The 60,948-nt window shown below is 44.4% G+C and overlaps 2 protein-coding genes and 1 non-coding gene across 4 annotated transcripts in view; 1 reads left to right on the forward strand and 2 right to left on the reverse strand.

The window, feature by feature from the left end:
* The window catches only part of ARRB2 (arrestin beta 2), a 9,716-nt gene extending 7,766 nt beyond the window's left edge, over positions 1 to 1,950 (reverse strand). For both annotated transcript variants that reach the window (XM_049775005.1, XM_049774997.1), the window contains exon 1: positions 1,828 to 1,950. In XM_049775005.1, coding sequence (XP_049630962.1) covers positions 1,828 to 1,850 — 23 coding nt within the window. In that variant the 5' untranslated portion in view covers positions 1,851 to 1,950. The remainder of the gene's footprint in view (positions 1 to 1,827) is intronic.
* Positions 1,951 to 19,332: 17,382 nt separating this feature from the next.
* Positions 19,333 to 54,680, forward strand: PELP1 (proline, glutamate and leucine rich protein 1). Its single transcript, XM_049774300.1, has 17 exons — positions 19,333 to 19,609; positions 28,623 to 28,687; positions 29,274 to 29,379; positions 30,950 to 31,099; positions 31,339 to 31,410; positions 48,761 to 48,820; positions 49,283 to 49,433; positions 49,800 to 49,929; positions 50,060 to 50,147; positions 50,895 to 50,983; positions 51,058 to 51,174; positions 51,303 to 51,450; positions 51,587 to 51,743; positions 52,385 to 52,440; positions 52,586 to 52,792; positions 52,910 to 54,400; positions 54,537 to 54,680. The coding sequence occupies exons 1-17, from the start codon at positions 19,361 to 19,363 to the stop codon at positions 54,627 to 54,629; spliced, it is 3,429 nt and encodes a 1,142-aa protein (XP_049630257.1). The 5' UTR covers positions 19,333 to 19,360; the 3' UTR covers positions 54,630 to 54,680.
* LOC126030873 (small nucleolar RNA SNORA22) lies at positions 44,433 to 44,562 on the reverse strand. The gene has a single exon (XR_007503199.1). It is a non-coding gene; the product is annotated as a small nucleolar RNA SNORA22 (small nucleolar RNA).
* Positions 54,681 to 60,948: the final 6,268 nt, after the last annotated feature.

A 60,948-nucleotide genomic window follows, 5' to 3' on the forward strand; every position in this document is an offset into this window, starting at 1 on the left:
AACTCTCCTATCCTTCCTCCAACCGTAACTATTTCAGTTGCTTCTTCTTCCTAGAAGGCCTAGTTATCTAAAGGCTGTGAGGCAAAGGTTGTGGCTGCCCCTGAGATATGGCCACCTAATAAAGAAGAGCCAACATTGATGGGAAACTAGAACAAGCTTTCCACTTCTTGTCCCAACTTTGGGATGGTGGAGACTGTTATGGCATTATACAATCCCTGTTCATTCTGGTCTTCTTTAACCCCAGTGTTCCCTATCGAGGCTCTGGCCTATAACACCCACATTCAGTTGGTAAATTGGCAAGTGGTTTTGGGCTAATTATTCTGGGAGTAGCTGTACAACAATTCTGCCCCTTGTGATTCTATTATTTGTTATTTTGGGGTCATACCCGGCGATGCTCAGGAGTTATAACTGGCTCACCACTCAGGAATCACTCCTGTTGGTGCTCATGGTACTATATGGATGCTGGGGATTGAATGCTGGCTGTATGCCTGGTGCTTTACCCACCATATTATCTTTTCAGGCCCTGCATTCCGGATCTTAAAACAGTCAACCTCCTGTCACCAGGCTAGGGAGAAGCAGCATGGATAGACTGAGGCTAATCAAAAAGGAGTGTGTGTCTGTTTGTGTGGGGGAGGAATCTAAAAGAGGTGAGCAGTGTAGGGGAAGGGCAGTAGAAACATTTGCCCCATTACACTTCCTGCTCTTCTCTACATTTCCTGTGGCCTAGAATTGGATGGGGTGGTGGTGGTGGTGGTGGTGGTGGGGAATTGTGTCAAGTCAGCAGTCCCACTCTGGTCCATCATCTCCCTCCCTGAACCACAGACCGGAAATTGGGGGCCTTCCTCAAGTCAGACACTTCCCCTTTCTCTGGGGGTGGCTAACTCCTAATCCAGGACTGCTATCTCCCCGCTCATCATCTGCCCCAACAGTTCCAGCGTTCTGAAATCTGGGTTCTCCTAGTCTGTAGACTGGGAGTGGTAGCACTTGTCAAATTGCTGTTCAGAACAAGTGACCTGTCAGTCCCTATTGATTGAAGACCTTAGAGCCTCTATCTTTTCCTCTTGAATCCTGCTTCCCAAGAACTCAGGCATTCACCCACTGTCCCCTTGGGGTGTTGGGTCACAACAGGAAGTGGATTTTGCTAGAGACCACAAAAGAGAACTCGGGTGTCAGTGGAAGGAAGGAGCCTCGATTGCACAGAAAACATCCGGAGAGTGGATGTTCGTGCACAGGGCAGATACCGTGTTCCCCTCAGCCCGCAGGGATCTGGGGTGACCCTACATTGGGTGTGGGCGAGTCAAGCCCTCGGCTCCTTCAAGATGAAGCTGCTGCTCGCAGCGACCCGCGGAAGGCAGGCAGAAGTTTGCAAGCTGAGCTACCCTGCCCGCAGGACCGGCGGGGCGAGCCTGGACAGCTGGCGGGGTGCTGCTGGGTCCGAGGCTTTCCTGTGGCTCCGCACTCCCCTGTAGGGTCCCCCAGCATCGCGCTCCCCACCCCCGGCCCCTCGGGAGCGGCCACCTGCTCCTTCCTCCGCCCCTGCATCCCAGCCTGCACGCACGAGCCCACGAGTCCGGGCCCCACAGCCCTGCGAGGAAGCAGACGCCGGGTTCCCGGTCACCAGCCCGGGGGTGCAGGGGACCCCGGCAGGCGCCCCCGCCTTGCTGCCCGGGACCCCGGAGGATCAGGGTGCACGGCCCCGAGGGCTGCTCCGGGGGGAACCCGGGCGCCCGGCTCCGCCTGCTCTCCCGGCTCCCGCTGGGGTTCGGAGAGAGAGGCGGCCGCGCGGAGCCGCACCCCGCGCCCACCGCGGAGCCCCACCTGCCTCACCTGGTCCCGGGCTTCTCCCCCATGGTGCGCGCGCCCGTCCGTGCGGCCCGCGGCCAGGTCCCCGCTCCTCCCCGCGCCACCGCGCAGGCGCGAGCCCCGTCGGCTCTGCTCCCTCCGCCCCCTCCGGGCCCGGGCAGCGGGGCCCTGCGTCAGCCTGGACCGGCGCCCGCCCCGCCCCTGCCTCGCCACGATTGGCTCCGGCGCTTAAGTCCCGCCCACTCGAGGCTCCGCCCCGAAGCCCCGCCCCCGCCCCGGCGCGCAGTCCGCCTCGCGCGCGCATCTTCTTCCATCCCCGCTCCCCCGTGCCTCTGGGTCTCTGCACTGGAAGCGCCCGACAGCAGGGGCTCGGACGCCTCGAATTGGCTTCCTGCGTTCAGGCTCCTTGCAGGGCTCTCAGACCTTCCCTCCCCGTGCTGCTTGCTTGTGCTGGAGGAAGGGGCCTGGGTAGGGGCCGGGGGTGGAGGTGGGTAGGGGTGAACCCCGTCTGTCTGTGTGGGCGACGCGGGAGGCGCACATGGCGAGCGGCCGCCTGCCTTTGCGTGATGCTGCGCTACTGAGCGCCAGCCACTCGCGCCTTCGACCCGGGCTCGCCGCCTGCTGTCTTCTCCGCTATTCGCGTTTCTATAGTGGCGTGCGAGCTCCTCCTGGTGTCTAGCATTCCTCTCTGCAGGGCTATTTTCCACCCTTCTCGGCTCCTGGTAGTCCACATCTATACCTACCCATGCGTACAGGCACGGAGGTAGTCATGTCGAGTGTTTATTCCTTGTATAGTTAACATGATTTTCCTAGTAGAAGTGGGGGGACGGGTAGCAGACAAAATGATCTCGGTAGAATAGAGTCAGGACTCAAGACAAAAAGTACCAGCGCATGGCTGGAGCTGGGCTGGGGAGGTACAGATGAGGTCACATTGTTATGTCTTTATTTTTATTTATTTATTTATTTTGGTTTTTGGGTCACGCCCGGCAGCGCTCAGGGGTTACTCCTGGCTCCATGCTCAGAAATTGCTCCTGTCGGGCTCGGGGGATTTATGGGATGCCGGGATTCGAACCGATGACCTTCCGCATGAAAGGCAGGCGCCTTACCTCCATGCTATCTCTCTGGCCCCCGCGGTCACGTTTTCAAGTGACAATACTGAAGTGTGGTCAGACGAAGGGCAAGGACATGCCAACGAAAGAGAATGGCAAGGCACATCCTGTTCTGTTGTGGGATTTGAAGGCAGAAGGACGACAGCAAGAGTGTGAAGAACATTGCAAAGTACGTGAAAAGAGACTTGGAGGATGTTGGAATCCAGAACAAACGATTAGAGCAGATGGGTAGCAAGATGCACGATTTTGTTTTTTTAAAGAAATAATTCTGGGCAATGGGAAGAGTAGTGGGAGTGGGCCAAAACTGCTAAAAATAGTCAAGGGGAGATGAAATCTAAGGTGGCAGGAAAAGAGGGACTTTACTGAAGAACCATTTTAATTCAATTTTAGGGAGATCTCCCCATTAGGACCCATTCATTGGTGCTCAGGAGGCTGTGTGGAGCCAAAGATGGAACCTAAGGTCTATGCATTACAAGCATTCTAAACTCTTTGAGTTAGTTCCTTGGTCCATTAGGTGAAAATTGAATGGGCTTGAAAATGGAAGGGATTATGAACTTTTCTGTTTTGTTTAGGGGCCCAAACACCATGGTCAGTGGTTACTCCGGGTCTGCTCAAGTGCCTACCATATGGTGCTGGCTGAACTTGGGCCTGCATCATGAGAACACAAACTGAGCAACTTGAGCTGTCGCTCTTCCAGATTCTGAATGACATCACTGGACTTATTTCTATTTATTGAAAAACTTTTTTCATGTCTTTTCCAAATGAACTGTCACACTTTACTTCATTTTTGCATGCAATACAAATTAATATACACGTCTGTTTCTGAGTTTTTTTTAAGAGGGTAAGTAGTTTGGGCCATGTTTAGCTGTGCTCAGGGTTTACTCCTAAATCTGTGCTCAGGAATAACTTCTGGTTGGAGCACAGGGGACCATATGAACAGCAGGGGATTCAGTCCAGGTAGACTATCTGTTAAGCAAGTGCCTTACTCTGGTCCTACAAGTCTGTTTTTGAGCTCATCTATTTTGTTTGTTTCTTGAGACCATACCTTGTATTTCTCAGGGTTTACTTCTGAGTGTTGCAGGGGTAGCTATGGTGGTTCCAGAATTGCAAGTCTAGTGTAGCATCCCATGCTTGGGCCCTAGCTCTGAATTGTTGGCCTGGTTGGTCCCTGAGCTCTCTGTGCAGCACTTGGCAGAGTCCACAAATAAATAAACCAGAAAAGATACTAGTACAGGGGCTAAAGCGATAGTACAGCAGGTAGGGTGTTTGCCTTGTACATGGCTGTCCTGGGTTCAATCCCTGGCATTCCATATGGTTCCCCAAAGCCTGCCAGGATTAATTCCTGAGTATTGAGCCTGGAGTAAGCCCTGAGCACCACCGAGTATGGCTCAAAAACAAAACAATCTTTTTTTTTTTTTTTTTGTGGTTTTTGGGTCACACCCGGCAGTGCTCAGGGGTTACTCCTGGCTCCATGCTCAGAAATTGCTCCTGGCAGGCACGGGGGACCATATGGGACGCTGGGATTCGAACCGATGACCTCTTGCATGAAAGGCAAACGCCTTACCTCCATGCTATCTCTCCAGCCCCACAAAACAATCTTAAGAAGATATTAAAAGGGGCTGGAGAGATAGCACAGAGGTAAGGCGTTTGCCTTTCATGCAGGCGGTCATCGGTTCGAATCCCAGCATCCCATATGGTCCCCCGTGTCTGTCAGGAGCAATTTCTGAGCATGGAGCCAGGAGTAACCACTGAGAACTGCCAGATGTGACCCAAACACACACACACACACACACACACACACACACACACACACACACAAAGAAGATATTTAAAAAAGTTGGAAATTTTGGGGCTGGAGTGATAGCACAGTGGTAGGCTGTTTGCCTTGCATGGACCTGGTTTGATTCCCAGCATCCCAGGTTCCCCAGAGCCTGCCAGGAGTGATTCCTTCCTTCCTTCCTTCCTTCCTTCCTTCCTTCCTTCCTTCCTTCCTTCCTTCCTTCCTTCCTTCCTTCCTTCCTTCCTTCCTTCCTTCCTTCCTTCCTTTCCTCTCTCTCTCTCTCTCTCTCTCTCTCTCTCTCTCTCTCTCTCTCTCTCTCTCTCTCTCTCTCTCTCTCTCTCTCTCACTCTCTCTCTCACGCTACCCCTGGTGACGCTCAGGGATTACTCCTGGCTATGTGATCAGAAATCGCTCCTGGCTTGGGGGACCATATAGGGTGCTGGGGGATTGAACCGTGGTCCATCCTAGGTTAGTGCGTGCAAGGCAGATGCCTTATCACTTGAGCCACTGTTCTGGCCTCCAGGAGTGATTTCTGAGAGAAGTAACCCCTCAGCGCTGCCAGGTGTGACCCAAAAACAAACAACAAAAAAAGTTGGAAAAAATGAAAAGACCTCTTTGGGAAAAACTATGGTCATAAAGATGCTCCACAGCGGTGTTTGCCTTGCAAGCAGCCGATCCAGGACCTAAGGTGGTTGGTTCGAATCCTGGTGTCCCATATGGTCCCCTGTGCCTGCCAGGAGCTATTTCTGAGCAGACAGCCAGGAGTAACCCCTGAGCACCGCCGGGTGTGGCCAAAAAAACCCAAAAAACAAAAAACAAACATACAAAAAAGATGCTCCAATTAATTAAAACTTAATTCCATTTAAAAATATCAATGATGGGACCGGAGAAGTGGCGCCCTCCACGGACGGACCGTGGTTTGATCCCCTGGAGTCCCATATAGTCCCCCACAAACCAGGAGCAATTTCTGAGCGCATAGCCAGGAGTAACCCCGAGTGTCAAATGGGTGTACCCCCCCATCTCTCCCCCCAAATATCAACGAGGTCTCTTTAGAAAGGAGATATTTTATTCTAAATACAATCTGAAGGAGAGAGTTCAAGAGGCTAATGCAGCTTTGCATGCTCAGGGCCTATATTCAATCTCTGGTGCTGCAAGATCACTAAACACTGCTGGGAGCCACCCCTAAGCACCATGACAGGAATAGCCCCTAAGCTCTGACTCCAAACAAAAATAAATAAATAAATAAATATAATCTGAAGAACCAGTTTTCAAGTAAAGCCAAAAACTTCCAAGTAAAGTAAAAAAAAAGTTCTAAAAAATGAGTAATGTAGACATTTGTCTTATTTTTTTTTTTGTTTTGTTTTGGGGGTCACACCTGGTTCATGATCACTCCATCCTATTACTAGATGATTTTTGTTATAATAATTATAAATATAGGATCTGAGTGATAGTAAAGTGGATAGGGTGCTTGCCGTTGTAAGCAGTCTGATCCCTGCCCCACTATATAGTCCCTCAAGCCCACCAACAGTGATTTGTGAGTGCACAGTCAGGAGTAAGCCCTGATTACCTCTGGCTAAGACACCCCCCCCCCAAATTCAAAATGTGTTATTGGTGTTATAATGCTAACTAGAATAGAGGTCATATACAAATCAGTATTGTAAAACTTTTTTTATAATTTATTATTATTTGGTCAGTTATAACCCCAGTAAATGGTAGTTGCCCATGAACATCCAAGCCCTTGACATCTGGGGGAAGCACATGCACAATCGAAAGGACTTTGGGGACCACCAGATTCCTACTCAGTCCTGAGGGTGAGCTTTTCTTTTTTTTTTTGTTTTGTTTTTGTTTTTGTTGTTGTTTTTTTTTGAGCCACACCCGTTTGATGATCAGGGATTACTCCTGGCTAAGCCTCAGAAATTGCCCCTGGCTTGGGGGGACCATATGGGACTCGGGGGAGGGGGGGGATTGAACCGTGGTCCTTCCTTGGCTAGCGCTTGCAAGGCAGACACCTTACCTCTAGCGCCACCTCACGGCCCCGAGGGTGAGCTTTTCAAAGAGAAACTGACACAGCCTGTCTGGGGGCTCCCCCACTCTGTGCAGGGTAGCCAGCAGGTCCCCAATCTCCTTGATGAGCTTCACCTCCTTATCCATGAAGCTTCTCAGGAAGGAACAGAAATGGGGGTCACTGTGAACTATGCCCAACTCATGCAGTTCCAGGAGGGACTGGTTGAGCTTCTTTTCCAAGGCCAGGGTGGCTTCCAGGCTCTGCAAGGTGCTGCCCCACTCCTCTTGGGGGGCTTCGGGACCACAAGCCCCTCATGATCGGTTTGTATCTCCACTTTCTGTGTCTTCTTGAGCTCCCTGGCCAGCTAGCAGAAGAAGGGACCCACGAACTCCAGGAACCCTTTTCTTGGCAGGAGGGACTTCCTGCTCCAGCCTCAGCTTTGTCCTATATGCCTGCCTTCCTACCTTTCTCTCTCCCTGTCTGTATTTATCTGTAGATAAATACCACCTGAGATGTGACATAAAGATCTCTAACACCCTGTATCTACAATAGCCATAGAGATAATCTGATAGGCAGTTCACCAGAATCCAAAGCAGATCTCAACTGGCTGTAACGTTGAGAATCGATTAAAGGCGATGACAAATGACCACTTTCACACAATAGGTTCTCCACAAATGTCAGCTCACTGCTGTGGTCTTTCCTGATGAAGTCGTAGAAGCTCCTGGCCTCCACAAAGTAGAGGCATTTCTACAGGAAGAAAGGGATTTGCCTTCAATCTCACTTCAGTGGTCCAACACACACACACACACACACACACACACACACACACACACACACACACACACACACACTCTTGCCTTCAATCTCACTTCAATGGTCCAACACACACACATACACCACCACCACCACCACCACCACCACCACCTACCACCATCACCACCAAATCCTGACCTCTAACCTTGTATAACATTTTTATAATCCTGTAGATCATAGAAATGCTCTTAAAATACTAATCCTATGGGGCCGGAGAGATAGCATGGAGGTAAGGCGTTTGCCTTTCATGCAGGAGGTCATCAGTTCGAATCCTGGCATCCCATATGGTCCCCCGTGCCTGCCAGGAGCAATTTCTGAGCCTGGAGCCAGGAATAACCCCTGAGCACTGCCAGATGTGACCCAAAAACCACAAAAAAAATTAGTAATCCTACTATTATTATAAATAATAAATAATAACATATAACAACATTCTATAGTAGTTATTGGGTCATATATTGTTCCAAGCACTTTATAATCAATATATTTTTATTAGTATTATTTGTGTGTATGTGGTGCTGGGCCTCACACATTCAAGGCACATGCTTAATCACTATACCCCTAATTTCAAAGCTCTCAATTCATTTAATAATACAGCCAATGAATTAAGATGATGTAATTATTCCCATTCTACAGGCAAAGAAATAGCACAGTGGGTAATTTTCAGAGTTATACAACTAGAAAGAGATAAACTGGGTTTTGAGCCCAATACTCTAGCTCCAGAGTATGTACCTTTAATCACAGCATTTTATTTCAAAAAGATTAAGCAATTACAAATAAAAGTAAAATGAAAAACCTGCCTGCTTCCCCATACCTTCCTGATTATAGGCAGTGGATTGAAAGATAATCTGTGGAGATTTAAGAAAGCCGAAAGCATAGGTAGGAGCTATGGTATAATACGTAGGGTCTTGCTTTGCTTTGCTTTGCTGACCCACATTCAACCCCCAGCATCCCATATAGTTCCCTGAGTCCTGCCAGGAATAATTCCTGAGTACAGAGCCAGGAGCAATATCTGAGCACTATAGGGTGTGATCCAGAAATTAAAAAAAAAAAAAAAAAAAAAAAAAAAAGCTAGAAGCAGACCTACACTTACCTGCTATATTGATATTGATTTGGAGTCCAAATCTTGTCAAATTTAGGATGGAACTACCAGAATTCTCTAAGCCAGCTTGAGCTGGGTAATATAGCCTATCAGATGCCAACAAGCACAAATACGTCTGTTGATATCAGGAATGCTTTGGGACACAGGTGCTGTAACACTAGCCTATTAATTCTTAGGGGCACATCTGATGCAGTAAGCTAAGACCATTAATTCCTAGCAGCACTGAAGCTGCTTCAGGCTATGTGCCATCACAGATCTTAAGCAGGTACTCAGATCCACAGAATCTCAAATGTCACAGGCATGGTCTATATGGTCACTATGAGAAATTAGTGTACACAATAGGCATAATAAAGAAACAAAGTGATTTACCCTCATTAATGCTAATCAATGGGGTTCGAGAAGCCCAGACTGTCCCCAAACATGCCAGAACTCTATAATCTATATGAGGAAGACTTCTAAGCAACAGCAACTGTTTTATTGCGTCTTAGTGAAATGAAGAAATCAGAAAAAGAAAAAAAAATCAATATACTTGCAGAAAGTTTGAAAAAAATACATTAGGGACTGGAGAGATTAGCCACTTACAGTGGGTAAGGTGTTTGCATATGTTACCTTGTGCACTGCCAGGAGTGCTGAGCACAAGAGCTAGGAATAATACCTGAACACTATGAGTGTGACTCAAAACCCACCCCTTGAACCTTGTCATATGCTATAAGTGAATGGAAGTAGAGGGTGTCATGTTCAGTAAAATAAACCAGATGATGAAATCAAATATCTTATAATCTTACTTATATTTGCCATATACAAAAACAAAGGAAATGGACAATGTCCAATGAAAACAAATCCTTGAACTCTGACAACAGAACTAAAATTACTAAAATGAGGAGAGATTGATGGGGCAGACATTAACATTACTATAAATAGATAAATTTATTTAAGAAGAAATGAAAACATTTGGTAAATATATGAAAAGTGATTAGACTTAAATATTGGGAAAAAGTAAAATGAAATATATTATTTTTTTGTTTTTGTTTTTTGGGTCACACCCAGCAGTGCTCAGGGGTTACTCCTGGCTCTACGCTCAGAAATCGCTCCTGGCAGGTTCGGGGGACTATATGGAATGCCGGGATTCGAACCACCATCCTTCTGCATGCAAGGCAAATGCACTACCTCCATGCTATCTCTCCACTGGAGAGATAATAATATATTATATTAATAATAAATATATATTATAAATATATATTATATATAAATATATTATTTAGATGTCAACAATTAATAGGATAAATATTACTACTATGGGATGAGTAAGTTATAGAACACTATTCTAGGGACCGGAGTGGAAGCATAGCGGTAGGGCTCTTGCCTTGCATGCGGCTGACCCAGAATGAACTCGGGTTCAATCCCCGCCATCCCACATGGTTCCCTGAGCCTGTCAGGAGGGATTCCTGAGCTCAGAGCCAGGAGTAACCCCTGAGTGCTGCCGGGTGTGACCCCACCTCCCCCAAAAAAGAACGCTATTCTACATCTTTGGCATGGGTGTAAATTCATGCAACTCTTCTAGAGGGCATTTTGTCAGCTCTCGTCAGAAATAAAAATAGGCATACTGATTCATTCAACACTCATTCATTTACTCACTGGATGAAAACTTATGAGACTCATTTTTGTTATTGGTTTTGGGAACTTATCCAATGTTGTACAGGGGTCATTCCAGTGCAGAGCTGGAAATTGCATCAAGACTGACAGGATGTAAGTCAGTACTATCTGTCCCTTAACCTCTGTATTATCTCTCTGGTCCCAGAGTTCTATTTATATGTTAGACTGTTCTCACTGATTAGAATAAAATAATAAAGAACAGAGATTCATTTAATAAATATTGCATTTTAGATGTAACATAGGGGAATGGTATAAATTGGTATATAAGTGACTAGGTAGGAAAAGGAATAGAAGAAAATTTTGGCTCTCATTGAAAAATATTTCCTTGGGGAGACATTACAAAAAGTAGTAACTGCAAAATTCTGTTATTCCTCTAAGCAAATGTCTATATGCATATGCAAGGAGCAGTGTTGCAAGTCACCCCTGAAGAGGTTGACTGATGGAGGGATAGAGGATGAGGTCTTTCCCCTTCAGCTCGGAGCACGCATCTGCCACCCTGTCTAGCCGACGGTTCTGAGGTGAAACGGCGGGTAAACAGCTCACAGACAGTCAGGCTTGTGAAAATATTAGCTTTATTCGGTGGACAAGACTGAAGTCCAAAGACTCAGCCTCAGTTCCAGCAAAAAGCCTCTCACCTTCCACAGACCCTTGTTTTATCCCCCAAAATCAGGTACCACCCAATGGTGGGATCAGATACCACCCAATGGTGGAAGCAGAATCAGGTACTACCCTAGGGTGGGGGCAGAATGCTAGGTCACACCCTAGGGTAGGGCACAATCACCAATCAGGTTAGGGTCAGTAACATAATAATCCCCTAAAATATTTACATACACAACAGAGCAGTAACTATCATTATTATCTTTTAACACATCGACATTCCCTTCTTTTTCATTTTTGATCACGTTTTTCTTGAAAGCTGCATACAAAATCCAGAAGCCTAATATGTTCCAGTGAACAAAGTTAATGAGTAATAAATGTTGAGTACCAAAGAGTTTAGACATTATATTATAAAAACTGTGGAGCTAGCTTAGTGTTCGAGGGTATATGCTTTGCATGTGCTGGACCTGAATTTATTTATACCTTGGCGCCACATGAATCCATGAGCACCACCGGGTATGATCCTGGATGCCCCTGAGCACTGCTGGCATGGCCATAGTATTCCCTAGCATTGCAGGGACTGAGCACAACTCTGAATCTTTGGGCCCTTGCATGAACCACCTGGCTCAATTGGTCAAGTATTGATGGGAGTAGCCCTTGGACCCCCTAAGCACTTCTTAGAAGACATCCCACTCTGCAGAAATTTGTCATTATCTAGCAGGTTACTAATAAGCTGCAAGTCTGCTGCTGCCCAGCTGCAAGGGGCTAAGGCTGCCAGGACTGATGGCTGCATGCTGCAGAGGCCTAAGGCTGCCAGGGTCTCGTGCTGCAAGGCTTGCAGCCCTGTGGGGCCCAACCTCTGAGAAACCAAGTATACTTTTTATTCCTCCTGGTGTTTGAGGTCTGCTGACTTTGCTTGGGGGTTTCTGAGAAAAAGAGAGAGATAGATGGAAATTGATGAGCCAGAGGTGGCCCTGGTAGGCCCAGGTTGAAGAAAGAAAGTGAAAGGAATAGCAAGCACTGCTTTGGTCACTATCCTGGCCCTCCCCTGCAACTGTCCAAGTTTTTCCTCTTATACCTGGCATGACAAGGGGGCATGCCCAAGGGGCGTGTCCAGGTTCAATTGTCATTACTGTGGGATTATCCATAGAGCATGTCCAAGTCAAACTGCCATACACTGTTCCCCCCTTCCCCAAGTAAATCATACCTAGGGTCAGGGAAGTAATTTAGGGGCAGAGCACTTGCTTTGCATGCTTGATGCCCTGGGTTCAATCCGAGAATTGCAAAAAAAAAAAAAAAAAAAAAAACAAAAAACAAAAAAAAACAAATCACATCAGGACAATTTGCAATTGTCACAGCATCTCATAGACTATGACTGAGTATAGTAGATTCTAGAGGTGTTTTGACTCTGAGAAATCACCTCCCCTCTAAATAAATCCCTTTCTAGAATTCCATGTATATTCTGCCCCTTATTAATTCAATCTGTTCTTGTACCCATATAACTTGGACATCTGTTTAGAAAAGCATTATTCTGCAGTGGTGGGGTCCTTTCTTTCTGACAGATCCATTTGCATATTTATATAATTTGCAGGCAATACAATACAGGGAGATGTGTCCAGGCCCATAGATAGCTGATGAGAAGTATGTGTTTGTTCAATCACGTACCAGAATCAGATCACATTATTTCACAGGTTATACAAGCTAATGGGTTAGACCTTTTTCCACCCCTATTCTAGATACATTTGTAATTGTACTCTTTTTTTTTTTTTTTTGTAATTGTACTCTTTTTTTTTTTTTTTTGGTTTTTGGGCCACACCCGGTAATGCTCAGGGTTACCGCCCGGCCCCTGTAATTGTACTCTTTTTTTTTTTTTTTTTTTTTTTTGGTTTTTGGGCCACACCCAGTGACGCTCAGGGGTTACTCCTGGCTATGCGCTCAGAAGTCGCTCCTGGCTTGGGGGACCATATGGGACGCTGGGGGATCGAACCACGGTCCGTCCAAGGCTAGCGCAGGTAAGGCAGGCACCTTACCTCCAGCGCCACCGCCCGGCCCCTGTAATTGTACTCTTAATGTGTACTCTAACTCTTAGAAAGCTGCCTGTCCTAATGAGAAAAAAATGATATTCCCTATAGGCTATATCTGTACTCTGACTCTTTTATTTGCTTTTGGGGCACACCCAGCAGCGTTCAGAATTACTCCTGCAGTAAATGGTACAAGGGATCCAACCTAGGGGCCGGAGAGATAGCATGGAGGTAAGGCATTTACCTTTCATGCAGAAGGTCATCGGTTCGAATCCCGGCATCCCATATGGTCCCCCGTGCATGCCAGGAGCAATTTCTGAGCCTGGAGCCAGGAAAAACCCTTGAGCACTGCTGGGTGTGACCCAAAAACCACAAAAAAAAAAAAAAAAAGGGATCCAACCTGCAGCATACTGATGAAAATCATGCATGTTAGTTCTTTGAACTATCTTCTTTATTCTAATTCCTACTTTTTAGATTAAAAAAAATATTACAACCATCATTGCTTGGGGCTATGCCCAGCAATGTGCTTGGGGTTGAAGAGGACCACGCAGCACAGGGTACTAAACCAGGGTTGGCTGCATGTAAGGTTGTAACCCTGTATTAGCTAGTTCCTCAGTCTGATTTTTTTTTTTCTTTTTTATGGTGGGGTGGTGGTGATAGTTTGGGTGACACCTGAGGTAGTGCCTAGAGGAATTTATTCAGTGCTGGGAATCAATCCTGTGTCAGGTACATGCAAGGTGGGAGCTTTACTCCCTGTACTTCTCTCTGACTTGGTACTGTAATTCTTGGTGCATTCTTTGCTTTATTAAATAATTTTTGTGTTTTCTTTCATTCATCCTTAAGTTATTTTCTGTGGTAAAGTCAAGAATCTGGTTGTCAAAGCATGGTCAGCAATTTTAACCCTGACTGGACTTTTCCTCCAACAGATAGATGAAGTTTTCAGTTAATAATCAAGAAAGTAAATTTTGGGGGCCAGAGCAATAATACAGCAGATAGGGTATTTGCTTCGCACACAGCTGGCCTGGTTTTGATACTTAGCATCCCATAAGGTCTCTTGAGCCTGCTAGGAGTAATTCCTGTTTACAGAGCATTCTGGGTATGTCCCCAAATAAATAACAAAGTAAATTTTGGATAGTGTTCTTAGATATCAAAACCAAGATATCAAAAACCAAAATGTGATGCACTTGTTTGGAAAGTGCAGTTTCCTCCTTGAAGATGCATTTAGTCTCAATGTCATGGAGTGTTTTACCTACGTGTTGTTCTATATACGTTTTAGTATCAGGTCTGATATCAAGGTCTTTAATCCATTTGAATTTTACCTTCATACATGATGTTAACTGGGGGTCTATGTTCGCTTTTTTGCAAGTGGCTAACTAGTTCTGCCAACACCACTTGTTGAAGAGGTTTTCCCTGCTCCACTTAGGATTTCTTGCTCCTTTGTCAAAAATTAGATGTTTGTATGTCTGGGGAACATTTCATTACTCACCTTGCTAATCTCTTTTTTGTGTCTTTGTGGTCCTTTTCCCACAGTACAACTGCCTTAATGATCTTTTCTAACAAATTAGTTGTTACCTTCTACTCTTTTCTGGGAACCCTTTAGAACAGGGGTCTCAAACTCGCTGCCTGCGGGCCGTTTGTGGCCCTCCATACAACATTTTGTGGCCCTGCCCTAGAGGAATCTTTTTTTGTTTTGTTTTGTTTTAGTTGTTTGGGTCACAACCCCAATGTTCAAGGCTTACTACTGACTTTGCACTCAAGAATCACCCTGACTTTGCCTCCTGCGGCCCCCAGGTAAATTGAGTTTGAGACCCCTGCTTTAGAACTTTCCAAATATGTTATGAATGAAATTTCTTCTTTTCACCTTGGACTACTAGAATAAAAACAATCAGACAGTTACCCTCTTCTCTATCACTCATCATTCTCTTTCCCTACCCTCTATCCTCTGGCAAGCCTAGTTCCATCTCAGAGTTTATATATGCTTCCATTTATGTCTAGAGAAAAATTTTCCTGTGTAACTGATATTCTCTAGATCAATATACTTCAGTCTTTATAAACCTGCCAACTGGCATTTGTCCTGCATACTAGTCTGTCCATGAACTGGTAATCATCATAACCAAGTGTTTTCAAACTTTCTACATCTGCAAATTAATGGTTGAAGTTAGAGAGGGCACCTTTTTCTTTTAATTTTTTTTTGTTTGTTTTGTTTTTGGGCCATATCCGGCAGTGCTTAGGGGTTACTCCTGGCTGTTTGCTCAGAAATAGCTCCTGGCAGGCACGGGGGACCATATGGGACAGCGGGATTCGAACCAACCACCTTTGGTCCTGGATCGGCTGCTTGCAAGGCAAACGCCGCTGTGCTATCTCTCCGAGCCCTCTTTTAATTATTTTTAAATGAATCACCATGGGAAACACAGTTACAAAGTTGTTTATGATTGAGTTTCTGTTATAGGGTGTTCCAACACCTATTCCTTCACTAGTGCACATTTCCCATGAGAAGACTCCTTTTTAAGTACATAGTTCTTTTTTGTTTGCTTGGTTTGGTTTATGTTTTGTTTTGTTTTGGGGGGGTGACATCTAGCAGCACTTAGGTGTTACTCCTGCCTCTGTGCTCAGAAATCACTCCTGGCAGGCTTGGGGGACCATATAGGATGGCGGGAATAAAACCAGTCTCCATTTGGGTTGGCTGTGTGCCAGGCAAACGCCCTACCACTATACTATCGTTCTGGCCCCAAGTACATAGTTCTTCAATAATCCAACCCCCATCACTTTTTTTTTTTTTTTTTGATTTTTGGGTCACACCAATGACGCTCAGGAATTACTCCTGGCTATGTGCTCAGAAATCGCTCCTGGCTTGGGGAACCATATGGGACGCCGGAGGATCGAACTTCGGTCCATCCTAGGTATGTGCAAGGCAAACACCCTTCCGCTTGTGCCACTGCTCCGGGCTTCTGCACCTCAAAAGAAATAATGCCCAGAATACAAGAGCCACCCACCATGTGGGAGAAACTATTCACCCAACACCCATCATATAAGGGCTAATATCCAAAATATATAGGGCACTGACAGAACTTTACAAGAAAAACACATCTAATCCCATCAAAAAATGAGAAGTGGACAGACACTGATAAAAAAGAAATACAAATGGCCAAAAGGCACATGAAAAAATGCTCCTCATCACTAATCATCAGAGAGATGCAAATCAAAACAACGATGAGATACCTTCTGACACCACAGAGATTGGCACACATCACAAAGAATGAGAACAAGCAGTGCTGGCAGAGATGTGGAGAGAAAGGAACTTTTATCCACTGCTGGTGGGAACGCCATCTAGTCCAACCTCTATGGAAAGTGATATGGAGATTCCTCCAAAAACTGTAAATTGAGCTCCCATTCGACCCAGCTTTACCACTCCTAGGGATATACCCTAGGAACACAAGAATACAATACAAAATCCCTTCCTTACACCTATATTTATTGCAGCACTATTCACAATAGCCAGGCTCTGGAAACAACCAAGATGTCCTTCAACAGATGAATGGCTAAAGAAACTGTGGTACATATACACAATGGAATATTATGCAGCCATCAGGAGAGAAGAAGTCATGAAATTTTCCTATACATAGATGTACATGGAATCTATTATGCTGAGTGAAATAAGTCAGAGGGAGAGAGATAGATGCAGAATAGTCTACTCATCTAGGGGTTTTAAGAAAAATAAAAATCATTTTTGTAACAATCCTCAGAGACAAAGAGAGGAGGGCTGGAACTTCCAGCTCACTTCATGAAGCTCACCACAAAGAGTGGTGAGTGCAGTTATAGAAATAACTACACTGAAAAAAATTAAAAAAAAAAAGAAATAACTACACTGAGAACTACCATAACCATGAGAATAAATGAGGGAACTGGAAAGCCTGTCTAGAGTACAGGCGGGGGTGGGGTGGGGTGGGTGGGGTAGAGGGAGATTTGGGACATGGTGGTGGGAATGTTGCACTGGTGAAGGGGGTTGTTCTTTACATGACTGAAACCTAATCACAATCATTTTTGTAATTAAGATGTTTAAATAAAGATATTATATATAAAAGAAAAGGCCATTGTAAAAGGCCAGAAGAGAAAATTAAGAGACTGATGATTTTGACCAGATGGCACAGAGGATGGAGAAATAGAGAAAAGTTAACTCTGTTCCGTTAATGTATTTTTCCCTCCCTTCCCTTCTTTTTGTGGTTACCATTATAGCAATGTCCTGGAGACATACACTTTGCAGTAATGCAAGGTTTAATGCATTTTGGAGGCAGACAGGACTTAAAAAATGGCTTAGGGGTTGGAGAGATAGCATGGAGAGTAAGGCATTTACCTTTCATGCAGAAGGTCATCAGTTCGAATCCCGGCATCCTATATGATCCCCCAAGCCTGCCAGGAGCGATTTCTGAGCATAGAGCCAGGAGTAACCCTTGAGCGCTGCTGGGTGTGACCCAAAAACCAAAAAAAAAAAAAAAAAAAAAAAAGGCTTAGGGTACTGGAGAGATATTACGAGCTGGTAGGGTGCTTGCCTACTGTGAGCACCAGCAGAAGTAATTCCAGATTGTAGAGCCAGGAGTAAATCCTGAGCACCCCTGGGTGTGATTCATCCTCCCATCCCACAATGAAGCCATAGAAGAAAAAAAAGACTAGTCTGAGATTTTATTACACCATCGTATTATCTTTGTATGTCTAAATACACAGAAACCATTCCTTCCCCACTCCCTTCCTTCTTGTTCGTTTTCTGTCCATACCCGCCTGCGTTCCGTGATCACAGCCTGTGACTCTGGAACTGTATAGGGTGCAATGATGGAACGAATGGTTGGCCTCATGCTGGTCAAGCACCCTCTCTCTCTGTCTCATTTCTGAAGCCTATGCTCTTCTGAAAGTGTTTGCAGTAAGGAAAAAGTGGAGCAATTGTTGTTCCCACCAATACGGCCGGAGATAGCAAAAATAATTGAACAATAAGGGGCTGGAGCAGTGGTGTGGAGCGGTAAGGCGTTTTGTCTTGCAGGTGTTAGCCTAGGAGGAACCCTGGTTTGATCCCCCAGTATCCCATATGGTCCCCCAAGCCATGAACAATTTCTGAGCGCATAGCCAGAAATAACCCCTGGGCGTCACCGGGTGTGGCCCAAACAAAACAAAACAAAACAAAACAAAAACAAAAAAAAAAAACCAAAATAACAAAAAACAAAAAACATTGAACCATAAGAGGTTCAGGTCATGACGTAGGTTCCAGAAAAACTTACAAAGTGTGCTCAGAGTAGATCCCAGGTGGCTGCTTGAAATGTTAAGCGAATGTTCATATTGGAGCCACATATACTGCTTGAATATTTGATTCGGATCCTTGTCAAAGAAAGGTTCACTGCATTGGACAGCCAGGGATTCCCAGCTAGCTGAGAAATTAAACCTCCCTTTTGCCATTACATGATCAAGGCTAGTTTCTGAGTTCCTCCCTTGGCGTGGCTGTGGGGGAGGGAAGCTTGATTCTGGACTAACATTATAAGTACTCAATAATAAACATTTTCCAATCATGGGGGTGTTGGGACCTGAATTCTGAACAAGGAGGGACGCTATTTTGTAAAAGCCACATGGCAGGCTTCTTCTTAGGTTCTGAGCAAAGGGAAACAACATTTTGTAAGGACTACATGGTGTGAGCCTATTTCCATAGACTCCGCCTCAATCTACCTGGCCATACCAGGTAGCCTATCAGGGAAAGGACAAGAGAGCAATAGGAAGGTACTCCTAGACAAGGGCCAATTATTTTAAAGATCATCAGAAAGCTAAAAACTCCCCACAGCCCTATCCCATATAATCCCATTCGCGACCTTGGGCGGGGTTCTTTCATCCCTCATGGGAGAGAACCCTGCCGGTCAATTAGGAGCTGTTGGCAGGCGGAATAAAGCTTAAACTTTACTCCAATTTGTGTGGTCTCGTCTTCCGATCTCTGGACCCCAACAGGGGGCACCCACTTCATTGTACCGGGAAGCTTCAACCAGTAGTCAGGTCCCGCTTTTGCAAAAACTATGCACATACTAATAATATCAAGGCCACGTTTTGAACTTAGTGGTATCCCTCTTGCTTGAATAGCTTGCTTTGGGCCAAGGCCCACGTCCAAGGCCACACAGGAGTTCGTAGCTGTCAATGGAGTCAAACGTGACTAATTTCAAAGAAAGCGGGGGCAATGCCTTCCCTCTCATCGAATGCGGGAGGAACGCCGTGGAACTGACGCTTTCGGAAAAGGCGCCTTTTGTCCCGACCACGTGCTCCCCCGCTAAGCGCTTCTGGACCGCTCCAGCTCCGCCCACTTACCCACACACCCCCGGAACTAGACGCCATGGAGCCGCCCATCGCGCATGCGCAGGGTCGCCGCCCCGCCCTCACGCCCCTTTCCAGGAGGCGTCGGGCGCAGAGCATTTGCGTCATCTGCGCGCCACGCCGGTCGGTGGTCGAGGCCGGGCGGAGATGGCGGCCGCCGTGCTCGGTGGGCCCTCTGCGGGCTCCGCGCCTGGGGCTCCCGGCGGGGCCGGGGGCTTCTCGGCGGTGGGTTCGGGTCCACGTCTGCGCCTGCTGCTGCTGGAGAGCGTGTCGGGGCTGCTGCAGCCCCGAGCGGGTTCTGCCGTGGCGCCGGCGCCTCCGCCGACCCGCTCGGCCTCCCACCTGCCGGGGCTCATGTGCCTCCTGCGGCTCCACGGCACGGTGGGCGGGGCGCAGGTGAGCGTGGGCCTGGAGGCCGGAGCCCGTTGGAAGGCGTTTGAGACGCCCGGGGGGCCTCTGGAGGGCTGTGGCGGGGGAAGGGGTGTCTGGGGCTGGGAACGTAGTTGAGGGGCGACGACCTGCAGCTCTGATCCGCCAGGCGATCAGGAGGGAGGAGGCTGGGCCTCGTGCTAGAATTTTGAGTTTGGTTTTTTGGAACCTTCTCACTAGATTAGATTCCAGATCTCATCACTCACAGGTGGTGACTTTTGGGACCTCCCTGTTTCCAGTGGCGGCTTCTATTTGGGGGGTTGTTTGGACTAAATTAGAGGGCTTTTGGTGGGGGGTATTAATTGAACTCCAGTATCCGAAGCAATAGCGATGAACCGAATGTTGAGAAGCCTTTTAAAGAATCGGATAGCTAGAGAAGATGCGTCTGACCTAATCTGGAGAATCCAAGCTTTTTTTTTTTTTTTTTCCCCTCAAGTACCAGAGTTTTAAGGTACCCCCCCCCCCTTTCCCAAGATGAATTGTGGGTGGGTGGTGAAAGAAAACGGGCGGTGCTGCGTGCAGCTGCAAACTCTTGAGTTAGTGAAGGACCTACCTGTTGTAGACAGAAAGGGAAAATACATCGTTTTCTGTTTGCTTCTTTTTGGGCCACACTCCCTGCGGTCCTCAGGGTTTTCTCTCGGCTCTGCGCTCTGGGATCACTTCTGACGGGCTCCGGGAACCAACCGTACGTAGGTGGTGGTGTCGGCGATTGAACCCAGGTCGGCCGCGTGTAAGGCAAGTGCCTTACGCGCTTGTACTGTTGCTCTGACTCTTGCAAGGAAGACATTTTCTCTGGCGCTCAGGCTTGAGGGGGAACCGAGCCCCTGTGATGAGGTTTAATTTAGAGCTTTGTTAGACGAGTTTAGAAGAGTTCTTTGCATTATACCTGGAGTAGAGCCTAACATTGCTTAAGCACATCAGGCTACACATCTAGGTGTTTCTTAAGCACTTTAATCTTCACTGTCCTGTATTTGCAACCTGTCATGTTCTAATTTTTCCTTTAGGAACCTCTCCATTCCTTTTCCTGTCTTTCTCATCGCCTCCATCCTAGTCCGAGCTCATTATTTCGCCTAGAGAAGGCACTGATTTCGAGAAGGCATACAGCACTGAATCTATCCACCCTCCTCCTACTCTGAATTTCTTCCATGTTCTATCCATCATCCTTTGGGATGTGCTTCTGCTATCTCATGCCAATTCCTGAAGCAAGAGCTGATTATTTTCTTTACTTTGTAAATCTCCTTTTTCATTTATGTAGTTCCTTTGTGTTTCTTACTTTTTATGTGAATGTGTAATTTCCAGCTCTTTGAAGCTTCCATTATCCCCTCAATGTCTAAAGTTTAGTGAAGTTTTGAGTAAAACTAAAGGTAATGTGGGAAGCCGAACTTCTCCATTAATATTGTTTGTGCTACAATTTCTGGTATAGCCTGCCTTGCAATTTTTCCTGCTTGTATTTTATATTGAGCCCTCACTACATGAAATTATCTTTTGTTTCATTTTCCCCATGTTTTTATTACAGCATATATCACAATATATTATATCTTAGGTACTATACTTTCTTGGTAGATAAATATTTTTTGGTTAAGAGAATTTTTAGTCTAATTAAAAGTGATGATAAATATAAATAAACCTGGAGCTTAAGAGAAGTTGCTTCTTGGTTGATTCATTCTAGAGTTATTTTGCCAGTTTAGTTTTCTCAGAAGTGATCTTTTTATTTTATTTTGTTTTGATTTTGGGCCACACTTGGTGCTCAGGGATTACCTTGGCTCCTCACTCAGGGTTCACTTGTAGCCTCCTCCAGGAGGCAAACTCCTTACCCGCTGTATTAACACTTCGATCCCATTTTGCACTTTTAAATTAATTTTCTGTTCTGGAATAGGAACTGGAGTGAACTTTGAAAAGATTATTTCTTGTTTTTTATTTTGTTTTTGTTTCCTGTTTATCTGCTTTTGGGCCACACCCTGCAGTTATCAGGGGTTACTCCTGACTCTGGCAGGCTTGTGGGACCGTATGGAAGGAATGCTGGGGATTGAACCTGGGTCTGTTCCAGGTCAGCAGTGTGCAAAGTAAACGCCTTCCCCATTGTACTGTCACTCTGGCCCCTAAAAATGATTTCTTTTATTATTATTATTTTGGTTTTTGGGTCACACCCAGCAGAGCTCAGGGGTTACTCCTGGCTCTACACTTAGAAATCACTCCTGGCAGGCTTGGGGAACCATATGGGATGCCAGGATTCGAACCACTGTACTTCTGCATGCAAGGCAAATACCTTACCTCCATGCTATCTCTCTGGCCAAGATTATTTCTTTTTTTTTTTTTTCAAGATTATTTCTTAATCATCAAAAAAAAAACACTTTAGTATCTGGGTTGTTTTATCTCCTGTCCTTACTGTTATATTCTTGGGATTCTTCAAGTGTGCTGCCTTTGTTTTTGCCCTAATTCTTTAAACTTTTCCAAATAAACAAATCTATGATTAGTTGCTTTATATTAAAACTTTTACACTTTATGTATGTATGCATTCCTTACCTTTGTCTTATTTTTTTTTATTTTTTATTTTTATTTTTTTTGGTTTTTGGGCCACACCCGGCGGTGCTGGTGCTCAGGGGTTACTCCTGGCGTTCTGCTCAGAAATAGCTCCTGGCAGGCACGGGGGACCATATGGGACACCGGGATTCGAACCAACCACCTTTGGTCCTGGTTCGGCTGCTTGCAAGGCAAACGCCACTGTGCTATCTCTCCGGGCCCTACCTTTGTCCTATTTTTTGTGCATAATTAAAAATTTAAAAAACTTGGAGAAAAATTCATAGTATATATAAAAGTAGAGAAAATGCCATTTCTTTTATAAAAAAATAAATTCTTTAATTGAATCACTGTGTGATACACACTTAGAAAGTTGTTCATGATTGAGTTTTGGTATCCCTTCATCAGTGCCCCCCTCACCCTGCCTCTATAGCCGCCAGAAAATACAACTTTGAACCACCCCTACTGTGTTGTGTCTAGTGCTTAAACTTTTTTTTCCTCTCCTGCTCCTCTGACAATGACTTTGTTATGCCCTTTTAATTTTTTACCTCCTTCCTCCGTCCTTATTTTCTCCCTCCCTTCCCTCCCTTCCCTCCCTCCCTTCCTCCCTCCCTCCCTCCCTCCCTCCCTCTCTCCCTTCCTTCCTCCCTCCCTCCCTCCCTCCCTCTCTCCCTTCCTTCCTCCCTCCCTCCCTCCCTTCCTTCCTTCCTTCCTTCCTTCCTTCCTTCCTTCCTTCCTTCCTTCCTTCCTTCCTTCTTCCTTCCCTTCCTCCTTCCTTCCTTCCTCCCTCCCTCCCTTCCTTCCTTCCTTCCTTCCTTCCTTCCTTCCTTCCTTCCTTCCTTCCTTCCTTCCTTCCTTCCTTCCTTCCTTTCTTCCCTTCCTCCTTCCTTCCTTCCTTCCTTCCTTCCTTCCTTCCTTCCTTCCTTCCTTCCTTCCTTCCTTCCTTCCTTCCTTCCTTCCTCCCTGTTTTATTCCTCCCTACCTTCCTGTCTTCTTTCCTCCCTCCTTTCAATTTTTCCTTCCTTCCTTCCTTCCTTCCTTCCTTCCTTCCTTCCTTCCTTCCTTCCTTCCTTCCTTCCTTCCTTCCTTCCTTCAGTTCTTCCTCCCTTCTCTCCTTTCCTCCTTCCCTTCCTTTTTCTCCCTCCCTTTTTTTCTGCACCTAAACTTAACAGTAAACATATTACTAAGATTTTTATTCAACTCTGTGTGTGATCTCAAGCATAACCTTATCATCAAACTATTCCTGGCCCTCTAAAGCATCTTTAAAGAAATCGCAAATCTCATTTTTTCCAGTAATTAAATGTGTGTGTGTGTGTGTGTGTGTGTGTGTGTGTGTGTGTGTGTTGTTTTGTGTCGTACTTGGCAGTGCTCAGGGCTTATTCTTGGTTCTATGCTGAGGTATCAATCTTAATGTTGCTTAGGGGACGAGATGCAATGCTAAGGATCAGACTGACATTGACAATGTGCAAGGCAAGCACCCACATTCCCATAGTATCTATCTGGCCCATAGTTGCATGTGGTGGTTTTTTGTTTTTTTGTTTTGTTTTTTTTTTTTTTTTTGGTTTTGTTTTTAATTTTGGACCATACTCAGTAGTGCTCAGGCTTACTCCTGGCTCTGAGTTCAGAAATCACTCCTAGCAGTCTTAGGGGACCATATCTGTGCCAGTGATTGAACCTGAGTTGGCTGAGTGCAAGGCAAGTGCCCTACTCGAACTCTCTCTCAGGCCCTGCATGTGCTTCAAAGGACCGTACTTTGTTGTATTTCCAGTGCTCTGTGTTACTTCATTCTTTAGCTAGTGATCTTTTAAAAACAAGAATATAATTCTTATTTCCTACTTAAAATCATGAAAATAATTAAATCCATTTTTCTTAAAACTGAATAATAGGAACTTCCCCTAGTATAGGCTGTATATAGTGTGGCCCTTGTTTACTTCTTGACCTATTTACATGAAATTTCCTCAGATTTTCTATCTCAGAGTTGCTGAAATCATTGATCCTACTTTCCTCTCTGAGTGGGGAACTTAACAGAAAGAGAGCTTCTTTGTTAAATTAATTTACCAGTCAGGGACACTGTGCAAAGGGCTGAAACGCATGATTTGCTTATGGGAGCCCAGATTTCCCTCCTAGCAACATATGGTTCACCAAAGCACTCTGGGAGTAGCCTTGAAACAAAAGAAAGCAAAACTTTAGATCCCAATTTACATGGCATTGCTTTTTTGTTTGTTTGTTTGTTTGTTTTTTGTTTTTGGGCCACACCCGACGGTGCTCAGGGGTGACTCCTGGCTGTCTGCTCAGAAATAGCTCCTGGCAGGCACGGGGGACCATATGGGACACCGGGATTCGAACCAACCACCTTTGGTTCTGGATCGCCTGCTTGCAAGATAAATGCCACTGTGCTATCTCTCCGGGCCCTTACATGGCATTGTTAATGGAGTCTTCCTGATCATGTCATCTAAAAATAAAGTAGTTTAGAGCTGGAACGTTCCTGTCATTCTCTCATTGTTTCTTTCCTAGCATTTATCATTCTTAGGAAGAAATTCTCTGTCATGTCTCTTGTACTCTTATTTGGTTTAGTTCTATTAAAAATCACTTCCTTGGCAGGAGCGATATTGCAGTGGTAGGGCGTTTGCCTTCCAAGTGGCTGCCCCAGGATGGACCTAAGTTCGATCCCCGGAGTCTCATATGGTCTCCAAGCTATGAGCGATTTCTGAGTGCGTAGCCAGGAGTAACCCCTGGGCATTGCCAGGTGTGGCCCCCCAAAACAAAAAAACCCAAAAAAACACTTCCTTGATCAGTAGAGATAACTGACCAAAATGCCTGCTCAGCATGCAGAACGTTTCCTTGTTCAATCTCTGGCACTATATTCTTCTGAGTTGCCTAGAAATCTGGTCACATGCTTCTTTCCTTGACCAACTTTGATTACTTTTTTCTGTTTTCACTCTTGGAGGTTACCTTCTTTCCCATTTCATGAAGAAAATAAAAAGATTTGAATGGGAATTTCTTTTTTTTTTTGGGTCACACCTGGCAGCGCTCAGGGTTACTCTTGGCTCTATGCTCAGAAATCGCTCCCAGGAGGCAGGCTCGGGGAATTTAGGGATTTAGGATGTATAAGTCAGTGGGTTACTGGGATTGAAACCACTGTCCTGCATGCAAGGCAAATGCTATCTCTCTGGCCCCTGAATGGGAATTTCTATAGATTCCCACTACCTTTTCTACCAGTTTAGTTGTGTGTTCCTATATACCCTGCCTTCTTTTCATAATTACGAATGATCTTGTCCAACCAGTGAACCTCTGCTTGTGCACTATACCTTCTGTCCAATTACACATTATAGACAAAACAAAAGAAGAAAAATTGGGGGACTGGAGAGAGAGTGCAGTGATGGTGTTTGCTTTGCATGTGGCTGACCCAAGACGGACCTCGGTTTGATCCCCAGTGTCTCATATAGTCCCCCAAGACAGGAGCAATTTCTGAGTGCACAGCCAGGAGTAACCTCTTGAGCCTCACTGTGTGAGGCCACACCTGATGTTGCTCAGATGGCTCTTTGCTGATGGCCCAGATGGTTCATTTGCTTAGATGGCTCTTTGAGCACCCCAGGAGGTACTCAAGTATGTATATATGATGTCAAGAATTTGAACTGGTTGCCTGATGTAAGGTGGACACTTTAACCACTGTACTATCTCTTTGGTTTTTGGGCTACACCCAGTGATGCTCATGGGTTACTCCCTGGTCACTCAGGGACTATTTCCTGGTGGTGTTTAAGGTATCCATATTGGATGTCAGGGATCAAACCCAATTGGCAGTGTGCAAGGTGAGTGCTCTACACTGTACTATCTCTCCTGCCTCCCCCCATGTGTTTTTAAAAATAAATTGTAAGTCAGTATCAATCTTATACCTGATTTTCCTCTCCTCCTTAGCTTTTATCTTACTCCAAGTAAAAGTCAGCAGGTGCATACAGTTCTAAGACCAGAATGTTCATCTTTTGTTACTGCTCCTGCTCTTTTTACTCTTCTCTGCTGATGGATACTCCTCTCTGCTGTTCTTAGATTGGAAGTATGCTTTCTCATCTTTCAGCCCTTGCTTTTTTCCTCTCTACTCTCAGCTCATTTTATATCTGTTTTGGGATCACACTTGCCCTCAGGTGTAATCCCTAGTGATGCTGTGGAGTCCAGGATTAGAACCTGGTTATTTGCAAGCAAGGAAGCATTTTTCCTCATATCTCTTTGTATACCTGTAATCCCCCCACTATTTTTTGTTTTGCATTTTAGGCCGCATCTGGTGGTGCTTTAGGGATTACTCCGCTCTGCACATAGAAATCACTCCTGGCAGGCTCTGGGATGTCAAGATAATGGGATGCCAAAGATTAAACCCAGGTTTACCCTGTGCGAAGCAGACACCCTACCCTCTGTGCTCTCTATCAGTCAGGCCCCTGTAATGCTTTTTGTTGTTGTTGTTAATAGTATCTCTGAAAACTGTTAGTGTGGTCGTGGAGCGATAGCACATTGGGTAGGGCTATTGTGAGTCACACCCGGGTTCTATCCCCAGCATCCCATATGGTCCTCTGCCTGCCAGGATTAACTCCTTGACACTGCTGAGCCTGGTCTAAAATCAAAAAGAACCAAACCAAACCGAAAACAACAACAACAACAACAAAACCCTGCATTAATGTTACTGACATACTGGATAGTTAACGATTTAGATGTATAAGTCAGTGGTTTTTTTTATTGCATTTCCAAGTAGTTCCATTATCATGAATAGTTTTACAACATTTCTATTACTCTAAAAGGAAACCTTGTTACCCAACAGTTGTCGCTTCTCTCCCCCCACTCTTCGCTATCTTTCAGTCATAACAACCATTAATATGCTTTTTTCTCATGTGTGCGTGTGTGTCCATTTGCTGTAGTGCTCAGGGACTATTCTGGCTCTTCTCAAGAGTGACCACTGCAAGTGATGAGGACCTATATCTTGTGCTGAGGATTTAAACTAGGGTTGGTAAAATGTAATGCCAAGTATCTTTAGTCCTGTACTATCTCTAGCCTCTAGATTTGCCAGTTTTAACCATTTCATGTAAATGATAAATCATCTCCTTTTGTTTAGGTCTTTGCTCAAATGCCTTTTGTTTTGGGACCACACCCAGTGGCGCTCAGAAATCACTCCTGGCAGGCTTGGGGGACCATATGAGATGCTGGGAATCAAACCTGGGTCGGCCACATACAAAGCAAATACCCTACCTGCTGTGACATTGTTCTGGCCCTATTGGGAGGACTTTTATGTCCCCCAAACAGTAGATACAATTTTATTTTCCTGTTCTTGGCACTCTTTTTTACTATGCTTTATTCTGATTTAACCACTTGTCTCAGTATTATTTATTTTTTGTTTCTTCTAGTTAAAATATAAGTTCTTTCGTTCTTGAAAAAGTCTCAATGTAAAATAAATGTTAAGTATTTACTGAATAAATGAATAAACATTTAGTACCCCTTTTTGGTTTGTGTGGGTATGGGTTGGATTTAGGGCCACCTCCAGCTGTGCTCAGGTATCATTTCAGGTGACTGATACTCAGTACTGCAGACCAAACCCCTGGGTCTGCCATGTGAAGGGAAGTGCCTTAATCCCTGTGCACTCTCTTCATTCTCTGAACATTTTATTTTACTCAGCACTGTTTGCCTTCACCTGACTCAATACTGATGTGTTAGTGAATGGATGAGGAGTTTGGTTAGTGTGACTTAGGGGTTGTGAAAGAACCCTGGTCCTTCAAGGATGGAGTGATTACTGTGGGAAGAGTGCTCCTGGAATGAGAGAGGGACAGGTCTGGAAGGTGGTGGTTCTGTTTGACTAATTCTGATTTGGCCTTTTTTTTTGTTTTTGTTTTTGGGGTCACACCAAGCAGCGCTCAGAGGTTACTTCTGGCTCTGTGCTCAGAAATTGCTCCTGGCAGGCTCAGGGGACCATATGGGATGCCGGGATTCAAACCACTGACCTTCTGATTGCAAGACAAACACCTTACTTCCATGCTATCTCTTCAGCCCCATGATTTGGCCTTTCAAATATCTCTAAAGTTGCTAGGAATAGGAGAGCCAGAGAATGAGGGTTTTTTTGCTGATTAAGAAAGAAGGGTAGCAGCTGAGTCCAGTATTTATTCAGCAGGCACTTAGGGTGTCTCTGGTTAGGAAATATTTGGGAAAACAGGTGAAACACTTCAACCTTTATGCCTGATAGTTGGGATGATTTGGGTCCTTCTCTGTATAGTGCCAAGAGTGGGTGAAGAAATGGGAGAAGGGATCATGCAGGGGCTACTGTAGGAAAGCCTTCAGAACTCCTTCGTCACCAATTGAAAAATAGGCACTGAAGGACACTTAGCTTCAAAAGAATTGTCGCTCTAGAAAAGGCTTCCTTGAGCAGGGAAAGGCAGGGAGAAGTTCCACCACTAACATCCTAGCCCTAACTCACTTAATTTTCTTTCCTCAGAATCTTTCAGCTGTTGGCGCATTGGTGGGTCTCAGTAATGCACGTCTTGGTTCTATCAAGACTCGGTAAGTCTTGGTCCCTTTTATTTAGTGGGCAGCTTGTGTAGGACGTCGGCTATACATTTGCCCATCCTGGGGCCGGGCGGTGGCGCTAAAGGTAAGGTGCCTGCCTTGCCTGCGCTAGTCTTGGACGGACCGCGGTTCGATCCCCCGGTGTCCCATATGGTCCCCCAAGCCAGGAGCAACTTCTGAGCACATAGCCAGGAGTAACCCCTGAGCGTTACTGGGTGTGGCCCAAAAACAAAAACAAAAAAAAACAAAAAAAAACAAAAAAACAAAAAAAAAAACATTTGCCCATCCTTTGTCACTACCTGTGGAGTCCAGCAATTTCTCTGTTGCAGAGAGTTTCATTCTTTGCATAGTTACACTTAAATTAACTCCACCTATTTCAGCACCCAGATTTTCTGTCACCTGGGATTATCCCTGTACCCTTCTTTTCTTGCTTCTTGCACCTCACTCCAAGTATTTCATGAGTAGAGACAGTGAACCTGGAGGTGTGGACTTGTTCTAGTTCAGGGACAATGAAAGAATGGTTGGCAGCTTTCTTTGAAGTATAGTTAGCATTCACTTATCATCATTGTTTTTCTTCAAGATTTGAGGGCCTATGTTTACTGTCCCTGCTGGTGGGGGAGAGCTCCACAGAGATGTTCCAACAGCATTGTGTCTCTTGGCTTCGGAGCATTCAGCAGGTCTTACAGGTAAGGATTCATTCAGTATCCTCCCTTCCTCATCCTGCTCTAGTTTCCATTCTGGATACAGTATGTTCTGTCAACTGGGCACTTAATTCTGAGCACAGAATAAAGAGAAATTTCCTAACTTGGGTGGTTTGGTAGTATAAAATACAAACATCTTTTAAAATTGTTTACTATTTTCTGTACTTCTGGTGGTGGTAGTTGCATTACCAAGAGCAACACACATTTGGTTGTGGTGTCCCTGGGTATGATAACGTTTGTTTTCCATTCTTACTGGTGTCACAGACGTGGCTGTGTTGCTAGCACACTTTGGTTATAGTGTTTGCTGGGAGTTGCAGACTTGTTTTGGAGGGGTTACTCTTGGTTCTGTGCTCAGGAATCACTCCTGGTGGTGATGGGAAGACCATATGGTTTACCAGGAATCAAACCTGGGTTGGCTTTGTGCAAGGCAAATGTTCTATCACTGTACTATTGCTCTGGCCCCATTGTACACTTTATAATTGTGCTCACACATACTTGGCTGGTATGCACCACAGATAGTACATTTTCCCTTATCTCAGGAATCACAAAGGCAGTGCTTACCTGTTCACACTTAGCAGGGAGGTCAGCTCCCATACCTGCAAGGCAGGAATTTTGCCACTGAGCTATCCCCATATCCCAAAACCTCTTTTTTTTTTTTAATTTGTCCTGTACTAATTACTGGTAGTTTCACTTCCTTGTAGCTGTTTTGATGTTTGTCTTTTTTTTTTTCTCTTACTATTAAGGCAACTTTGACTTTTTATGAAAAACATTTTTTGGTTTGATTTTGAGCACGTCCATCATTATTCAGAGAAATGTGTGGTACTAGAGATTGGACTCAGGCCTCCTGCATGCAAAACCTGTTCTCAATTCATTGAACCATCTCTTTCACCCTTCACTTTGTTCTTTACAAGTATTTTCTTTATCTCCAGCCCCTGAAGTTTTCTTTAAAAAAGTAATTTTAGGACCAGAGCAATAGTATAGTGGGTTCTTTAACACATATGGCATCCTGAGTGCAGAGCCAGGAGTAAGCCCTAAGCATCACTGCTGAGTGTGACCAAAAAAAATAACAAAAAAAAAATCATACTAGTTTTCTAGGAAGCCTGGAGTTTTATTTTTTTTCTCCTGGAGTTTCAGGGTGTGTTTGAGCTATTAGTAGCAAACTTGGTGATATGAGTAATTTTTTTGGTAGTTACAAAAGGTTTTGTGGCCTCTCCACTCCCAATTGAGGATTGCTCTTTATTTTTAGGAAGAAAATTATAGGATGGAAGAAATTAGGAAGCTCTTGAAATCTCCCAGGTAGTCAAGTTTTAGGTGTGGCTTTGGCTGTTGTCTCCCCCCACAACTCAATTCCTAGGAATTAAGATATTCTATAATACCAAAATGTAGATTGTGTCTCCTTTCTGAAGACAAATATTTAGCTTTGGAGATTTACATTTTGAATATTTGAATTTGAATATTTTGAATCTACTAGTAGATTTCGTGGTAATATTAACTTAGTGTTCTCGAAAAGTCCATGAAGGTGAAGTTGTACACATGGGGTGTTATTGTTCTCTAGTCCCAGGACCCACCCCCCACGATGGAGTTGGCTGTGGCTGTCTTGAGGGACCTGCTACGATATGCTGCCCAGCTTCCTACACTGTTCCGAGACATCTCCATGAACCATCTCCCTGGACTTCTCACCTCCCTGCTGGGCCTCAGACCAGAGGTGAGATCCCTTCCCAATCCTCTGTAATTCTTTGTTGATTCTCTGCAATAACTGCCTAAACTCACACCAGTTGGATTAAAGCATGAAATGGGGAGTAAGTAGGGAATAGGATTGAAAGAGTGGGAGGAATGAGGGACCAAGAAAAAGTATATGGAGAAGGCATATGGAAGATGATTGGGTAGACATAGATGCTAGGGGAAGTAAACTCTTACCTCTTTTTGGCTTTTGTTCTTTTCCAGTGTGAGCTTTCAGCACTAGAGGGCATGAAGGCCTGTATGACCTATTTTCCTCGGGCTTGTGGTTCTCTCAAAGTAAGTATTGGGGACACTACCTACTAGTATGAACACACTTTAATGGTATGCTCAGTCAGATTCATTGCTGAGATTTCCAAACACCTATCTTTGGGTACTTAAAAAAAAATTATTTTGGGGCCATACACAGCTCTACTCAGAGCTTACTTTGGTTGTGATTTTCAGGGATTACTCCTGGCAGAGTTGGGGGATCATTTGTGGTGCCAGTTAGAGAGAGCCTGGGCTGGCTATGTGCTTTAACCTAGTACAGTCTCCTGCTACCTGTTATTTTTGATTTATTTATTTATTTTTTATTTTTGGGCCACACCTGGTGGTGTTCAGGGGTTCTCTTGGCTCTGCACTCAGAAATTGCTCCTGGCGAACTGGAGGAGCATATGGAATGTCGGAAATCGAACTCATGTCCATCCTGGGTCTGCCATTCGCAAGGCAAATGCCCTATCACTGTACTATTTCTCCGGTCCACCTGTTAGTTTTTTTTTTTTTCTGGTTTTGTTTTGGGGCAGCACCCGTTGATGCTCAGGGGTTACTTCTGGCTATGTGCTCAGAAATCGTTCTTGACTTGGGGGGACCATATGGGACGCTGGGGGATGGAACCACAGTCCGTCCTAGGCTAGCACTTACAAGGCAGATGCCTTACCTCTTGCGCCACCGCTCTGGCCCCCACCTGTTAGTTTTTTTAAAAGTTATCTACATGGCTATAGTAATGCCATGTTATAGCCAATTAATATCGTTTTTGGAGATCTTGCCGTGACTTGGAGGCAGCTCTTGGCTCTATAGTAGGGTGATGTTCTTTAACCACTTTCCCAACATTTCTTGCAAGGCAGACGCCCTACCACTTGTGCCACTGCTCCAGCCCCATTGTCCTCCATTGTTTATAAGTAGAATTTGACTCCGCTTCCATTTCAAATTCATTTTGATTAGATGCCCCACTTTCTCCACTGACATTCTCTGATGAATTTTCTTTTTTGGTTAGAAGTCCCATGTAAAAAGCACATCCACTTCGTCCTCAGTATTGCTCAAAGCCACTCCTTATTGCCAGCCTCTTCTGTTAGGGACTATCCTCATCTCCGAGACTATTCATGCTGGCTACACCTCTAGAGGCGGTCCAGGCTTCACAGTGTCTCTGTACCTGGCAAGTCCGCTATCTTATATTTTTATATCCCACAATGAGTATGATCATTCAATGTCTATCCCTTTCCCTCTGATTCATTTTGCTCAGCATAATACTGTTTCTATTCATCCACGTGTAAACAGATTTCATGGTTTCATTTTTCCTATAGCTGTATAGTATTCTTTTTTTTTTAGATGTACCAATGTTTCTTTATCCATTCACCTATTTTTGGGCACTTGAATTATTTTCAGATTCTGAAAACATTGTGAATAGTGCTGCAATGAACATAGGTGTACAGAGGACTTTTCTGTATTGTGTTTTGTGTCCCTAGGGTATATTCTCATAATTTTCTGGGGGAATTTTCTTGTTTTTTTGAGGAATGTCCATAATGTATTTCAAAAAGGCCAGACCAGTCTACGTTCCCACCAACAGTGAATGAGAGTCCTTTCCTTTTAGCATCTGTACCAATTCTACTTGCTCTTGTTCTTTTTTTTTTTTTTTTTTTTTGGGTTTTTTGGTTTTTGGGCCTCACCTGGTGACACTAGGGTTAATCCTGGCTATACGCTCAGAAGTTGCTCCTGGCTTGGGGGACCATATGGGACGCTGGGGGATCGAACCGAGGTCTGTCCTAGGCTAGCGCTGGCAAGGCAGACACACCTTATCTCTAGCACCACGGCGCCGGCCCCGCTCTTGTTCTTTTTTGATGTGTGCCTGTCTCTATAGTATGAGATGTTATCTTGCTGTTTTGATTGCGTTTTCCTGGTGATTAATGATGTGGAGCATTTTTTCATGTGCCTTTTGGCCAGCTATATTTCTTAGAGGAAAAGTTGTCATTTCTTCTTCCTAGTTTTGGATAGAGTTAGAATATTTTTTCTTGTTTAGCTCTACTAGTGTCTTAATCCGTTATCAGATGGGTATTGAGTGCATAATTTCCGCCTATTCTGTGGGCAGTCTTTGAATCCTGGTCACTGTTCCTTAGTTTAACATAGTTCTGTTTATCTTTGTTCAGTGGTGTTTTATCTTTGAAGAGACATTTAGTTTGAATTTTATGGAGAGTTCTGTCAACATTTTCTTTGATGTAACTATGGTTTCAGGTCTGATATCAAAGTTTTTTGGGGAGGTCCACACCTGGCGGTGCTCGGGTTACTTCTGGCTCTGCACTGAGAAATAAATCCCGGCAGGCTCAGGGAATCATATGGGATGTTGGGGATTGAACCTGGGTCGACGGCATGCAAGTAAACACCTTACCCGCTGTGCTATTGCTCTGGTCCTGTTATAAAAGTTTTTAATTCATTTTGATTTGACTTTTGTGCGTTAAAGAGTAGTCTGTGTTTATATTTTGCATGGAGTTGACCAGTTTTCCCAGTACAATTTGAAGAGACTTTCCTCCTTCCACTTTATATTTACTGCCCCCTTTATCAAAAGACTAATCATTTATATACCTGAGGATCAGTCTCAGGATAGTAAAGCCTATTTATTGATCTAAAGGTCTGTCTTTATTCCAGTACTATGCTGCTTTAATTACTACTGCTTTGTAGTATAATTTGAAGTTGGGGAAAGTGATGTCTCCCATCTTTATCCCAGGGATTGCTTTAGCTGTTCAAGGAGGCTTATTGTTCCATGTGAATTTCAGGTATCTTTGATCAATTTCTTTGAAAAACTTTTTTGGCTAACCTTATAGGAATTGCATTAAATCTGTAGACTGCTTTGGGAAGTTTGCCCTTTTTTTTGTTTGTTTTTGTTTTTTTGAGCCACATCCGACGGTACTCAGGGTTTACTCCTGGCTATGCTCAGAAATAGCTCCTGGTAGGCACGGGGGACCTTATGGGACGCTGAGATTCGAACCGACCACCTTAGGTCCTGGATCAGCTGCTTGCAAGGCAAACACAGCTGTGCTATCTCTCCAGCCCCGAAGTTTACCCTTTTTTTTTGTTTTGTTTTTGGGTCACACCTGGCAGTTCTCAGGGGTTACTCCTGGCTCTGTGCTCAGAAATCGCTCCCGGCAGGCTCAGGGGACCATATGGGATGCCGGGATTCAAACCACCAACCTTCTGCATGCAAGGCAAACACTTCACCTCCATGCTATCTCTCCAGCCCCACGAAGTTTGCCATTTTAATGATGTTAATATTCCCAATCTACAAGCAGGGTATTTTTTTCCATTTCTTTGTGTCCTCTTTAATCAAAAAAAATTTTTGTCACATCCGGTGTTACTATGGGGTTCTTCCTGATTCTGCACTCAGAAATCTCTCCTGGTAGGTTTGCGGAACCATATTGCATGCCAGGGATTAAACCCAGTCAGTTGCTGCAAGGCAAATGCCCCGTCCTTTGCGCTATTGCTCTGGCCCCTCTTTTATCTCTTGAAGCAGTGCTTTTTAGTTTTTAGTTTTTGCATAGGTTTTTCACCCTTTAGTTAAGTTGATTTCAGGGTACTTGGTTTTCTGAGGCAAAATTGTGGATGGGATTTTTTTTAATATATATTCTTGGGCCAGAGAGATAGCATAGCAGTGGGGCATTTGCCTTGCACACAGCCGACCCAGGACAGACCTGGCATCCCATATGGTCCCCTGAACTTGCCAGGAGCGATTTCTGAGTTCAGAGCCAGGAGTAACCTCTGAGCTCCGCTGAATGTGGCCCAAAAAAGAAAAAAGAAAATCTTTTATTATTTGTGAATAGAAAAACCATGGAGTTTTGCATATTAATTTTGTAGCCTGCCAAAAATCTGTAAATAAATACATTTATTTATTTACGTATACTATATAGACCTATTGAAGTCATGAGAGTGAGCACTTTGTGCCAGATCTTAGAACACTTTTTTCTTATTGCATATTATAATGTTTGCTGTGGGCAATGGCTTTTAACTACTGAGGAAAGTACCTTAAATTCCCATTTTGCTGAGAATTTTTGTCATAAATGGATGAGGGATATTGTCAAATGCTTTCTCTGCATCTATTGATATGATCATATTCTTTTCTTTTTTGGGGATGTCACACCTGGCAGCACTCAGTAATCCTAGCTCTGCGCTCATACATCACTCCTAGCAGGCATGGAAAGATCATCTGGGATGCTGGGGATCCGACCCAGATCAACTGCATGCAAGGCAAACACCCTACCTGCTGTGCTATCAATCAGGACCCCTATTTTTCTTTTTTTGAGATATGGTGTGATGGACTTATGTATGTTAAATAATCCTTGCATCCCTGGTCATGTTGTATGATCTTTTTGATTAATTGTTGGATTCTGTTTGCTAGGGTTTTTTTTTTTTTAGGACCTTTGCATCCATGTTTATTAAGGTTATCAGCCTGTAATTTTCTTCTTTGTGGTGTTTCTGTCAGATTTTGGTATCAGTATGATGCAGCTTCATAGAAACTGACTGGGAGTGTTTCTGTTTCTTCATCTTCTGGAAGAGTCTGAAAAGGATTAGTAATAGGTCCAAAAGTTTAAAAGAGGTTTAAAAGAATTAACTCATGACTTGTGACTTCATGTGGGCTTGGGCTTTTGCTTTTGGTAAGTCTTTTGATTATCATTTTATTTTCCTTTCTAGTGATAGGTGTATTCCCTTATTCCCTTATTTTGGTTCAACCTTGGGAGATTATAGGAATTCAAGAATTTATCCATTGTTCTAGGGTCTCTTGTTTTGTGGCATAAAGATTTTCAAATCTCTGACTATCCTTTGAATTTCTTCTGTAGTGTCTTGTGATGTTGCCTCTTTCATTTCTGAATGAAAAGAGGGGTCTCTCTGTGAGGCTTGCTAGTGGTTTATTGATCTTGTTTATTTTTTCAAAGAGCCAATTCTTGCTTTCATTGATCTTTTGCATTAATTTTGCATGAAGGATTGTCTTCCAGCTTTTGACTTTTGAGTCCTTTTTTGCTCAGATTATTCAAATGTGTTTCTTATAGAAAGCAAAATGTTGGATTTCAATTCTTTTAAGGTTGGTTGTTAGTCTGTAAAGTTCCTGAGCTGTTGTTTATCTGTAAAGCCATGTGTTGTTCCTTCAGACCTGAATTAGACTCTGATTGGTGTATTCTTGGTGAGATGTTCATATTACTGAAATTTTTTCACTACCTCCTTCAGGCCTGGAGGGTTGCTTGTGATAAAGCTGTTGTAAATCTTAAGGATGTTTCTTTGTTTTGTTTTGGTTTTGGTTTTTGGGCCACACCCAGGGGTTACTCCTGGCTCTGTGCTCAGAAATCGCTCCTGGCTTGTGGATATTCCACAGGCATCTTAAATTTATCATGTTTCTTAAATAGAATTCATCATATTTACTAAGGAATTTAGGGATTTTTGTGTGGGGGAGAGACACATAATGGTGCTTAGATCTTACTCCTGATTTTGTACTCAGGGATCACTCCTGGTGGTACTTAAAGGACCATATGGAGTGTAGGGGTCAAGCTTACTTGCAAGGCAAGTACTCTCCTGCTGTACTCTCTCTGATCCCCCCTCTTTTTTAAATTCTTTGTTTTCAATGAAGCACATTATTTTTTTAAATTATCTTTATTTAAATACTGTGATTACAAATATAATTGTAGTTGTATGATTACAGCATGTAAAGAGCAAATTATTTTTTATTAGCAGAAATTTACTTAAAGAATTGTAAGAGGGAAGAGAGGAACACATGTACAAGAGAATATTGGCTTATCCAGAGTGGGAAAAGCCTTTTTTTTTCCTTTTTTTTACCATGCTTGTAAAAACAGTCATTCTTCTGAAAAACGTTGTAAATTAACTTCTTCATTGCACAAAGTTTGTGAGGTTTTATTGCAGATTGTAAAATAAATCCCCAGGTTGTGAAATCACCCCAGGCACCATATTTCCACCTCCAGGTGAACAGGTCTGGAGCAGGTAATAGAATTAATAAAGCAAGCCAGTCAGGAGAGAGTCATGGAGTCATTTTGTGCCTGTGTCTATTTTGATTAAGCTTGGTTTTGGGTTACCCATATTTCTACATCCCCCTGCATCTCCTGAATGAAAACAGAATTCAGCTGATTCACGATCTTTTTCACATGTATAATATTTTAAGTTATCACTTGGTATTTGAAATCACAGTGCATTTATGTTTGGTTATTTATGACTTTCTCTAAGAATAGAGTATTCCCCCTTTCATCATTTAAATCTGTTAGATAAGAATCTTTTGTATAAAGAATTTCAGGGCAATTTGTATTTGTAATGTTATGTCCTTCAGGCCAGTTCTTAGGAAACTAATAATTCCTGTTCTGAAGTGTTTGTTCAAATAAAGTTGTTTGTCCCTGTCTAGGATTTTGACTTGTTGCAAATATGTTGGATAAGAATCTGTATAATGGACACTAAGGCACTTTGTACATGTAATGCCTTTCTGACCAGTTCTTAGGAAACTGATGGTTTTTGTTGTTGGCGTATTTGTGTGTTCTCTGTTCCCATTTCCCAGAAGCTCCCATGGCTGGAGTAGTCTCCAGGGTCATGATTATTCTTTGCAAATGATGTGTGTCAACTCCATGAAGTAATTTTCCATCAAGGCTTTACTTCTCCTCGCCTAGCTTATTAATTTCTTGGAATGAGTTGGACAAGTAATAGGAAAATACTCGTATTTCATGCACGAGTGCTCAGAAATAGCTCCCAGCAGGCATGGGGGACCATATGGGACACCGGGATTCGAACCAACCACCTTTGGTCCTGGATTGGCTGCTTGCAAGGCAAACGCCGCTGTGCTATCTCTCTGGGCCCAGCCCAACTTATTTTTAACATTTTAATTTTTCTAATTTTATTTTAATGCTTTGGCTTACAAAATTGTTCAAAATAATAGTTGTTTTAGGCATTCAATGTTCTGACACCAGTTTCCACCATCTTGTGACCTATCTTCCACCATTGCCCCCAGTTTCCCACCTATCTTCCAAGCCTGCCTCCTTAGCAGACACACAATAGTTTATTATATATTGCTTGTTACAACAAAATGCTAAGTGGAATTATCAAAAATAGTTCAGTAAGAGAAAATTAGTGAAAATTGTTATATCTTGGTGTTATTAAAGTCATCGAGGATTGTCAGTAGTTCACTAGTTGAACTTTATTATTTTTTTCACTTTTTGAGTTCAGTGGGCTTCTCTGCTACTTTTTCATCTTAATTTGCTGTGCTCCTGGGCTGCCAGTATTGTGGAGTTAGGAAGTGTCACATGACCTCGTGAAGCCATGCCCTCCAATAGCTGTAGAACTGGGATGATTCTTTGGTCTAGCATCTCTAAAGATTAATTATGAAGCTGGGTCATTTATACCAGAGATTGCAAGTTATGGATGTGACTTCTGACAGTACAGGGGTGGTGTAGAGATATGCTGTCAGTGTAGCTTTTAAAAAATAATTAAAAAATTTGTTGGGGCTGGAGTGGTAGCGCAAGCAGTAAGGCGTCTGCCTTGTTTGCGCTAGCCTAGGATGGACCACATCCCATATGGTCCCCTCAAGCCAGGAGCAATTTCTGAGCATAGAGCCAGGAGTAACCCCTGAGCGTCACTGGCTGTGGCCCAAAAACCAATATATATATATATATATATTTTTTTTTTTTTTTAAGATAATGTTTATAGCAGTGTTGACATTTATGGTCTTCCTGTGTATACTTTTTTTTGTTTGTTTCGGATTTTGGGCCACACCCAGTAACGCTCAGGGGTTACTCCTGGCTATGTGCTCAGAAGTTGCTCCTGGCTTGGGGGACCATATGGGACACCGGGGGATCGAACCGCGGTCCGTCCAAGGCTAGCGCAGGCAAGGCAGGCACCTTACCTTTAGCGCCACCGCCCGGCCCCCATCCTGTGTATACTTTGGTGATAGTGCTGAAGACCCATGCTAATGTGTCACCTCTAATCCACCTACTCCTCTCATTGAGCCAGAGTCTCCAGGTCAGCTTAATCAGTAAGTTGTCCTAAAGGGTTGAGTACCACTGTGGCAACTTTCTAAGACACTATTCTTTGAGAGGCTGATGAATCAGGAGACCTGTGGGTGGTTACTCTTTAGATTTGCATGTTGTGAAATCCTACCGTATCAGTGCTTTCCAAGTTTAAAGAGAAATGATTTTCTTATCTTCCTTAGGATCAGCTAGCGCTTGTCCCTTTGTGAGAAAGAATCCTGAAGCCTACCTTTAGCATGTAAATATTGGTTTAGGACACAGGGGAAATGGGAGGGAGTCCTTGCTTTCAGAAGTATATATAGGTGGGCTTCCCCTCTTCCATTGATTGCTCCCGGAAGTCTCATGCCAAGGGATGTTATTTTGTCTTTCTAGGAGGATTGGTTGCATGCTAAGCAAATGCCTTACACTATGCTATTGTTCCAGCCCCTAGTTTGGGATTTAATGGCAGTCTGCTACTGCATGGATATTTTTAGCTTTCTTCACAGGGCCTCTCCTTTCTTGCTCTCCTTATGTGAACTCAACTCTTTTAAGCTCAAAGTGGTCTTGCGGCCTACCATTAATTCTTCTTGTTACAGTGCCAATAATGCTTCTGGGTTATTTCTTTATCTACTTTTGTCTTTTGTACATTTAGTTCCTACTGGAGGTGGGTCTATCAGTCTCATCATTCTCTATGTTTATTTAGCTTTTTAAACTTTGTTTTGGTGACAAATGTGGCTGTGTTCTGCGGTGTCCTGAAGCCCCCCCAGGGGGGACCCGGCCAGCAGGAATTAGCTGGAAAGGCTTCTCAGACAACCGCACTCCTATTTTGCTGAGTAGAAGAGCAACCACACCTGTAAAAAATCTGAAAGAGGTTAATAATAAAGACCCAAGGCAGCGTCTCACTGTTCAAGGGTACCTTTATAGGGCTACAGCTCCTTCTTATATAATGAAGGAGAAGGGGGCAGTACAAAGGTGATGTCAGTCATACTTTTGGCGCGAAGGCCCATACAAGGCAAGGATATATTTCAGGTTTCAAGGAACAAAGAAAGTTAGGCATTCTCTAAATAAGGAAGTGGGCAGCGGGCTAGGGGGGCTGGATGACCTTCAAGCTATGATGAACGTGCTGTTTCCATGGAAATTTCTAGTGTCCTTCTAGCTGCATTCCTAATTGCTTGACCATCAGGAGCTGGTGCAAGATGTGCTTGCCTCAGTGAGCTTGAACAGACAATGTAGCATACATTTATTGATAATAGCCTAGTTCACTCCGAAATGTGGTCTTAAGGAGTGAGGCCTAGTTTCTGATAACGGTACCGGACAGTGTTGCTCTCCTCCGGGCTAGAGTTAATTATATCTACAGTTGCACATTCCTTTCTCTATAGCTCAAAAACTTACAGCAAGACTGCAAAATAGCTTTTAGGTGAAAAGCTGGAATATGGCAGAAAGAACAGCAAAATGGCCTCAAACAAGTCAGTCCCCAACATCTCCCCCTTTCTCTTCTAATAAAAGAAGGAAAGTCGTGAGCGGGTGGTAGAACCGTGTCTTAGGCTACAAGGTTTGACCAGGTCGGACACGGCCAAAGCCGCATTTAACAGGTGGCCACAGACGCCATGGTTGCGCGCAGAGATCCGAATTATGCGTTGTAGCCTTTTAGGGCCGTGCCCTAACTGGGACCTTGCTAATCCCGTCGTAGGTGTCTCCACAGCCGAGAGCACAAGTGCCGGAGCGAGCTCCGTCTGTTAGCTATGCGCTCTATCTCCTGGAAACTTAGTGGCTGGAAAAGCGGCTTGGTGACTAAAGCCAAGTTTTCACAGGAGTCACGCGGGGTTAGACGCTGGTAGTTAACCTGAATAGAGGTTTTTGCCTTTTCATCTACCTGGTTCTTAATAAAGGCAGTGATTTTGCGGAAAATCCATGGGCCAAGAGAAAAGAGCAGCATAAGGCTAATAAGAGGGCCCACAACGGTGGACAAGATTGTGTGGAGCCAAGGGGAAGAGAAAAACCAATCCTGGTACCAACCTTGTTCTTCATCGAAATGTTTTTCAAAATCTTTTATACCATCACCAATATGTTGAACGCTATCTCTAACTAAACCAGTTTTGTCTTTAAAAATACAACATTGTTCCTTAAGGGCTACACAGACTCCCCCCTCTTTCATAAGGGCAAAATCTAAAGCACGACGATTTTGGAGAACAACATCAGCAAGGGAACTAACAGTATCTGTGAGAAATTGCAGACTAGTTTTGATTTCATTAATGTCTTGTTCTACTGCTTGAGTAAGAGTGCGGAAATTGGATTGAGAGGATACAAGAGAGTAGATACCAGTGCCAGCGCCAGTAGCGCCAACAGCAAGGAGCACTGCAAGTGTAACGGAGGTGAAGGGCTCACGGCGCTGTCGAGAAAGGGATTGAGAAGAATAGGAATAGGGTGAGGTGGCAGGAGAGGGAAAGATATGTTCTGAGTGAATGGTGATTTTTGGAATGAGAATAACAAGAATACAGTAATGGTGTGAAAGGAGGAAAGAAGAACGAATGATAAAAGGAGTAAGACCAGAAGCACAGGCAAAATAAGTTCCATTGGGAGCTAACAGATAGGGTTTTGAAGAGGAAGAGTTGTAGATGTTAATAGTTTCGTTGCACACGTCACGTAATTGGCTAGGAAGCAGGGAGTCGTTAGGCTTAATGCAGAGGCCAGAGCCTACGACTTGACCGACTGTAATGCCATGTTGAGGTTGTGTGTTCCAACGGAGGTCAGAGGGGTTGGAGGTAGAGGAAAGGTTGCCAAACACTGCAACACCTTCATAGAAAGGAGGTTGAGGAGAAAAACAAAGCCAACATCTTTCATAGGCAGGATCTGTAAGGGCAAGAGCAGAAGCATTTATGAGATTGAGAATAACCTGAGAGGACGGAGAAGGACCTGAAGGCATAGTGAGTTGTCTGAGAGAAGAAGATGCAGATGGAAGAGGAGGAGGAGGAGAAGGCATGTGTGATGGACCTGAATGAGGATGAAAAAAAGTGTTAGGACCAACGGCGAGGGGGTGAGAATTCGGCAACTGTTTAAGTAAACGGAGGGAAAAAAGAAGTCCAGGGTCGGTACGCCTAACGTAAAGTCTGAGTCCCCATTGTACGGGTTGAGTCCAGTGATGCTGACGTCCAGCAGCAGTAAATTCGATGATGAGGGGGTTACACCAACCACGGGTAGCAGAGGATGCATCACAGTTCAGAAAAGGAGGAGTTGGGGGGCGTGAAACGGTGATGAAGTCCCAGGAGGAAGAGGGTTTCCAATAAGCAGTTCCGGTGGTTTCACAGCCCCAGGAGGCGCAAAAGTGTTGGTTATGAGCGCCACACTTATAGTCGCTGGAACGGGGCCGGTGGTGACCAGGGCAGACGTAGAAGGTGGTGAAGGGGTGGCGTAGTACATCACGGCGAATAACAGAGTTGCAGCCACCGCTAGCAGGGGAGTAATAGTCATCGGGGTCAACAGCACGAGGTTGAGGCAGGCGGAAATTGGAGGTGCCCCAGTATAGGCTTGCACCCATGGCTAGGGCACAAAGGTCGACTTGCAAGACCGGCCAAGGGATGGAGGTAGAGAGGATGGAGGTTGTTGGTGGCATCGGTGGGCATCCAAGGCAGCTAGGCAGAGTGTCTAATTCAGCATTGTCAAAGGTGGAGTCAGTTAGAAACAGGTTTGCAGGAATGGCGTCTAGCAGGAGGTTTATAAGAAAACAGCTTGGCAGGAGGCAAAATGGTTACTTCATATAAAAATTAAGAATTTGCAGAAAACATTAGCAATTTACATTACACTAGTTATTTTTGAATACCACGGGAATGTTATTTGACCTCTGTTAGACTTTGGCATAAAAGAAAATTTATAATTAACAATTGCTAATTAAAAAAAATTTTTTTTAAACTGAATATAAAGGATTTTTCTTAAACTTCTAGTTATTATGTTAAAGCTGGATGCTATTTTTTAGCCATAAATACATATTCTATAGGCTTGAACTTACACATAGCAGGAAAGCCAGGTGACTGCAAAGTCCAGAAATTCTCCAGGGAAAAGTTATCCCCGGTGGCCATTGAGAAATCTGGGGTTTGCCATTCTCCACACCCTCCGCAATGTTCTTAGAAGGACAAAGCTAGCTTAATACATAATTTTTAACACATGATTTTTAGTTGTAAGATGCCAGTCTGTGAACTGACCAGACTGAACCAGGTTGAAAAAATTAATTGAAATTTAAAAAATGGATAAGGCTTTAAAAATTGTATTATTATAAAATGTAGAGATAACAAATAAACAGACAAAACAAAACAACACTAAACACAACATTTTACACTTGTGGCCACTTTCATTCATCACAACAGACACATAAACAGACAAAAGGATTGATTTAAGACTTATTTATAAAAAATTGACAAGCGCTTTTAAATATTTAGCTAACATGTTTGTGAGAAGAAGAGAAAAAAAAATTTTGTAGAAAAACTTTTTTAGTGTTGAGAAGTACTTAATGTAGATGGAGTGGAACTTTGCTGAAAATAAATTTTAAGGTTTAGATTTAACACAAAACATTTTGAAAACAACTTTAATTTGAAGTTTAAAACATTAAGTAAAATGGTTAATGAGCACTGTAGAAGGAGTGTCTACTTGGAAGTATGAAATGATTTGCTGTAAATGAATAGGTTTTCTTTAAATTGGTTTTGCAGTAGAACAGTAAGACAGCTGCAATAAAGTGTTAAAATTTTTATGATTAAACACAATAGCATGAACTATGATTATTAAAGGTATAAAAACTGATTTTTTAAAAAACAAACAACTGTTTTTACTATGAAGACTTTAAGTGAATAATTTGTAAAAAATATTATATACCAAATTAACTAAATGCTTAGATTATTATAAAATATAGTTAAAGACATCTGATGCATTTACACACCTAGAACTTAAGACTAAAATTATATTTAATACTAGTTAATTTGCTTATAAAGTTTAGTTACTTTTATATATTACTTATAAAATTATATATAATATATTTTTCATTTATATTATTTTTTCACTGCGACACAAATATACAGATTTGTATAATGTGCTGATATTTTGAATGCACTTAAAATAATAGTTCTTTCAATGCAGAAATAAAGAACAACCATTGCTGTAGCACAAACTTAAAACTAAGGGTACTATAAAGCACACCTAGGTGTTCACTGTGCATTAAATTAACTATATTGTTTAAAAAGGCTAACCACATTATTTTTCACATAATTTTGTAAATACTTTAAAAATTAAAATAAAACTTTTAATAGAAATATAAGATTTAAATTTAACACTTTTGTGTTCGTTTGGATTTTAAAACACAAAGAAGTTTTTCTTTTACCAACATTTTGTTATCTGTAAAGTGACAGAATTATGACCTTGCTCTAAAATTTTCTGAGAGGCATGGAAAAAAAAAGTTTATTGCCCTTATCTTCCTGTTGCTTTTTAATGTTTTAATAATTACTTTACACCACTTAATGCACTAAACCTAATAACACATATTTGACGAAGTGTAGGGCTGACAAGGTGAAGCAGAGTTTTTCACTGATAACTCGGGGAGGGGCCAGCACAGTTAACAGCAGGAAGGCTAGAGGCAAATTATTTACAGTCAGCAGGGTGTAATGATATAGAGAAGAAAAAAAAAAGCAATCTTTTAAGATTAATTACTAATTTATTGGAATTAGAGGGAATGGCAACCGAAGAGGGGAGTCTGGGTTGCAAAAGTACCATGGGGTTTATGGTTTTATTAATTGATTTGAGAATATGCAAGAGATGCTACTTTTTAGATTTCTTTCGAATAACAAAGATTGGGTATTTCAAGGTGAAATGGAAGGCTTAAAGTGGGAGTGGCAGGGCCTGAGCTGGCTGTTTACCAAGGCTGGCAGGAAAGAGGCTGAAGGAGGCTGAGGGCTGGTTTGAGCAAAATTGTCCTGAGTAAAAGGTACATTAGGCTTAGAAGTTTTAACAGCAAAGTGTAGATATTGCAAGGTTTTATGGCTTAGCAGATGATACTTTGTAATTATCCTACTCACTGTGCCCTTAGAATTTTTTGTAGGCACTGCAGCAGTTTCTGTTTTATGGCACTTAGCCTGACTTTTATAGTTTGTTTCTTTGAATTCTCAAGAGGGGGGGCTTGGCCGTGGAATTCAGTGGGCAAAGGACAGACAGCTATAGATTTAGGAGGGCGGGGGAAAGCCTGAAGGGCAGAAACTTGTGAATTAAGAGAAGCAGCCTGTTTTTGAAGGCTTAAGATTTGTTTAAGATTTTCAATTTGGCGAAGTAGTTTCATTTCTATAGCTTTAAGAGGGGGAGCGGTGAGAGGAGGGAATCTGCCATGGTTAGGGACTGAGCGTCTTGGGCATTTAGAATTTTTCCCCTGGGGTGCGGGGGATCAGTGGGAGGCGTTTGAGAAGGTAGCTGCGGAGGCTGCTGAGCAGGCGGGGAGGGGGGGGGTGGGAAGACTTTCTCCATTAGGGAGAAAGACAGGAAAGGTAGCACTGGTTTTTGAGCTAAGAGCATTATCAAGTTTGTTAGAGAGGTGAGAGACCATGGATGTAATTGTGGTGAGTTGGGAGCTTAAGTCAGAAAAAGGGGGGGGGGGAGGGAGAAAGCAGCAACAGTTTGTTGCCGCGTGTGGGGGAGCTGCTGGAATGCCGGCTCTGGGGAGCGACTTCCAGGCACAGAGGGCAGCAAGAGCCATGTTGGCAAGCTGGGACCTGGAAAGTGTGCTGTACCTTTAAGGTATGAAAAGAGGCGAGGCCAGCTATAAGAGCTTAGAGATCAGGATTCCTGCCTATCTGCAAGGGCTTTGCAGCGGAAAAAAAAAGTTAACTTCCCAAGAGACAAAGAGTTCAGCTTTTAGATTCTAAGCAGGAGAGCGTGTAAGGGGCTTGGGGGCCATAGGAGGTTACGGCTTGAAACGGCTCTTTGAGGCTTTTCCAATTAAAGGCTTTGTATTGTTGCAATTGCTGGCTAAGGAGGGGAGGGTGGTGAAACAGGGACGGAGCTGAAGCTAGGGAAGTGAAGGGCTGTTTAGGATTTTGCACAGAGGGTGCAGCGGCAGAAGTAAAGATGAAGGGTTAGAAGAGGAAGGAAACTGAGAGACAGAGTCAGAGCGAGAGGGAGCCCAGGAACACTAGATTTCTGGTAAACATCATGAACAAACATTAAAAAATTACAAATATCTTTTTTGGTAACCTCTATATGTCTGGCTTTCAACTCAGACTGTATATATTTAATGAATTTAAGTTCAATACTCAACGAAACACCCATGGAAGTGAAGCCAACGGGCGAAGCCCCAAGAGCCAATCAGGGGCGGTGATCAGAACGACTGAAAAAACTGCAGTTTAAATATTTGATTAAGGCTAACTCGTTTCAACGCTTACCCTGATAAGGTATTCCCTGCGATTTACGAAACAGCTCCGGACTCGCCGACCCGTAGTCGTTCGGGGTGTGGCGGTGGTCTTCGTGCCCAGCGTTGGGCGCCAAAATGCGGTGTCCTGAAGCCCCCCCAGGGGGGACCCGGCCAGCAGGAATTAGCTGGAAAGGCTTCTCAGACAACCGCACTCCTATTTTGCTGAGTAGAAGAGCAACCACACCTGTAAAAAATCTGAAAGAGGTTAATAATAAAGACCCAAGGCAGCGTCTCACTGTTCAAGGGTACCTTTATAGGGCTACAGCTCCTTCTTATATAATGAAGGAGAAGGGGGCAGTACAAAGGTGATGTCAGTCATACTTTTGGCGCGAAGGCCCATACAAGGCAAGGATATATTTCAGGTTTCAAGGAACAAAGAAAGTTAGGCATTCTCTAAATAAGGAAGTGGGCAGCGGGCTAGGGGGGCTGGATGACCTTCAAGCTATGATGAACGTGCTGTTTCCATGGAAATTTCTAGTGTCCTTCTAGCTGCATTCCTAATTGCTTGACCATCAGGAGCTGGTGCAAGATGTGCTTGCCTCAGTGATCTTGAACAAACAATGTAGCATACATTTATTGATAATAGCCTAGTTCACTCCGAAATGTGGTCTTAAGGAGTGAGGCCTAGTTTCTGATAACGGTACCGGACAGTGTTGCTCTCCTCCGGGCTAGAGTTAATTATATCTACAGTTGCACATTCCTTTCTCTATAGCTCAAAAACTTACAGCAAGACTGCAAAATAGCTTTTAGGTGAAAAGCTGGAATATGGCAGAAAGAACAGCAAAATGGCCTCAAACAAGTCAGTCCCCAACAGTGTTCATGGTTTAACTTCTGGCTTTTTCTTGCCCAGGGACCAAGTCTTTTTTATGTCATTCAGCTTTTTATTTTCCCAGAATTTTTTTAGATTAATTTGAAGAAAAAAAAAGAAAGAATTTTAGGGGAAACAGATTCTGTTGAAATGTATGTTTTAAAAAATAATAGAGGGGCTTGTGAAACGGCCTGTTAACATGCATGAGTTAGGCAGTCCCTGAGTTTTATCTCCTTATCACTTTTCCTGGGCCGGGTGATCCTCAGGCACTATTTAGGGGGTACCTGGGGACCCCCTATAAAATGTTAATATATACTTTCTTATTGACATGTGAAATAGACCTAGCAGATTTAATAGTAGATTTAATAACTGCTTAAATTTCAAAATTAGTCATGCTTGGGCCCGGAGAGATAGCACAGCAGCGTTTGCCTTGCAAGCAGCCAATCTAGGACCAAAGGTGGTTGGTTCGAATCCCGGTGTCCCATATGGTCCCCCGTGCCTGCCAGGAGCTATTTCTTTTTTTTTTTTTTTTTTTATGGTTTTTTTTTTGGGGGGGCCACACCCAGCAGTACTCAGGGGTTACTCCTGGCTGTCTGCTCAGAAATAGCTCCTGGCAGGCACGGGGGGGGGGGGGACGGGGGACGGGGGACGGGGGATGGGGACCATATGGGACACCGGGATTCGAACCAACTACCTTTGGTCCTGGATTGGCTGCTTGCAAGGCAAACGCCCTGTGCTATCTCTTTGGGTCCCCAGGAGCTATTTCTGAGCAGATAGCCAGGAGTAACCCCTGAGCACTGCCAGGTGTGGCCCAAAAACCAAAAAAAAAAAAAAAAACAAAAGAAAATTAGTCATGCTTGTGAATAATGGGGAATTGGGTTATGTGATTGATGCTTTTCAATATCTGTCCTTTTGGTTTGAGGAAGATAATCATTTTTCAAAAATTGACAGAGAATTCAGGTATCTGTGAGGTATAGGCCAGACCCTTTTTCTGAATAGGAAGGCCGAGTTCAAGAGCTGATCATTATTATGTCTTTCTACCATCAAAGCATGTTTACTTCCTGTGTCTTTAGGAAGGGAAAGATTCTGTTCTTGGGAATGGACAGGGTCTGGTCTTTGCCTTTTGCACCAACCACATTTTCTTCCTTTTAACAGGGGAAGCTGGCATCATTTTTTCTATCACGACTTGATTCCTTGAGTCCTCAACTCCAGCAGGTAAAGGGAAAGAAAATTGAGAGCCTGTTGATTGGTGTTCTATACATCTCATATCTGTCATTCTTAGTGGTTTTTTTTTTCTGTTTCTGCTTTTCAACTATGTTCCCACTTCCTCCCTGTTAAAATACATGCCCCAGCCCCCTCCCCCATTTCTTTGTTTTGTTTTGGGGTCATACCCAGCATTGCTTGGGTGTTACTTCTGGCTCTGCACCCAGGAATTACTCCTGGTGGTGCTTTTGGATCATATGGGATGCCAGGAACCAAACATGGGTTGGCCTCATGCAAAGCAAATGCCCCACCTATTGTACTGTCTTTCTGGCCCTACCTCCTTTTACTTTCTTGTCCCTTTTTATGTTCCCTTAGTTGTTACTCTCTTTGATTTCCTTTCTTGTCATTAGTGGGTTGAGTGATTTTATGGCTGAGCCAGATCTTTGTCTGACCACATATCCCTTTCTTCTGCAGCTGGCCTGTGAATGTTATTCAAGGCTGCCCTCATTAGGGGCTGGCTTTTCCCAGGGCCTGAAGCATACCGAGAGCTGGGAGCAGGAGCTGCATAGCCTGCTGGCCTCCCTGCACAGCCTGCTAGGGACTCTGTACGAGGGAGCAGAGACAGGTAAGGACCATTTCAGGGACTCAGTAGCAGATTGGTCGGGAATTTGCAGGGAGGAACAGGATAGTGGCCAGAGAGGTGGAACAAATGCTTTCTAGGCAAGATGGATTTGAACAAGTAAGTGGGCCATCTAACAATAAAAAAGGAAGGGATGGAAGAAAGACCTAAAACATTTTTTATTGACCTGAGATTAACTTATGGCTGTTTAACATGTGGCACACCTAGATCATGTAGTGTTATCAATATTGATGTATGAGTAGTCTTATAAGTAAGAATATACTTTCTCTTTTCATTGGTCTGTCTGCAGGTATTAGAAAGGTATTGAAAATCATTGACGTAGAGTGTGAAGGTGGTTGTGTTTTGTTTTAGCTCCTATGCAGTACGAAGGTCCTGGAGTGGAGATGTTGCTTGCTTCTTCTGAAGATGGTGATACCCATGTCCTTCTTCGGCTTCGGCAGAGGTTTTCTGGACTGGCCCGCTGCCTGGGGCTCATGCTAAGGTATATGAGTTAGTGTTGGAGGCCATGATGAGGGATGAGATGTATGGCTATTGTCTTCATTCTATGATAGGATGTGGTGCCACTCTGAGGAATCCGTGCTGAGGATTCCTTTGCCCTGATTTTTCTTTAGCTCTGAGTTTGGGGCTCCTGTCTCCGTTCCTGTGCAAGAAATCCTAGATATTATCTGCAGGACCCTCAGCATCAGTGCCAAGAACATAGTAAGTGGAGTTGATCCTGTATTCCTAGCCCTTGCTCAGGACCCAAGGCAACCAGGAAAGTGAAGTAGGATCTGACGCCCCCCCCCCCTCCCCCCAAGTGTTTTCACTTTCATTATGTTGTGGGAACACTTGTATCAGTTGCCTTCCTAAGGGAGGATAGTCATAGCTGAGAGGCTCTATTTTGAGGATCAGGGTTTGATCTTATTGGAGAGAACTGTAGTTGGAGGGAGGTTGGTTTTTTTATTTTTTAATTTAAATAAAGCACCCATCTTGGTTAGGGCTGGAGTAGTAGCACAGCAGGCTGGGCATTTGTCTTTCACATGGCTGACCCAGGTTAATCCCTGGCATCCCATATGGTCACCCAAGCCTGCCAGAAGTGATTTCTGAGTGCTGAGTTAGGAGTAAAACCCTAAGTGCCGCTGGAGTGGCTCAAAAAACCAAAACAAACAATGTTGGGGCTGGAGAGATAGTATGGCAGGTAGGGTAATTAAGTTGCTTGCAGCCAACCTGGGTTTGATCCCTGGCATTCAATATGGTTCTCAAGCCTACATGGAGTGGTTCTGGAGCAAGAGCCAGGAGTAATATCTGAACACCCCAAAACCAAACTAAAACCTAAAAAATAACTTTCTCAAACTATCCCTCTTTCATCTATGTTTACATATGCACTTATGTACTCTGCTCCTTCTTACCTAACCATCTCACTTCTTTGCTCACACCTTTACATTATTTTTTTCTCTTTTTTTAAAGAGTTTGCTTGGAGATGGTCCCTTGAGGTTGCTGCTACTACCATCTGTCCACTTAGAAGCTTTGGACCTACTGTCTGCACTCATCCTTGCGTGAGTTGGATTGAGCACTGTGGGAAAGAGACTGAGACATGCTGGCAGTGTGTCATAGTCCTGTCTTTCTCCAGGTGTGGAAGCCGACTCTTGCGCTTTGGGGCCCTGATCAGCCGCCTCCTTCCCCAGGTCCTCAATGCCTGGAGCATTGGTAGGGATAACCTCTCTCCGGGCCAGGAGAAGCCTTACAGGTGACCACTGAGGAGGGAAGACAGGAGGGTAGGGGGATAGGGTAGGTTGGGTTAGCTGGGGGTCCTAAGGGCTGGGAAGCAGGACTTATCAGCTCCCTTTTTAGCACCTTCCCTTTTTTACTGCACAGCATCATGCGGACCAAGGTGTATGCTGTATTAGAACTGTGGGTGCAAGTTTGTGGTGCCTCAGCTGGAGTGCTTCAGGGAGGTGCCTCTGGAGAGGCTCTGCTCACCCACCTGTTAAGTGACATCTCGCCTCCCGCTGAAACCCTCAAGGTAAGCAAGGCTTCTGCTTATCCCAGAAGACTCTGTCCCGTTTGTGCCTTTTGTCCAGTTGAGCCTCATGGAATACAAAAATCAACCTCCTGCTTGTTACTTGCCTTGTTTGAGACTTCTGCTTTTCTCCACCCAGCTCCGCAGTCCTCGGGGGAGCCCTGATGGTTTGCAGACCAGCAAGCCTAGTGCTCCAAAGAAGATAAAACTGGATGTTGGGGAGACTATGGCCCCACCCAGTCACCGGAAAGGGGATAGCAACGCTAACAGTGATGTGTGTGCAGCTGCACTGAGAGGTGTGTGTGAGGCCTGCACTCTGCACCCTTAGCACTTGATGGCCTGGTGATAGCCCAACTGATTGCAGATGTGGGTGTAGCCAAAAGGTAGACTCAGTCCAAAGCCTGTAGAGAGGCCACAAAACAGAAGAAGCTATGTAGCTTCCAGCATTACAGGTGCAGGGGCGCCGTGGTCTGTTGCCTGTTGAGAGTCTCGTTTGTTTATTCAGCAGCTTGGTGGGCATATACTTTGTGTGCATCAAGTGTGTCTGTCTTCTGGGGAGATCCCTGCTGCCCCGTCAAGATTACATTTTCCCTAAGGCAGGATGTCTAGTGGAGCTTCCTGGTCCAGCATAGCTGCGAAGCCCTAAGCAGAAGCTTAAGTGCTATTAGTTGAATCTCCTGTTTTTCAGTGCCTGCCATTCCACTCCTGTGTAGAGGAGGGCAACTCTCCCAGAGGAGATAAGTGCAACTTAGCAATGTCCTCCCTGCTTTAATAGCCTCATGTTGGGAAAGGACTTCTAGGATCTTATTTTATAGTTGAGGGAACACATTTAGGGTAGTTTCCTGGGAGAACCAGATGCTTTCCTGGCTAGTGCCTCAGAGGCCCTTGATGCTCTTCTGTTGGTAGCTGCCTCCTACCCACCATTCTTCTTTCCCAGGCCTCAGCCGGACCATCCTCATGTGTGGGCCTCTCATCAAGGAGGAGACTCACAGGGTTAGTGGAGCCGGGCCCATGAAGACTGGGGAGGGGATCACTTGTCTGCACAGCTCTAGAGGTGGGTTTATTCAAGCCTGGGAGTAGCCCAGAGAAGGACTGGGTAGCTCAGTGACAATCCCAGGTGTTCCTGTTTGCTTTCCAGAGATTGTACGATCTGGTGCTCCCCCTAGTCATGGGCATCCAGCAGGGTGAAGGTCTGGGCAGCTCACCATACACCAGCTCCCATTGTCGCCAAGAGCTCTACCGTCTGCTGCTGACTCTACTGCTGGCACCTTCCCCTCGATGCCCTCCTCCTCTTGCCTGTGCCCTGCAGGCTTTCTCCCTTGGCCAAAGAGAAGACAACCTTGAGGTAATTGCTGACCAGGCTTGAGTCTGCCTCCTTGGTTTTGGAGGCTAGTGGCCTTTTTTTTCCACCTCCATGCAGCACTATATCCTGATGCTTATACACCCTGTCTTCCTTCCCCAGGTTTCCTCTTTCTGTTCAGAAGCTTTAGTCACCTGTGCTGCTCTTATCCATCCTCGGGTTCCTTCTCTGCAGTCCATTGGTTCTACCTGTTCTGCGCCCACACCTGTCCCACCTCCTGAGGCTCCATCTCCATTCAGAGCTCCGACATTCCATCCCCCTGGTCCCCTACCTGCAGCAGGCCCCTTGCCTGTGACAGGTCCCATGCCCTCAGTGGGCCCCATGCCCTCAGCTAGCTCCATGTCCTCTGCAGGGGCCATGACCTCTGCAGGCTCCATGTCCTCAGTGGGCCCAGTGACCCCTGCACGCCCTGGACCTCCAGCTACAGCCAACCATTTAGGTCTTGCTGTCCCAGGCCTGGTGTCTGTTCCTTCCAGGCTTCTCCCTGGTCCAGAGAACCACCGGGCAGCCTCAAATGAGGACCCTGTCCTTGCTCCTAGTGGCACTCCTCCACCTATTCCCTCAGAAGAGACTTTTGGGGGGAGAGTACCCAGACCAGCCTTTGTCCATTATGATAAGGAAGAAGCTTCCGACGTGGAGATCTCCTTGGAAAGTGACTCTGATGACAGTGTGGTGATCGTGCCTGAAGGGCTGCCACCCATGCCACCTCCACCCCCTGCAGGCACCACACCACCCCCTGTCGCCCCAACTGGGCCACCAACAGCCTCTTCTCCTGTGCCTGCCAAGGAGGAGCCGGAAGAACTTCCTGCAGCCCCAGGGCCTCTTCCTCCACCCCCACCTCCTCCTGTCTCTGGTCCTGTAACACTTCCACCACCGCAGCTGGTTCCTGAAAGACCATCTAGTGGGGGAGGACCTCCAGCTCTGGAAGAAGACTTAACAGTTATTAATATTAATAGCAGTGATGAGGAAGAGGAGGAAGAGGAGGAGGAAGAAGAGGAAGAGGAGGAGGAAGAAGATTTTGAAGAAGAGGATGAAGAAGAGTATTTTGAAGAGGAGGAAGAGGAAGAAGAATTCGAGGAGGAATTTGAGGAAGAGGAAGGGGAGTTAGAGGAAGAAGAGGAGGAAGAAGAAGAAGAGGAGGAGGAAGAGGAGATGGAGGAGGTAGAAGAGTTGGAGTTTGGCCCCGCAGGAGGGGAGGTAGAAGAGGATGGACCTCCTCCTCCTAGTCTCCCTCCAGCTCTGCCCCCACCAGAGTCTCCCAAGGTACAGCCTGAGCCTGAACCAGAACCTGGGCTGCTGTTGGAAGTGGAGGAGCCTGGGGCTGAGGAAGAACAGGGGGCTGAGACAGCTCCCACACTTGATCCGGAGGTACTCCCTTCGCAGGGAGAGGTAGAAAAGGAAGGAGAAAGCCCTCCAGCAAAATCCTCTCCACCTCAGGAGCTTGTTGAAGAAGAGCCTTCTGCTCCCCCAGCCCTGCTAGAAGAGGGAACTGAGGGTGGGGGTGACAAGGTCCCATCCATGCCTGAGACATCTGGGGCATCTGAGGCAGCAGAAATGGAGGCACAGACAGAGACAGCAGATCTTCAGGAAAAGGTGAGAGCCAGGCTGGGAGGGTGGCTCTGGGGAAAAGGTGCAGCAGTGGGGATAAGGAGATTGTGCACCTGACTCAGTCTTCATGTGTGAGTTGTGACTATGACTGTTTTAACTTTTATGTCTTTGTCCCTAAAAGGAGCATGATGAAACAGCTGCCATGTTGGCTGACTTCATTGATTGTCCTCCTGATGATGAGAAGCCACCATCTACCACAGAGCCTGATTCCTAACCCTCTCCTATACCTGCACCCTTTTTTCAAATAAAGTTATGTCCTGTGTAATCGACTGCTACTTCTTTTTGCTACAACTGTGTCCACAGCCTGGAGTTTTGAGAGCCATCCATAGCATTCCCCAGTGTCTGCATAGCTGCTCCATTGTGTCTATGTTCTAGAGGAGGAACTACTGATTTGATAGGGGAGCACTCAGCAAGTCAGGATACTTTTCCTCTGTTCTTGCTGGGTTCTTAAAACGACTAAGAGTGAGGCAGAAGCGATAGAACAGCAGTGGGGGTTTGCCTTGCATGTAGCTCACCCAGGACAGGTTTGGTTCCTGGCATCCCGTATGGTCCCCCGAGTCTGCCAGGAGCATTTTCTGAGTACAGTGCTAGGAGTAACCCCTGAGCACCGTCGGTTGTGGCCCCCCGCCCCCCAACAAACAAACAAAACGATCACTAAGAGTACGATACTGCCATACTGAATAATTAGTTGACTTTTTTTTTTTTTTTAATTTTCTGCATTTTTGACTAGGGAAGTGACTCAAATGGCAGAATTTTTGCCTTGCATGTGTGAGGTCCTGAGTTTGATGTCAGGCACTGTAACAGCATGTCTCCTCTCATGAAGCCCCAAATATTGCTAGGTGTGGACCCTTATCAGAGAAAATCCAGTGAGACTAAAGCTTTCGGGGGTTGTTTTGGTTTTTGGGTCACACCCGGCAGCGCTCGGGTTACTCCTGGCTCTGCACAGAAATCACTCCTGGCAGGCTCAGGGGACCATATGGGATGCTGGGATTTGAACCACCGACCTTCTGCATACAAAGCAAACACCTTACCTCCATGCTATCTCTCCGGACCCAAGCTTTCAGTTTTGAGTCACATTTTCAGTTATTTGTGACTGGGACCAAAGCCAGCACCTCATACATGCAAAGCTTGTACTCTACCATTGAGCTGACATTTCCAGCTCAAGTCATTCATTGGACCACTCTAATAATGCTCAGGAAGCCATGTGGTGCTTGGAGACTGAACTCAACCTTAACACATGCTTGTCATGTACTCTTTCACTTGAGCTATCACCCCAGTCATTGATACAGGAAGCAGGTTTTGTTGGGTAGCATAGGAGGGGAAGCACTGAAAATCTAAGAGATACAGGGAGGAACCTCGTTAATGAGTTTGTGATGAGAGACCCCTTAGCCATATGGCAAGAGCTACTTTTTATTTTTTAAATAATTAATCTGTGGTTACAAACTTGATTGTATGAACTGCTTTTTAGTCACCATGTCACAAACTTGTCTGTGCCAAACTTGGCAAAGCCACCCATTGGTGAGTCTCCTGTCAGTGAGCCAAGGATCTTGAACTTGGCTTAGTAGAGGACTTCGATCACATAATTTTATTCTGCAGGTTGTGTGGATGGTTGGACATGATTACATGGCCGACTTGGTCCCTGGACACCATGCTTTGGGGCTTTCCAAAGCTACCTGTTAGCAGCCTATGATTGGGGATTGTTGAGTGCAGATAAGAATATTTTTCATCACGGACTGTTTCAGATTACCTAAGGTGGCCACAGTGGCTTCTGACTGGAGATGAAAGCCAGTGCGTCATTGTTATCATTACTCCTGATAGGGTCTTTTGTTGGGTTACAGCAGTGCTCAGGGGTTACTCCTGGCTCTATTCAGAAATTGCTCCTTTCAGGATTGGGGGACCATAGGGGATGCTGGGGATCAAACCCGAGTAAATCCCCGGTTTCATGCAAAGTAAACACCCTCCTTCCACTGTGCTATCGTTATGGCCCTAGATGATTACTATTAAGATTGTTAGAAGATCAAAGGCGTTTTGCCTTTGGATAGAGTGCTCAGTTACTTCTGATTCTGCACTCAGGAATCAATCCTACCATACGGGATTGAACTTGATTGGTTGCTCTACTCTTGCTGTGGCCTTATCCTAGTATTTTTATGATGTCACTTATGTAGCACAATAACTATTGGGTTAAATTTTTATGCTTGTTTCACTTGGAATTTATTCTTTTGCAAACAAGAGGCATAGGTCAAACAAGTTCAGACCACATTAGTCTGTCTTCCTGCTTTGATATTCCAAGTTTCTATTTGGGCCTAGTTCTTGACCAGGGTCTCTATTTCAATAATCTGCCTGTGCACTTGTTTTTTGCACTTCTTAAATTTTTTTTCTTTTTTGGGGGGAGGAGGGTGGTTCACACCTGTCAGCGCTCAGGGGTTACTCCTGGCTCTGCTCTCAGAAAACGCTCCTGGCAGGCACAGGGAACAGAAAGAATCCTGGGAATCGAACCGGGGTTTCTCCTGTGTTGGCCATGTACAAGGCAAAAGCCCTACCAAAGTGTTATTGCTCTAGCCCCTTTGGATGTTTTATAATGTCAGGAAGAGTAGATTGCTTTGCCTTAACTTTAAGAAGAAAAGTAGTTGGGCTAGGACATTTTGCCTTGTATGTATTAGGCCTTGCATTTAATTCCCAGCACTATCAAGAAGAATGAGTTCACAATTCAGAATAAGACTTGGATTGGGCTAGAGAGATAGCACAATGGTAGGGCATTTGCCTTGCATGTGGCCTATCTGGAGGGACCCGGTTGGATTCCTGGCATCCCATATGGCCCCCCAGCCTGCCAGGGGCAATTTCTGAGTGCAGAGCCAGGAGTAACCCCTGAGCACTTCTGAATGTGGCCCAAAAAACAATAAATATATATAGTTTAAAAGAAACGACTTTGATGGGGGAATAGGTCATGTGACCAGCAAACTCTTCAATAAGTTATATACTGGCAGCTGATATAGAGCATATTGACTTAAGTGTAGTTATGTAAGCAGTTACTAGACACCAAAGGATTATGAGTCTGATTCTCAGATGGTTTCTTGGGTCATCTACCATACCTTGCTCAAAACTGCTGGAGTAATTGGATATAGTTCTGGTTATTAAATATTCATGAGGCAGGTGGCAGGCTGGCATATATTTGTAGTTACAAGGATTTTTAACAAGTGTGGTTAGTATTTCATAGAGATGAAACTAGTTCTACCTGCACTTATCAAGTAATTGTATTGTACTTGTATAGGAAGGTGTTGCTTAGTAAAAGTACAAAGATTCAGAGCTATGTAGATTTAATGTTTAAAGAGTTGGAGTAGACAGGAGGCATGTGATACAGGCATGTGGGATGGGCCTAGGAAAGCTGGAAAGAAGCTTGGCTTTGCTAGGTAGCAGGGATTCCTCATTTTAATCTTGGAGAAGGCACAGGTTTTTGTCAGTTTAGGTGGCATATGATGAGAATTGAAGCCCAAGAGATCAGGAAGAAACTTTCAGAAGAGAATGGTAGTTTTACTTTGGACAGTAACAATGAGCAGGGAGGTCAAGATGCCATTGTATCTTAAGAATGCTCTTTCACCTGCTGGTGGGCAGGCTGCCAGGTAGTTATGATACTTTCAGGTTGGGGAATCTCAAAGACTGGCTGTATTTCACCTGGGAGCATTTTGTCTTTCTGTTTTATCTCAAAAGAACTGAGTAGATTGCTGGCAACTCTAGATCTCCCATGAACAATTGAATTAAGGTACAAATGGCATTAGATCACAATCCGGTAATGATTAGACACACTGAGCAGTATCTCTCTCAGAACTCATCTAATAGAAATATGGATCTTGGGGAGCGAGAAGTTACCCCAAAATAAGACTGGTGTGATATAAGTGAATTGAGTATGGAGCCCATTTAACACCAACATTTCAGGAGCAACAGGGCCCTTAGAGGGTGGAGAATGTTTTCTCCAAATATGAAAGAATTTAGGAGGAAATGTTTCTGAGAAACACCTGTTACTGTCCTTAGTAGTTTTTGGGCCACATCAAGCAATGCTCAGGTTACTCTTAGCTCTGTACTTAGGAATCACTCCTGTTTAGACATTATTCCTCAGAGAAGTCCTTTAGATTTGTGCTGAGCTTTAGGAGCTGACTCAGTAGGGTGTGGCAGAGCTTAAGAGGGGAGACTGGGTATAGTGAGGAAAGGGAAGGGGTGTTAAAGGTAGAAGGAAATGGGTGATAAGGACTCTGCCACTGGCACTAATTCTACCTTTTCTTTTTGGATGGGTCTTTCCTCAGTTTCTGTCTTGATTCTTTTCAGCAACTCTTGGGGAGAGTCCGTTACCTCCAACAGGTAAAAAGATGTTTTGAAAGGGCCAGTGTGCAGTGGGTAGTGCATTTGCCTTGCATGTGATCAACCTGGGTTTGATCCTTGGCATCCCATTTAGTTTCCTGAATCCATCAGAAGTGATTCTGAGCCAGGAGTAACTCCTGAACACTGCTGTGCATGGCCGCTCTCCAAGCATTTTGAAAGATCCGGTGATGCTCAGGACTTACTCCTGGCTCTTCGCTCAGAAATTGCGCCTGCTTGGGGGACCATATGGGACACAGGGATCAAACTGAGGTGCATCCTGGGTCAGCCACTTGTAAGGCAAGTCCTAATGCTGCATCTTTTTGTTTTGTTTTGTTTACAGCTATACCTGCTCTTAGCTCTGGGATTTCTCTTGGCTCTGTTTCAGGGATCATTCCTGGTGGGTCCTGGGAAAGCATATGCAGTGCAAGAGATTGAATAGGGGCCAGCAGCAGAGGTCTCAAACTCAATTTACCTGGGGGCCGCAGGAGGCAAAGTCGGGGTGATCCTTGAGTGCAAAGTCAGTAGTAAGCCTTGAACATTGGGGAGTGTGACCCAAACAACTAAAAACAAAACAAAAAAAGATTCCTCTAGGGCAGGGCTACAAAATGTACGGAGGGCCACCGCGAGTTTGAGACCCCTGAAAGCAAGCACCTGGCTTGTATTATCTCTCTTGCCCATATCTTCTATATGTAAGCCCTTTCCCTGCTTTGAAACACAGTACCACTTGATAACTATTATTTAATATAAGTTTACTTGGAGTTTGTCTCCAATAGAATATAAACAAGCAGAGACATGGATTTTTGTTCTCCAGTTTGGCTTGTGTGAATTGTTAAACTCAATTCCAGGTTTGTGGGGCTTATCTATTCAAAGAAGTGACTCATTCAGTAACTGGGAACCAAAAATTAGGGTGGTGTCCCTGCAGTTCTTTGTGGAACTGAAAGTGGAGCTGAATGAATCTGACCTAAATATGAGAAGTACGGTAAGCTGGAAGAGACTTGTGAAAGACACCCCCTCCAGCTGGAAGAAATTTAGAAATTGTTCAGCCAAGTTAAGATAGCTGTCAACAACTTGCCCTGCCCTTCACCACCGGAAGGGGTCACTCAGCCTTCATCTCAGTCCCTGCACCTGCCCTTCCCTTCTAAAGAATTTAGGAGTAACAAAATGGGCATGGACTCTAGGCTGCCCCTGGCATTGCATTGCCATGTCTTTTGCCTCTTGTTAGCTCAGGAAACATTCAGTGGTAGTTCTCAGAGGACGACATCACTGGCCTTTGTCTCCCTGGGATCCATTAGATTTCTCAGTATCTGTGTCTGGTTTACTTCTCCATCTAAATCTATCTACTTAAGCTCTGGTGGAAATAGCTTTTCAATTGCTACTGCTGGATGAGTTATAGAAATCTGACCAAAAGGGCCCGGAGAGATAGCACAGTGGTGTTTGCCTAGCAAGCAGCCGATCCAGGACCAAAGGTGATTGGTTCGAATCCCGGTGTCCCATATGGTCCTCTGTGCCTGCCAGGAGTGATTTCTGAGCAGACAGCCAGGAGTAACCCCTGAGCACCGCCGGGTATGACCCCCCCCCCAAAAAAAAAAAAAAGAAATCTGACCAAAAAAAAAAATCTGACCAAGAAACTGGCCTGAAAATTATGAGAGAGACAACCCAGTTTTATTATGCATAAACTCAGCCTGTCTCCACACAAATAGGTCAAACAGAGCAATACATAGTTTTCATAGATTAGATACAGGATCTATGAATATATTTTTATATAACATACAATAGGTTTCTAACATAATTGCTGATATGTGCATAGTTGGTTCAATAGGTACAATCAGTGATTAATACAATTAGCTTTAACTTTCATATAGATTTTTTACTAATTGGTTCTGTGACCCCCCCCCCCCATATGGTCCCCTGTGCCTGCCAGGAGCTATTTCTGAGCAGACAGCCAGGAGTAACTCCTGAGCATCGCTGGGTGTGGCCCAAAAAACAAAACAAAAAAACCAAAAACTTATACAAAATAATAATCACAACTGAATGCAGCAATTTAATAACTGTGGGCTCTTAATATGTTACCTATATTTTATTTTCTCAATTGTCTCATTAATGTCTATAATCACTATTTTTTTTTTTGATTTTTGGGCCACACCCAGTAATGCTCAGGGGTTACTCCTGGCTATGTGCTCAGA

Source organism: Suncus etruscus, chromosome 1 (genome assembly GCF_024139225.1).
Source record: "Suncus etruscus isolate mSunEtr1 chromosome 1, mSunEtr1.pri.cur, whole genome shotgun sequence".
In the NCBI taxonomy this organism is placed as follows: domain Eukaryota; kingdom Metazoa; phylum Chordata; class Mammalia; order Eulipotyphla; family Soricidae; genus Suncus; species Suncus etruscus.

Excerpts from the sequence above, each read along its gene's own strand:
- PELP1 (XM_049774300.1), top strand. The coding sequence starts at position 19,361 with ATGGCGGCCGCCGTGCTCGGTGGGCCCTCTGCGGGCTCCGCGCCTGGG. Across the intron at positions 29,380-30,949 it reads GCATTCAGCAGGTCTTACAG|TCCCAGGACCCACCCCCCAC; the intron begins GTAAGGATTCAT and ends ATTGTTCTCTAG. Across the intron at positions 49,930-50,059 it reads TGCCTGGGGCTCATGCTAAG|CTCTGAGTTTGGGGCTCCTG; the intron begins GTATATGAGTTA and ends ATTTTTCTTTAG.